At 35.1% G+C, this 72089-nt stretch overlaps 1 long non-coding RNA gene across 1 annotated transcript; it reads right to left on the reverse strand.

Annotated features, from left to right (window-relative positions):
* Positions 1-3246: 3246 nt before the first annotated feature.
* LOC145666809 (uncharacterized) lies at positions 3247-40379 on the reverse strand. Its single transcript, XR_014127823.1, has 3 exons — positions 40279-40379; positions 37971-38080; positions 3247-4100 (listed from the first exon to the last, which is right to left on the reverse strand). It is a non-coding gene; the product is annotated as an uncharacterized LOC145666809 (long non-coding RNA).
* Between the last annotated feature and the right edge of the window lie 31710 nt (positions 40380-72089).

A 72089-nucleotide genomic window follows, 5' to 3' on the forward strand; every position in this document is an offset into this window, starting at 1 on the left:
ATCGGATTCGGAATCATGGACCCCCAGAACCCTATTATACTCTAGTGAAACTCGTTCATACTTCATAGATAAAATGCCGTCCTAATCATTATTTTCAGTTTACGAGGGAGAATATTACATTAAGTGATGATAATAATCAGAGAATATCTAAAAAACGTGTAGTTTTCGAGCTTCGTGCCCATTGAGACTTTTTATCAAGGAACCAAAATACACAACATACTGCAATACCAGCCAATTTAACGGAAACCGTATTTCCATAAGCTCTAAGTGCGGTCCTTTCCAGTACTGACATTTTCTAAAATTTTTGTGTGAGTGAATTGTATACCTTAAAATGAAAATCCTGCGTGAAATTTTATGACGAAAAATAGGATTTCAGCAGCGGTACAGATTATCCGTATTTGTTTATTGATTTAGTTTGGTCTTACATATAACATTTAGACTCAGTTGTTGGTATAATAAATTATGATTCTATGATTCGTTAAATGAGAATGTGACAATGGAACGATGGCATCCCACAAAATTTTGTTCCCATTTCATACTACACATCAGATTTGAGAATTCAGTGTGTCGTACTAAGTCTGAACGCGTGGCAACAACGCGTCGGAGACAGCTCCATACTTTAGGTGGGAAGCGTGCCAACATAAAACAAATGTACTCTAAGATATCGTCAGATGCATAATAAAATCTACGAGTTAGTAAACACGAGTTGGAAAGTGTAGTTGAATATTGAACTTTTCGTCTATTATCTTGATTTAGAATGTTTGACTCAATACTGACGTCCTAGGTCTAAAGCTACAATGCTCAATTGATTGATAATTACTTTAAATAATTCAGAAAACTAATTAACTTTAGCTTACATTTTATGTTGCGTTAAGTGATTAGTTTAACATAAATTTAACTCTATCATATTTGAGTCATCAGGTTGAAGAAGGGAATAAGCCAACAACCAAAATGTTGAGAAATCGGAGAAATAACTATACGTAAGTGGTCGAGTTTTTATTTAATAATGACCAAATTTGTTCTGAAACTTGAGACTTGTACATTATAGCACTCGTGTGTGCAGCGAAGCGTAGAAATAACAAAGGAGATGATGTAGAGTTCAAAAAGTAATATATCCTTTTTTGGAAAAAGTAATCTATCTTCATTTCCTTCTCCAATTTAGCAACTGATTGTTGATTTAATGACTTATATACACATATAAAAATGTACATGAATACTCAGTTAATTATAATTAGTAAATCATTCGTTTATACACTATGTATAATGTTAAACAGCTTTTCTGTTTCACAACGAATATAGTATCTGCAATTTAGCATGTAACTAGTAGAATGTTATAAAAACTTTTCTATATCTATCTATCTATCTATCATGGGCGCCTCAAGAGGGGGCAGGGTGAGGCCCGAGTCTCTTTGGCTCTCGAAAATGAATAGGTAGTATAGCAAACCACGTATATTAATACCAGAAATAAAAGACGTAATAAAGCAACAATGGAGATGGCCCCCAGAATATTTTTTCTTCGGACGCACCTGTTATCTATCTATATTCTTGAACGTTGTTAGAAGAAATGTTGCTACTTATTCTTATTAGCCTATCTATAACTATCTGTAATAGTATAGTGTTTACCAATAATAGGAACGTAAATTTACTTTTTATAATCAAATGTCAACACTTATTCTATTATTAACTCTTGGTTAATTCTACATACTTATTTGTGTACATTTATATTTTTATAATCTTTGTGCTATAAATTCATCTATTCTTCTATATCAAATCTAATCTTGTTTATTTATATAGGGTGGATTATTTGTCTTGAAACGTCCTTGTAACGTTTTAAACTAACAGACAAAAAAGGTGAAATTTTAAGCCATAGAAATAGGGGTCACTGTCTGACATGCTCTGCAGTGCAACCAGGGTATTACCAACTTACCGAAGTTGTGTTTTACAAACAGTACTACATGACATTATTACAAATTTCAAATCTACGTATCAAACGAAAACATACAATACCACACTTATTGTTCAGTACTTGAAACTAATGTCGCTACAGTCTTACAAACACCGAAAATCAACAATTCTTTGCGGGCTCCTACAAGAGTAATTACACAAGGGAGACGTACAGTGCAATGTACATCAGACGTACCTTAGTGATGAATACTATGACTATGATTTGACATATTTGTAATACAGGAACACAGAAAAAAATCCGTTATTCGGACAGCGGTATATTGTGCAAATATACGAATTCTTATGTTTACTATGAAAATCTGTAAAGACCATACATTATCTATATGCTACATACTTTTTACCGCTTAGTTGTTATATCGTGCTGCTGCAGGATGTCTGACATCTAACAGTTTTCCGTATATTAAATAAGCTATACGCTATATATATGTCCATCTGTATGTGAGATTCTGATCTTCTGTATACAGTTTTTTCGTATAGAAAGTACGCTTATTTGGAACACTTACAGGGAAACTACACATTAAACATGCGTTTTGCTACAGAATGTTACAAAGAGTTGTACGTTAAGTCCAAAAACTACTTGAAACGCAGATGTAACATACGTTTCTACATACGCCACATACTTTGCTTTTAGTGTGAAGTTACAAGGAATTAAATATTTTACCTTTTCCGAAAGGTTTAATTCTAAATTATGCTTACATAAATATCACATATAATCCCTTAGGTGGTTTCCAGAAACGCAAAGAAAAAACAAATCGTAGTTTACATAATTTGATATCTGAAACCATTCCATACATATGCAAAACATTGGTAGAGATTGCTATACTAATTACAATGGCGTATTTGTGGGACTTAATAACAGTGGTTGTTGCTTTCGTTTGTTTCTTCTATATTACTATAGTTTTTGGTAGTTGTAATTATAAAATCTCCCATTTACATGCCTGTAAGTAATGTTGCAAACTATAATAATTTTCATCATATCGTTGAAGCGGTTTGGGATATATAGTTACTGTAAACGACACTATATATTTCCATTTTCTGAAAATCATCCATAGATTGGATATGGAACTTATATAAGTACATTTTTTGAAATAAAACCTTATGAAAAAGTCAAATATCCTATCCCTTGTAACTTGGTTTATTTAATGAAAATACTTATAACGATCATAGTATTCGATGCTAAGGTTCTTGTCCGTCTTACTTGCGTCATTAATGTTGTAGACCAAAGTTTAGGTATTGCTCGATGTTTGTGATATTGTAACTTCCTTATAATCAACAATACATGATATATTGTATGTTTTTGTTTAATGTGAAATTTAAAATCTATAACTACCTGACGTAGTGTTTAAGAAACACAACTTGATGAAGGTTTGATAACACTGTTAATCTGGCGACATTGCAAAATATGTCAAACAATTTTCCCCTAGCAATATTAGGAAGATGCAAATTTCAGTGTTTTTGCTTCATATCATACTTTGAACATAAGCTATATGGGATATAGTCTTATGGTGAAGAGGAACTTTGAACTCAAATAAATTCAATCCAAAATAATACTGAAATTAAGTAACTGATGATAGCAGCAAGACAAATCATTGTATTCAATTCAATAGACTACAGTTAACGAAAATATACATGACTAAGCATATAAAAACAATATTTAAAGAATACATTGCTCAACTTATTTTTCAAACTCTTTAGACGTTGATTTTTTCACAAAATATTACATTGAAACTATTTTGAGGGAGGTCAGAAGAGTTGCCCTTGTGCCTTTGCCTAACCTATTCTTTATATAATGTATCTAAATGTAATTTTGATGTATCACACTCAGCTACGTTATTCTAAACTATATTTTCTTAAACATAGCAGTAACCATAAAGCTGTTACTGAAAATCAAACATAGAAAATTTTTAAAAGCACATCAACCTATATTATATCCAGGTAACATCAAAACTATATCTATATGAGGATTAAATTGAGGTCTACTACATTTCAAGATGTCGTCCAAAGTTAAAACTTGCCCTTTCTACCATTAGTATGACAGGAGATAAATATCGGTCTTAATGCGATGAAGAAAATAATTTCCACTGCACTCATCAAGCTGGCACCTACGAAGAACCCAAATACTCCTCCAATAGACACTGCGAATGAAAAGAAATTTAAGGTATTAGTAAATATAGATTCTCTCTCTCTCTCTCTCTCTCTCTCACACACACACACACACACTATCTCCAATTATATAAAGATCAGTCAATAAGTCATGCCTGTTTGATAACGTACGTTACAATTTTAAAAGTTTCAAATGAATTTTTACTTACATACAGGTATAATATAATTCTTAAGTCATAAAGGTTAACTTAGTTTGACTTTTTTGGAGTACTTAGGAAATACTGGCCTAACAGAAACTTAAATTTAAATAGTGTCCTGTGATTGAATTGTGTATGTATAACAATGAAGACAGTGTTGTGGTAATTTACAGGAAGCTAAGAAATGTGTGCAAGAATGATTGCATTGATATAAGTAATATCCGTAGATTGTTTCGATACTTACAACTTGACCAAACAGCCATCTATGATCAACCTAGAACCGGAAATCTCAGTCAATGGTAACGGACCTAAATCTGAATAGGTTAGATGAATTGATACGAAATGACAGGAATTTCTTTAGAAAAGCAATTGCGGTAGTCTTACATTTTTCAAAGGGCGAGTACCATGATAAGTCCAATTTCTTACAGAAAGATATGGCCCAAACGGGACAGGACGTTTGGGCGCCACCATTTGGACGCGGACGTTTCGGCGCCGGACGTTTGGGCGCGAAGCCGTTTAGGCGCCAGACGTTTGGGCGCGAGGTGCATAGTAAAAATCACAATTTACGAAATATAAAGTAAGCTAGACACTGAAAACTAAGCGCGAATCAAGATCTATACAATTCCTACACTTCTGTCTTTATCTCACCTCATTTATCTATCTATTTTCTATCTCTATCTTATTTATTCATCTAAATTAAATAGTTTAATGCGTTTGTGGCATTTGTTGCCTAACCTCATCATGGATTGATTTTTCGCTTGTTCATGATTCTTGTACTTCTGATCTAATGCTGATCTAATTTTTGTATTATATAAGAAAGCTAGGAAATGAAGGAATTAGACGAACTGTTAATAATTTTCTTAATGTTAATTAAAACATATTGATTTAATTTTTGTATTTTTTGAAAAAGTTAATAATTACATACTTATGAATATTAAAATTTAGTTTCTTTCGTAGTACGTTTGCCAAACTCTTCTCTTCCTTAAGTCCAATAAAGAACTACTAATAAAAGATTTCCGCGCACTCGAGTTGAGAGAAGTGGCCCCGAGTAGCGTAGGGGCGCTCGGTCGAAAAAGTGTAACACGCTCTTTCAGGCCAGCCAACCTGAATGAGGTTTTCCTAATTCACACCAGGCAAATGCCGGGGTGGTACCTAATTTATAGGTCCAGGCCGCTTCCTTCCTTCCCCAATCCTTTCTTCCTTCCGTTTCCACGGATAGTGTGCTCCCTCAAACGTGACGGGCTAAGTGGCCTTAGATGCCGAGAGCCCAGAAATCTAAAAATCCTAAATCCTAATCGAGTTGAGGGAAAGATGTTAATACAGGGTGTCTAAGAGATTGAGTTTAGGAACTATAGTATGCCGTATTTCTGGTATCACTTTTTTTATTAACATTCCAATATAAAAATCAAAACTTAACACACTTTTTTTTCGTCCCATTGTTAGCATTTAATCTGCACTAAAGAAAGTGCCGAAAGGAAAAAAAAGAACGATTTCAAAGTGAAAAATAATAGTTAATTGTACATATATTGGTCATTTAGCCACTAGAAATGTGTGACATTCACACTTATTGCATAACTACAGTAGAAGTCCTGCTTTAAGTTTTTTAATGGAATAGGCTCACTATGTATGTAATGCAGTCAATCATATCTAGTCTGGTCTACTTACCTTTGGCATGAAAAGTTATCAAATAAAAAGCACACTTAAATTTGGTTGAAACTTAAATTTACAAAATTTAATTGTTAATTCAGTTTTTACAACTTTCAAATTCCAGTATTTCTAGTATGTAAAACCAAATCCAGTATAATTCAAGGACTTCAACTATAGTAGACACCTTGTGATATTTTGATTCGAACTTAGTACTCAGCGCCTAACATAATGACATTTTAATTTAACTCGCGCCCAAACGTCTGGCGCCCAAACGTCCAGTGCCCAAACGGCGGGGCCCAAACGTCCGCGCCCAAACGGCGGCGCCCAAACGTCACGTACCCAAGGGTTCCCAAGTATCTCAAAAAGGTTATAATGGCTCCATGAAAGCAATTGTCCATGACTGTCTGTAGGCCTTTGAGAATTGCAAATATTATTTGTCTAATTTTGTTGTTATAGGAGATGAAACTTTGGTAAAATTCTATTGTCAATATTGTAAACAACTATCTATAGAATGGCATCATAAATAATCTCCGACGAAAAAGAATCATAAACGTTCCAGATCAAGTCAAAAGTAATTTTAACCATATTACTTTCTTTAGGGAATTTCAATCATCCCCAATTTTTGTGGTTAAAATCGATAAATTGGTAACTGACGTGTTCCCAAAACTTCGAACTTTCATTAATGAAAAGAAAATACGGTGGTTTGTGGTTTTCTTTGATAAACTAAATTCAATGATTCGATTTTGATGCAATATTGCGTATACTTTCTTTCAGGTTTCCTAATCACCAGACTGTATGGGGTTGAAGTCAGTAAAGAATTTAAGAGTGTATCACTAATGAAATAAGTATCTATATATTTGATTTTGTAGCAACATAGCTCATATTTTCTTTAAGGTTTTCAATGATTCTCCCTGGGTACTGTTAAAGTCGGTAAATAATAAGAAATGAATTTAGCTTACCGATCAAAAATATTCCTTGATATCATTCGTAAACATTCGGTTTTTCTAAAATACACGATACATGCATCTGAGGCTTTCTAGTCATTCCTCAACTCCTGGGTATAGAATCAATTAAGGATAAAGTGACAAATGCATCTGTCTTCTGCACCTTAGGATATATCTTTTACGTTAGCTTTCATAAAAGTAATTAAATTTCCGTAATATATCTAAACCGGACGTAAGTCTGGCTGGATGTGGACGTCTCACGGCTTGTCTTTGAAGACAAATCAATGACCCAAAAATTGGTTCCGTAGTTCTTAACCAGAAATTTATCTTGGGCCGCTTATTCTGCCTGGCGTCTTCTACTTCTATTCCATTATATGTTTCTCTTCTCCGTGTGACATCCAGCCGCTTCTTTACACTTTTAGAATCATAACCAAACTCTCTAAGAATGTGAGGCAACTTCTCCACATTAGCAGCCCAATCAGTAATGTCATATTTTGTATTGGCAGTCAAGTCTTAAGAGCAGAAGCTGAACAGACGTCTCGTTTTAGCTGTTGTCCTGTTTTTTTTTATCAAACTGGACGCCTAAATGTCCTGTTTAAGGCAAAAGTGAACACAGTGTTCCGTAAGTATTATTAAGAATGTAAAGGATGAGAACACTTCTTCATTCTTTCGCTAAAACGACTGTGCATACGAGTTCATTTCACAATCATTTACTTTCGTTAATCCCCGACTCATCTAATATAAAGGGATAACTATGGGACATTAAACTACAACGTTTCATTTAATTTCACTTTAGGCCTTGCCTGGATTTTTTAAATGCTCTTGAGTACTTGAAGCTTTTTAATGAGTTATTTATTTTCTTACTTAAAAACATTGCTGGCGCCCAGTGCAATTTGTGAATTAGAAGTTGAAAGAGACCCTCCATTCATATGCATTCCGTTCTTGCAAGTTAAAATTCTGAGCACTTTAAGGGAGTTTTAGGCACCTTTTCTGACACCAGTTAAATACCCCACTAAATGAATGAATGTAAGAACATGTATTAACGCTCAGAGCTAAGATTTCTATTGATTTCTTTATTGTATCATGCTTCATTATTGTTGATGCCGTAATTTTATTTTCGGAAAGAAATAAGATACTATTCACATATATAAATAAAATTAAGTTTTCCTGTGAAGTGAAGAAACTTTTTGGAATAAAATATTAGTTAATCAAATATTGGTCTATTTGTGAAAACATAAAAATGAAAGAAAAATGTTAGAATTCTATTCTTTTTATGAGATATTTCAGTATGTTGAAAAAAGAAATAATGTAAACAACAACCAGAATATGACTAATAAACTAGTGTTCTTAAGAAGTGGAAATACAGTAAGTTTCCTGAAACTTGATATTCTATTTGGGTATACCTATGTGAGATTGAAAATATATGTAACATTTTTTGGAAATAATTTTACCAGAAAATTGATTCCTGGTGGGAATTAATTTCGTTCAGGATCCCAAGTTAAGTTGTAGATCCATGTCTCACACGACCTTGGTGCTTTAAGGAAAGCCAAACCCCAAATAAACCAACCCATCAGAAGATTTGATCCGTGAGGTGTGGCAATTAATCGAAAAGTCATGTATGGAACAATTTCCACGTGAACCCCAAAATAGTCAATCTTGGTATAAAATTTGATCTCTCGCCATACCATTGTCATTCGTAAATGAATTTCGGATTTTTAGCTTCCAAAAATTGTGCTTCTAGGTTCCTAATATAGACTCAGAAGACCCTTAAATATATTCCAAAAACATAAAATAGAATATACAATTCCTTTAAAAATATTAACTTGGGAAATCTTTAAAGAACAGAAACAGCTAGTTGAAATTCCAGATCTTTAAACGAAAAGAATGGATTTATGGATATATTATTTGCGAAATATTTAAACATCTTCTTCCAATAGGATAATATTTCATTCAAACTTATATTGTAGTAGCTTAAGTCAATCCAAATGCTATGATCAAGATTCATTTTAAACAGTTAAAATGTTTCCACTTGGGCCATTTTATGACTACAAAATGGGAAATTAAGATTACGTACAAATTGCTTCCTGTAACCTCAGAAGCGGAAATTTCAAGAGCGGTGCAGTAAGTGTTGCACAGTTTTAATAATGAGCTTATATGTTGAGTTTTATCTTCGAAATTTGGTCACAATCGCGTTCTTCATTCGTGATTCAGTGAAATTTCTGGTTTTCACTAAACCAAAACTCCTAGTTTGATGGACAATAATTTGGTAACCAAATCACACTGTAATATTACATATCAGTAGTAAACTAAAAAATATACTGTATACCGGGGATCCAGTTCGTTGAAAATGAGAGAATTTCATCGGAACTCAACTTTAATAATCAATAAATTAAGGTTATGCACACCATAATTTTTCACACTAAGCTCATATACATAAAGAGCTAGACACTCTCTGCCAATCATGCCAAGTTTGTTCAAGATCGTATGTATTTCGTCGATTGCGTATTAGTGAAATATCTTGATTTCATTAAATGAAAGCCCAAATTAGATGACCGATATTCCCGGAGCCTAATATTTACATAGGCACTAAGCAAGTCAAGGTATAACGTCAAACAATTTTTGTCAAGATCGGATTAGAATCATTGACAGTAATTGATATACAACACTCTTTCACTGAGTCTAAATGTGATGGTTGTAACGATTGAAAAATCGTTACATTTTTGATAATATCTTTATTCTGAAAATTACTCTTGTTCTTTTCTTTTTTCAAAAAGTAAGAAAGGTTAAAATTAGTTTTTAAGAAATATTTTGTTCTCCATTGTTATATTGAATTGAGAATACTTTCATTGTAAATATCGTTAAAAAGCTTTAAAATGATCTATATATGTCTACATGTTAACTTAGTAATACTTGTAATACGGCAGAGAATCAACATTCGCAACCACTTCAGTTTAGCGCAGTATTGCAGAATGATGTATCTAATGAGTTAGGCCCTGCGCAGTAGCGAGTCTTCCTCTTATATATTCCATTCTAATCCGCTGCGCCTCATAACAGTTTCGAAGTTTATGGAGCCAACACTGGTTGGACTCAAGTAGTTGACTTACATTACTTCGAGCAGAATTTTTTTCTTTTTAGAAAAAGTGGTGTTGTGATGCTGGATGTAGTTGAGCTTCGAATTGTGGTCGAAATGTTGGATGTAGTGGAGCTTCGAAATTGTACTGTGAAAGAGTGCCTTAATTATAATTGTGCTTCTAAACTTAGTGCTAAATTACGCAGTTTTAAAAGGCTTAATTTAAATTATGGGTCTAACTAAATTCACTAATGTTGAATCAGTTTAAAGGTGACAAGGTAACTTGCATTTTCCTTGTGTCAAGTACTGTGAAGTTGGAGTTAAAGAAGACGCATGTTGCAAGTGAATGATATGAAATTAGAAAAGTCTACTTCTTGTATTCCGTATTAAAACCTTTTAAAGGCTGAGAAATACGTTAACTTTACTAATGTGGTTATGTGAGATACGGAACACTTGTAATGCGTCAGCGTGTCTAGTGCTTCTCTTGCTTTCTTTTTAAGCGATCTCTCAAAGGATGTTGGATGTTGTGAGTGGGAAGGTATGCTGCCTCAAAGATTTTAAATGTAAATTGTACCTTCGAGAACAAAAATATTTCCGAGAAAAACCTTTTCTCATACCCAGGGAAAAGAGACAGATTTTTGAGAATGTTATAAAAGAATTAGTAGAACAATACGTGTTAGTTGTAACTGATCATTCAAACTTTGGCAGCACATGCTTCATTGTGAAAAACAGAGATGGTTCATACTGCTTAGTTGTTAACTTTGTAATATTAACAGTATGTTATCAGATTATGTTTTTCCGACACCTCACATGGAGAAATGTTTAAGTAACACTGTGCAACATCGAAAATATAAATTGAACAAAATCAGTTAATTCTTATTGATTTTGTGGTGCTGATCACGAATTTGAAAGTTATTTTCTAATATTAGCTCTACTTTTCGTTTTACAGGCATGTCTAATAATAACGCTTTAAAAATATATATATTCGCTTCGTTTGGGGTAAAATGTAACACACGGATCCGGCAACACTGGAGAAACTATATGAGCGCTTGGTTCCATTGTGTTCCTTATCTCAGTAGTGTTCTGCTATTGTTAGAAACGAGAGGTTTAGTGCAGTTATCAGCGTTTTGGGTGTGACGTTTGCGTAGTCCAGGACATAAAAATACAACTACAAGTACGCAAAAATACTAGTATTTCGAATGTAATTTTTAAATAGTTGTCGGAACTATTTCAAGTGACATTTTGAGGATTTCAATAAACAAAAATGCCGCGAAATTGTGTAAACAGTGCGGATAGCTTCTGCTACGTGTGTGGGGAAGTGACATTTTCCTCACAAAAGCAGACTATAACACCACTAATAAGAAAAGCCTATCAATATTACTTAGATTGTAAAATAAATCTTGGGTACCCCACATTGTAACACTTGTGCCAGCAATCTAAGAAATTGGATTAATGGGCAGATGCACTCAATGCCTTTTGCAGTGCCCATGATTAGGAGGGAGCCAAGCGACCACATCAGAGACTGTTATTTTTGTATGGTTCCTTCCGTCAAGAAGGGAATTTCCACGAAGAAGAAGCGGGCCTTGATCTATCCTAATCAATAACTCTAAAAGACTGTTAAAGTATGGTTCACTTATAGAACAACTTTTCCAGTTCTCATTTAAAATCCACCATCTGAAAACTATTGAGAATAAGGTACAAGATTTCCTACCTAGGCAGTACGATGTGTTTAATTTTGGCCATAGTGTTAAAGTCAAAGAAAATAACGTTAAAACACATTTAGTTCTGACGAATCTTTAGAAATTACTTTTCTAAGTGAACCATTGATTGAATTACAACATAAAGACCCTGAAATAAATGAGTTAATCGTTAAGATAGAAGGTGGTGAGAACAGTAATGAGTATCAGATCAAACATGGGTTTTTGTTAAAAATGACTAGGGCAAAGAACAATGAGTGGAAAATTGTTATTCCAAAACTTCTTAGAAGACGTCCTGTCGAATATTATCATTTAGAATATCTTACTGGTGGCCATTGAGGTATATAAAAATCTTACGTAAAATTATGAAGCGATTTACATTTGATGGTTTAATAGAGTACGTAAAGCATTTTGTTAGGTCCTGTCCAGAATGTCAAAAAGTTAAACCCTTAAATACTAAGAAATATGACAGACTAGGGTCTAATGTGAATCAAAGGATAAATTCAAATTGGTTGGTTGATATCGTAAGGCCTTTACCTTTCTCTGAAGAATATAGTTATCTTCTTATAGCAGTTGATAACTGTTCAAGATATTGTATGCTTGAAAAACGAAGGACTCTATCTTCGAAGATAATTTGTGAAAAAAATTATGATTTGCTCTCCTGTTATGGTTTTGTAGGATCAATATCTAGCGATAACACCTCGGTGTTTACATTTGAATATTTTCAGGGATTTATGGATAGTTTGGGTATTAATCATATAAAAATGAGCCCGTACCATCTTGATGCAAACATTGCAGAAAGGTTCATAAAGTATCTAAAATATCATGAGATCTTGTTTTGCTGAAAGACAAAACAAATGGAGTAAGGCTACTCCTGAACTCGTTTAATCTTAATTTTTATGAGCACGAAGGAATAAGAGCTGTACCATCAGAGGTATTTTTGGTAGAAATTGAAATAGTCCCTTAGAGATCAAATGAAAAATTATGGATGCTGATCCAGAAAGTCTGAATAATCAAGATTTTGGAAAAATGCAATAGATAATATGGTAAAATCTTGGGAGAAACATCGTAAACTCCTTGAATGCAAATGAAAGGATGAAAATTTGGTGCTAGATGATCTTTTCTTGGGTAAAAATCACGAAAAATTATCTCTTAAAGATAAAGGAAGCAAAAGATTAACGTATCATTGGATTGGTGCATTTAAGATTGTGAAATTCTTAACTTATAATTCCGTATTATTAGAAGATGTAAAAATGCTAACAATACCAAGAGAGCTCATGTAAGTGATCTTAAGAAATACTTTGTAAGAAAGAAAGGAGTAAACATCAACTGAACAAATGAAAATAAGAATCCTATACATATAGAGTAAAACTTAGAACTTAAATTTAATTAGTTATGAAGATAAACATTAACATGTCACGTAAAATTAGGATATGATCATAGTCGTTGATGTTCATTTTATTTCATGTTCATTACAATTTCATTTGTAAAAAATGTATTAGTTTAGGTTTAAAGCATTTAAAGTGTAATTGATAGTTGAAATGTGTCACATCTGAATAAATTAATCTACATGTGAAGGGAAAATTTCGAAGATCTTTTTCTCATTGTGAAATTAAACTTGTGTTGCTTTACAGGGGTAACATCTTGTAATTTCTTGAATTAACGTTTCTGTTTATATTTTTAGATTGCCTTTTGTATTTTCTTGAATTGGTGTTGTACCTTCTATGGAGATATCAGAAGATGATTAACGCCTCCTGTAAAACGGTTTATGGCTTGGAATGAAACCAAGCTGTCAAACATTTGGAAATTTTTAAATGTTATATTTGGGTTGCTGTTCTGAAACACAGACGTGGAGAATTGGTCTGCATCTGAGTTGAAAGTTGCATCAAACTCTGGAATGAAAATTCTGCAGAAGAGTTACAAAAATTCCGAAAAAATAGAAAATATATGAAGCAATAAAATGTAAAAGAAAGCACTTTTGCGGAATTTCGTTACAAGAATGATATAAAATATAAAAATAATGGACGTTTGAAATGAAAATTGTATGTTATATATAAAATTTTGTTCTGGCTTAAAATTTTATATTCAAGAAGGAAGTGGTGTTTGTAACAATTGAAAAATGGTTACATTTTTGTTAATATCTTTATTCTGAAAATTACTTTTTTTCATTTTTTAAAAATTAAGAAAGGTTAAAAGTTTATTTTTGAAGAAATATTTTGTTGTACTTTGTTATATTGAATTCTGAATACTTTCATGGTAAAGATCGTTAAAAAGCTTTAAAATGATGTATATATGTCTACATGTTAACTTAGTAATACTTGTAATACGGCAGAGAATCAAGTATTCCATATTGACGTATCTAATGAGTTAGGTCCTGAACAGTAGCGAGTCTTTCTCTTGTAAATTCCACTCTAATCCCCTGGTTGGACTCAAGTAGTTGACTTACATTACTTCGCGCTGAAATTTTTTCTTTTTAGAAAAAAGTAAAAAACGTGGTCGAAGTGTTCGATGTAGTGGAGCTTTGAATTGTACTGTGAAAGAGTGCCTTAATTATAATTTTGCTTCTAAAGTTAGTGCTAAATTACGCAGTTTTAAAAGGCTTAATTTAAATTATGCGTCTAATTAAATTCACTAAAGTTGAATCAGTTTAAAGGTGACAAGGTTACTTGCATTTTCCTTGTGTCAAGTGCTGTGAAGTTGGTGTTAAAGAAGACGTATGTTGCAAGTGAGTGATATGAAATTAGAAAGGTCTACTTCCTGTAAAAAGACTTCAGTATTAAAATCTTTTAAAGGCTGAGAAATACGTTAACTTTACTAATGTGGTTATGTGAGAGACGGAACACTTGTAATGCGTCAGCGTGTCTGGTGCTTCTCTTGCTATCTTTGTGCCATTGGAGGTCAAGTGATAAATTTATCTGGGCAACTATAAAAGAAAAAAAAATCAAGAGTTAAAATTCCACCCTTAAATTGCATACTCTCGTGGTAACTAATAAGAGAAGGATTTCTTTAACTTCTTTTTGTTCATTATTAAATTAAGTTGCTAATTAACGGTAATTTAAATTTCTAATTTGTTCCGTTTTTGTTCACTTTTGAAATTAGTAAATTAAATTTAAAAAACTAAACCATGTCTAATGACGTGCTGATAGTTATTGAAGGACTAAAGTAATTTAGTAGAAAGTATTTCTTAATTACCTTTAACCGTAATTAAGATAGGGTTTAATTAATCTGGGTTTCCTTTCTTAAAGGTTTAACAGTTTCTAAAGAACTAAAGTATATTATAAATGATTATTCTCTGCTGTGGAAATAGTTTAGTCATCTTACAGTGCTGTTAATTAAAGAAAACGTCATTAGTTGGCTAATTAACTAATTAATTGCTGTTAAATGCATTCACTGTTATTTTAGTTTACTTGGATTTCTCGGCTAGGTTTTCAATGAAAATTAGAAATAAAATGAATAAAAATTTTGATTAAAAATAGAAACTATATTCCGTCCGATTTAAACGTTTTTAAAATGTTGAGTTGATTGAAAATTTCTCGTGCACTGCAGTGTATTGTATTATATTGTAATGGAACAGTCACTAAGACCCAAGAGGATCTGGAGATGAGAATGGTAACTATCTCTTCCTTTCTGTAACTACTGTTTCCTGCTGAGTTACGGTAAGTGTGAAATATAAATACTAGTGAAATGTGTAGTAGTTAGTTGAATAGTATCTTAGAAGCACAATCAGAGCGCATATACTTTAATTAAGAAATAGAGAGATAAATAGTTCAGAAAGTAAATTGTTAATAAATATACGAGGTTACTTTGAAAAGTTGCGACATCTGTTTGTTATAGTGAGAAAAATTAATTGAAGTGGTTGTTGCTTATGCTATTTATGAATTATAGAATTAAAATTGATATTTAAAGTTTGATAATTTAAGAGTTTTTGATAGTGTTGTCCTTCGTGAGGTTTCTCTATTAAATTTATGAACATCACCTTCGAAATTAATGATCTATTGAGGATTTGATGAAAGATTTTTGGAACTTAAGAATTGCTGTTATAATTGTTTTGAAGGATATCTGAATTGCATTGAATATTTTAATTGAACATTTGTTTGGAATTTCTTTAAATAAAATCTATAACCCTCATCACCCACCTTCACTCACTTTAGGTGTTAAGATTGTGTATTGGTGTGAATGATACCTACTTGTAATTTGCTTGTTTTAATATCTTTATTACAGGATTTGTCCAATCAGGTGTGGTTAAGTCACACGAGGTCACATTTAGTTTCCTTTTTAACTATTGTAGCTCATAGATACAGGAGACATTCTGACCGCGATACCGAGATTTTTGACATGGTCAATAACTTTGGAACCAAAGATTTACTCATTATAATATACGCATGGATACAAAGCTTGTAAATGTCTACTATCGTACCAAGTTTGGTCATAATCACATAAGAAATCTTTCGCGTTTAAGTAGAGTTTCTGTATTTCACTGGACCCTAACCGAAATTTCAAGTAGAATAACTAACTAACTAACTCTATGGTCTATGGAACCTGGAGATTGAATGCCGCGTTCACAAAAGCTCTCCACTGACTTCTATCCTCAGCTAACTGCATCCAGTTTCTACTTTGTATTCCAATCTCTGCGAGATCCATCTTAATATTGTCCTCTCATCTAAGCCTAGGTCTTCCTAATGGTCGTTTTCCGATTGGTCTTCCTGTCAAGACTTTGAAAGCATTTCTACTTTCTTCCATTCTAGCTACATGACCCGCCCACCTAAGCCTCCTAGACTTGACGACCCTAACAATGTTGGGTAAACCATATAAATTATGTAGTTCCTCGTTATGAAGTTTCCGTCATTCCCCTTTCCCGTTCCTCTTGGGTCCGAATATTCGTCTCAGGATCTTGTTCTCAAATACTTTCAGTCTATGTTCTTCCCTCAGAGTAAGTGACCATGTTTCGCAGCCGTACAAAACAACAGGTATGATTACCGTTTTGTATATTTTAAGTTTCAAATTTCTCGACAGAATTCGCGACGATAAGAGATTTTGAACCGAATAGTAACACGAATTCCCTGCTTTTAGTCGACATTTAATTTCTCCGTGAATATGATTTTCCTCTGTTAATATTGATCCTAGGTATTTGAATGTATCCACTTTATCAAAAGTATTATTTAATATTTTAACGCGTCCATAATTTGCTGTATTCCGGTCCCGAAGCACTTCCATGTATTTAGTTTTCTCTGCATTTACTTTTAAACGCATGTCACTGTAAGTGATTAATAAGATCTCTGCATTTCTTTTTATTGTTCTCCTGTCATCCCCTATTAAATTTACATCATCAGCATAAGCCATAAACTGGTGGATGCCGTTCAACTCTAGGCCCCGGTTGCTATCTTTGATTTTGCTTATAGCGTATTCCAGGACAAAGTTGAACAATAATGGCGACAACGCATCTCCTTGTTTCAGGCCATTTTCGACGTGAAAGCTCGTGGACAAAACTTTTCCTACCCGGACTTTAGTTTGGGATTTATTTAAACATATCTTAATTAATCTAATTAGCTTTCTCGGTATTCCAAGTTCTGTAAGAACGTTGTATAAAGTTTCTCTCCTAACCGAGTCGTACGCCTTTCTAAAATCAATAAATAGTTAATGTACCGGGGTATTGTATTCCCACTTTTTTTCGAGTATTTTTCGAATGGTAAATATTTGGTCGATATTGATCGATTTCGTCTAAATCCGCACTGATAATCTCCAATAATTTCATTTGCGTATGGGGTCAGTCTTGCTAATAGAATATTTGAAAGAATTTTATAGGATGTTAACAGAAGAGAGATGCCTCGATAATTATTACAGTCGGCTTTGTCGCCTTTCTTGTGAATTGGAACAATGATTGATTCTTTCCACTCTTGTGGCAATTCTTCCTTGTTCCAGATAAGGAGAATGAGTTTGTGTATCTTGTTCCACAATTTTTCGCCTCCAGCTAAAATGAACTCAGCCGGCATTTTATCTGCACCCGGAGATTTGTGTTTCTTTAATTTCTTTATAGCGGTTTCTACTTCTATTCGGTTGGGCTCTGGGATATACGGTTCTGCGGTGTGTATCTCCTTTTCTCCACGCACACTAGTTTTCGGTTGCGTGTTAAGCAAATCGTCAAAGAAATCTTTCCATCTATTTAAGATGCTATCCGTGTCAGTGAGAACTGTACCGTCAGATTTCTTTAATATATAAGCACGAGGTTGATAGCCTTTCTTAAATTCGTTGATTCCTTTATACATGTCCCGAATGTTTTTATTTTTACTATTATCTTCAAGTTCCTTAATTTTAGCTTTCAGAAAATCGCGTTTCTTTGTTCTAAAAGTTTTGGAAGTTTCCCGCCTCATATATGCGAAATTTTGTGCAGTTATTTCATTCGGATTTTGTAGCCAGCGTAATTTTGCCTGTTTTCTTTTCTCTGCTAGTTTTATGCATTCCTGGTCGATCCATGGTTTGTTCCTACGTATTTCCGCGTGTCCCAATTTTTCTTTTGCTGAAATTTTAATGCTATCTCTAATTTCAATCCAGGTATCCTCAACACTAGTGCACTCCGAATCTTCTAAAACCGAGAATTTATTCGAAACTTTAATCTGGTATTCCTCTCTTACCTGCCTCTCTTCTACTTTCATTAAATTAAATCTCTCCATTTTCAGATATTGAGTATTTCCTTTACTCAACGTAGATCTCTCTCTTATTATCGCTGCTACCAGGTAGTGATCAGTGTCACAATCAGCCCCTCTAAAGGACCGAACACCAGGCATGCTAGATTGTCTTCTTCTGTCTACTAAAATGTGATCAATTTGATTATGTGTTTTTCCGTCTGTTGAAGTCCAAATATATTCATGAATGTTGCGATATGGGAATTTTGTACTCTTCACGATAAGGTTTTTGGATGTTGCAAAGTTCACGAGTCTAATAACGCTGCGTTTATTTTCCTTATGCAGAATTTCGCTCCCTTTGAAAATATCCTCTCGTCTTACCTTCGCATTGAAATCCCCTAATTGAATTTGCATTTGTTTCAAATACATAGTACGAATATTAAAATCAGTTTGACGTCTTTAGAAAAGTCCACTTCGAATAGCAAGATTGAACATAACTATTATACTTGAACAGTTGAAAGAAAATTCACAAAATTTGGGGAACAGCCATATTTCATTCAATTCCATAACGGTATGATTATATACTGTGGTTGAAGCAAAGGGTAGGCAGCTTGTGAGTTGGAAATGGAGTCACTGACTTGAACTGAATCTTCAATTTAATAATTTAGTAAATATGAAATAAAAATAAATGTATTTTGGAATTTTTGCTTCATATGTATGTTTTAGGATTAACTAATTCATGTCGGACTTTCGAAGAGAAACATCAAAGCACTTTAATGACCGTGTCTATAGCGACAACTCCCAGTCACGACCCTTCTTCAATTTTATTAGAAAGAGGAAAAGAAAGAGTGAGAAAGAAAAGAAGAAGGTAGGAGAAAGGAGGAAAAGAGGAAGAGGAAAAAGAGAAAGGAAGGAGAAACTAAAGATAAAGGATCCCTAGATAATGATGGAAATATGGTAAAGGATCTTGAATAGTTATTAAAAAGGTGATTCATATTCGAATGTTATTACTTGAGGCTCAATTCTGAAGTGATCCCGCAGAGACACATGTTCCTCCATACTACCCCGACCTGGATCCAGGCAACTACAGAAGTGGGAGTTGCCCTAACCCAGTCCAGGTGATGAGAAGTTATAATTTAATTGTTTTCCTGTTATTTCCAAACGTTAAATAACCTTTATCCAGTATCTGAATATCCATGGTATAGATCAAACACACATTTGAATTAGCCAAGGGAAAGAAAAAAATCAAAGCGATGTACATATTTTCCACAAATAGGAATATTGAGATTCCTGAAAAGACTGTCATTATTCAGGCTCACGCTGTTAATTTGACTTTCCTCCCAAATCCGGTTTAGGCTAATTTAAGGTTAGTTATCTTTCATGACCTCCGTCATACAACAATACATATAATATGCTATTACACACGTATTAGAAACACTATCGTCATAAATCAATATTAGATGGTACCACTTAAAACTAAATTTTTCATTCATTCACGCACACACACATACATGCAGGACAATGTATTGTTATATTATAATTAGTTTTAAAGAAACTATAATCTAACTACAATTTGTAGACATTTATTACATCTATTGAAAAATTAAACACGAAATGTTATGAACATGCAACTAAGTATACATATAAATGCATCATTCCACATATAATATGGAAATACAGCAATGTAGATACATATATTCGTTAATAGCAGATAGACTAAAGAAAAAATAATTATTTAAACGTTGATAAAATGAGAGGTAATTGTTTCTACAATATTATATAAAACACTCAAAATAGTGGTTAGAATGAGCCTATATCTCATATAAAAAAAACTAAATGAAAGAAAGTGAAGTCACACGTATTATCAAAGCACCTTTTTGCTGTCCATGCTTTACCTTCATTATATTTAAATGCACACACACACATGAGATCATGTTTATGAATTTTAAACGACACATGTTCGGTCTGTAGAAGTATTTATATATGCATTTTTCCCATTTTCAGGATTAAGAGAACAAAGTTTCGTCACTAATATCACGGTGACTCGTCATTTATCTGGACATTCTATTTATTATGCCATTCACTGACTATCTTTAAATCATTATCACCTTGTATCACATGGTGCACACATTTTTCGTTATATTTGCCCAATGTATAGAGGAATGAGAATTTTCCAGGTCAAAAGAGATTTTTCTTACGTATCGAGAGCACGATTATTGAGGTGGAAACACTGATCAGGTTTGAGGATTCATATATGAGGGATGGAATTGAAATGTATTTTCACAGAAGGATTTCAGCTTTACGAACTTGAGGGTAGATTTAATAATACATTAGGGATACGATGACCTGCCTTAATTCCATGCTACATGCAGTTAGGATAATAACAGAAGATGATAACAATTACATATGTTACTCAATAATATCACAATACTTGAAGGAAATTATCTAACATGCGGCGGTATTTTAAATCTTACATTTTACATTCGTCGGATATTTTGGCAAGCAACAACAGGTCAGGGTAAGGTACCAAGACCCTTTACATATGTTTATCTACTCAATTAAACATTATACATTTCACTTTAATATTATATTTATATTCAATTCGCATTTATGTCTCAACATACTAAGTCAGCATTTAATCTCCAAATCAATAACCTCGACAAATAAATTTTTCAGGTTGCAACACTTCAAATAAGAAAATACGAGTATATCACAAATTTAACTAATCGACCGCACATAATGATAAAATTCATATTCTCAAGCATTCTGTTTAAAATTGTGGACATTTAATATACGAAGCAGGCACGTAAATACAGAATATATATTTACATTCATACAGAATACAAATATACAAATACAGAATATATGTATATGACTCTAACAATTCTTTTGGGCCCAAACAACTACGACACATTCACATTTATGTTCTGCAATGAAAACGAAAGTAGAAATAACTGATAGTCCAACAGAGAATTCCAAACGAATAATGATAAAAGGAAAGAAAGCAAAATTTAATCGTATACTGAACTATCGCTCGCTATCGCAGTGAGTCGAAATGTGATAGAAAACGATCCCTTAATATTCAACATCAACGACTACCTCCACAAATCGTGTCTCGCGACACCTAAGTTGGTGATCCAGGTTCAAAAGATATACGTCAAACAGTTGCTATTTGTCAAGTTCAAAACTGTGGTGGGGACAAGGTTGAAAAATAAAAACAAATCTCAGAGAAGAGAAAATAGAAGTTTAACTAGACAATGGAAGAGAGCGGCGCGCCAAAAGAATAAGCTAGGACACTAAAACTACAAAGATAAGTGGTCGAATTTAGACATATGACAATCCACAGCCAAATATACTTTCATATGTACCGAAACAGGTGGCCTACTAAATACGTGGCCTAAGATAAATATGTCCAAGCCCACGAGCTAGTCTGTGTCCTGAGCGAGATTTCCACAAAGACAGTGGCTTTATGGAAATCTGACTTGGCGCTGTGTCCGGCCGAGACATTGGAAACTCCGGCACTACCGAAATGATGATGTGGTCTCTTAATTTAGACTTTCTAAATAAAAAAGTATCCGGCCCCTGTGAAACTGAGAAGAGTTATGAGTAAAGTATGGAACACTAGAATAAAATCAATAAAATAGAAAAAATACTAATCTATTCGATCTTATTCACTTCCTCATGTCTGCGGACAGTAGTGAATTTGGCTTAATCAGGTGACGTGGGAAAAGATTTCAATGATGCAGAGTAGTATCGCAAATGAAAGCCGAATATATATATTTAAAACGGTACCAATTCTGCAAATAGATATTATTTTCTGTGATCAATTGGAGAATATCCGGAATCATTCGCTACAAGACTACTATTCGCATCATCAGACCGGATGAGCAGTCAGAATGTATATTTACTATTAAATGTCAAGCCACACATACAAAATACAATTCATCAGTTTTACACGACACACTATCCTCACACAAAGTTTTGAAGTAATGGTTAGCGTACTAAATATTTATTATTATATAAATACAATCAATACCTTGTAGCAAAATTTACAACTGGGTAAATATATGCACCGGTGTCCTCTTATTTATTCACACTCACTACAATATATATACCAATACCATTCTTATTACTCATTTATATGTTTATTCATTTTTCTATAACGTCGATTGACTTTCAGACACCCTGTACTCTACAATTATGCCCAAGACTGTTCGAAGCAGTCTTACTATATATATTAAAATCAAAAAGCTACTATAGTACACTAATCAATAGTGCGAATAGGTATGAACTGATAGTAGATTTTTCAGCACACACTACAATATATTTCACTTTACGGCTTCATATTAACTTTATATACAATGAGAATGCAATATCATTAGTTATCTTCTTTACTGAATGCAATTATATTTTAAAGTGTCAACAATGCGATCGTTCACAGAAAGCAACGAAGAGAGAGAATTTGAAACCGCAGCCTGAGAACAAAATAAAGCCATATAGACAAACTTCAGTTTAAGTGAAAACCCAAAGTTTACTATTATTATTAATTTGATCACTGGACTTTATAAATGATTGTGCTTTTCAGGAAAGTTAATGTATAATGTAATTCGTCTCAATACCTGTTCACATGGACCAAAACTAATATTTATGCATCAATAATTACAAAAGAAGAATAATTTTCGTGTTAACCAGATCCTTAAGTCTCGGAGTAACAAGAACCTAGCGGCGAATAGTTCTCAACCTGACACGAGAAGGCATTAGCAGTACGGAAACCAACTTTGCACTATTAAATACTCTTTGTACTATGTTATCATTAACTATAAGCAATATACTGTGTACTTACGGTAAGGAATTTGCGTGGCGAATTAACTTTGCCATTTAAAATAAGCAAAAGAAATGAATAATTACCCGACAATACACTGTCCGTAAATAAATAAATCATACTTTTACTCACACATTACTTCTACTATCTACGTACTCAATCACCCACATACATGCGACATCCCACATAAACTAAGAAAACAAATACCAATACATATCACTACAGATGTTAAATCATATTATCACACCACTCGACTGTATATAAATCAAACAAATCACTAAATTTCACCCTCTTAAACCGGTTTTATGAACTGGGAAAAGGAAGCGGAATAACCAGAACCCAATGGCCCTTCTATAAACTAAATCATGGTTTTTCAATTTTAAAATTATTGTCAATGCCCCAGGAGGGACATATTGAAACTATTAACTAAAAAGACCCCTTTTCTGAAGGGAAAAGAACCGTCACGAAAATTTCATTCAACAAATTTCCGTAGGAAGCTTTGGTCAATTTGGGATTAAATGAGAGTCCCTGTTAAAATTTACACTGACATAGTGAAAACTAACCAGCTATACTAGAACCTATGAATACCCCCATGTAGAAAAAATCACATATGCTACATACAAACACAAAGCTATATAAGGACAGGCCTATCGTAACATAACAGGAATTTGTTAGGAGTGAAAGGATATCCTAAACGTTTCAAAATTACTAAACATTTGTTTGGAAAATCACGCAATTCAGAAATTCAATCACTAGTGCTTCAGGCCTGTCTTAGAACAATATCAGCATCAAACATGGCGATCCTGACTTGCACATCCATATCGCACTGTTTTTTCTGCTTTTGGATATACTTTCAAAATTCTAAGACTTCCATCAGTTTTCGGATTACTTATTTCTTATCTGGAACTAATTTTACCTGGTTATCTCATGGTAAATCCAGTTCTTTATAAAATTTATTGCACCACTTCGATATGTATGTTGTTTCGGGAACGGCTACCAGCCAAAGACGAAGTCATTCGCGTTAGAATACTAAGGTGGAATATAGTTATGAAATCAGAGCAAAAAATTTTGAAGGCGGAGAATATAAAACGAATAGAAAATAGTAAAAAACTGGATGAAACCGGATTTTGGGAGGATATGGGCATCTCAGAGGGAAGAAGGGGGTCTAAATTATTCTGACAAACACCAGATTGGTGGATAATTTCAGAAATTTTTGTCCAATTGCTGGCCTATATGTTTGTATCGCATTAAGATGTATAATTTCAATAATCATCCATTTGAAATGCCCTTTGAAATGAAACTTAAGAGGAGATAGTTTAAGTAATATAAAATATTGCAATGTCAATGGAGGTGAACGAAAACCCAGCAGCATGTTGCCAGTTCTTTCACATATGGTCAAAAGGGACAAGACGTTGCATAATGTAACGTCAGCGTGACCATAGTGCCGAAAGTGTCTGGTTTCTCAATACGAAAGTAGTAGGGACCCGCGTTGGCCCGAATGACTCATCCTCACTCTCTTTTACGACCGGGATTTTTGAACTTCGTTCCCTTTTACGGCTAAGATGAATGCTTTGGTACCTCGATTCTGATTGGCTGAGAGAGGTCACGTGACGTTAGGCCCCGCCCACGCGTGAAATTCAAATTTTCAGGTCACGTGGTATGACGTCATGAGTCACCCCGCGGGGAAATCCCTCCCTTTTATGGGTAAAATGTGTGATTCTGATTGGTTGATAGCTGTCACGTGATTTTAGACCCTGCGATATTTGAAATTCGTTCCCTTTTACGGGTAAGATGAGTGTTTATGATTGGCTGATAGAGGTCACGTGATCTCAGGCTCAGGGATTTTTTAAAATTCGTTCCCTTTTATGGGTAAGATGAGTGGTTTGGTACCTTGAATTTGATTGGTTGATAGCGATCACATGATCTTAGACCCTGGGTTTTGAAATTTGGGTATCCTCTTTGATGAGTACTTTGGTACTACGATACTGATTGGTTGATAGAGGTTACATGATCTTAGACCCGCTACACGGTGAACAGGTCACATGGTATGACGTCATGTTTTACCCTTGCGGGGAAATCCATCACTAATTCGTTTCCTTTTACGTGTAAGATAAGTGCTTTGGTACCTTGATTCTGATTGGATGATAGAGATCACGTGATTTTAGGTCCTAGGATTTTTGAAATTAGGGTGTCCTTTCTGATGTATACTTTGGTATCTCGATTCTGATTGGTTGATAGAGGTCACATGATTTTAGACCCGCCACACGATGAACAGATTACATGGGAAAACCCCTTACTTATTTGTTTTATTTTATGTGTAAGATGCGTGTTTTGGTACCTCAATTTTGATTGGTGGATAGAAGTCACATGATCTTACCCCCCCAGTCCATGAGGGAAATACAGAGCGATATGACGGCGATCCATCCTAGACCGGGATTTTTTTTTTAATGGTTATGCGTAAAGTTCCCATGAAGGGTTCAACCTCCTCCTTAAATAACCCTTTTTTTGGTATCATGATTTTGTACTGAAGTTTACATTAAATATTATCGTTCTCTTTGACAGATAAGATGATTACCAGCTTTTTTACCTTGATGGAGATCCTGTCCTTGAATTAGTAGTCTATGTCTCTGGAAGTAACAATGGTGAAAGAGAGGTGTCGCATGTAGATTTCTTATAACACATTGTTGTGAGTTTAAGCGATTTTTTAAACGCTCAGTAAGCGCTTCATTAATGGAAACAGTGTTGCCAGATTTTTTTTACCTAAACTGCTCCGATTCTTTTCGAAACGGTTCCGCAGAGTACAAGAAATTTTAAACTAAAATTTTTCGAACTAAAAAAATTTCAAAACTAAAAAATTTTAAAACAAAAAATTTTCGAACTAAAAAATTTGAAACAAAAATTTCAAAAAAATTTCGAACTAAAAAATTTAAACTAAAAACTTTCGAACTAAATTTTCAAATCAAAAAATTTTCGAACAAAAAATTTTCGAACTCCAAAAAATTTCGAACTAAAAAAATTAAAAATTTTTCGAAAAATATTTTAAACTAAAAACTTTCGAACTAAATTTTCAAATCAAAATTTTTCGAACTAAAAATTTTAAAAAAATTTCGAACCAATTTTAAAAACAAGTTTCGAACTAAAGATGTAAACCACATTTGAAAATTTTCAAATTAAAAATTTTTCGAACTAAATTAAAAATCAAATTTTGGACACTAAAAATTCTTTAATTATTTTTCGAACAAAATCGTGTAAACCAAATCTTGAATATATTTTTCACCTTAAATTTTCAAGATTACCATGATTTGAAAACAAGTGTTCAGGGTTTCAAGAAATAATAAAACATATTTTTTTCAACTTGTTGTATTTAACGAAAGGTATGTGGTCTTCCTATACATGTTTATTAACATAATAAATACAGGATCTAATTAATGAATATGTTGGACGCGTCATCATCTTCGAATGTTGTAGACGTATCCTGTAAAGAAAAAGAAGAAACGACGGATTACTTTAAGAATTTCTTTTTTTTCTGAAACAATAAAAATGAGTCAATATTGATAAGAGAGAAATAAAACTTACTCGTAAATGATGGATCTGTTTAGGTTCATCTTCCTCCTCGGGTACAGGATCACTGCATTTTTTTTCACCGATGGATGTTTATGAACTCTTCTGGGTACTGCATTTTTCTTGGTGTTGCTCCTTTATGGTCAAGGTTCCTCCTTCGGTACGAGATGACTGCATTTCTTCCACTGATGGTTGTGTTGATGGTTTATAAACTCTTGTGGGTACTTCATTTTCTTCTTAGTGTTGCTGCTTTGTGGTTAAGGAAGGGAAAGAAGAAAAAGGAAAAGGAAAAAAGAAATGGCGGCCTTATTGGGTATTTACAGTTTTTTCTTCTTCATCTTCTTTTTCCAGTTCCATCTTCTGTTTTTTAACGTACCCGTACGGAACCGTATCATAGGAATTGAATTCTTTAAATCGACGTTTTGTGTACTGGATACTGTACATTTTTTCTTCTTTGCGTGTGACGATGGTATGGTCTTTGGTCCTGCATATTTTATGGGGGATAGTGATGGTGACTTGTCCACGACATTGATTTGTAATCATTTCTTTTAGCGTGTTGAAATTTAATTGTTGTCCTGCATTGTAATTTAATGTAAATCCTCTAATTTTACATATGTAACTGGTGACGTTGGTATCCGGATTGTATATTTCTAGGCTGTAATTTTTTGGTCCTCCACTGACAAATGTCTTGATGTATGTTCGTGGTCCGTAAGATTCCATCTCATTCGATAAGCATCCCAAGTACGTTGAAGGTTTAATGGTTGGCTCCCCGGGCTTCTCCGTAAATATTACAGAATCCGTGTCGAAATATAAAACACGTTCCTGCAACATTTCCAGGTACTTGTACAGTTCCAGACGTGCCTGACATGTTGTAAATGCACCTAACACGACATTGGTGTTTCGGTTTTGAACAGGCACATGTTCATTGTACTCCCAGAACGCATACAACATCGTATCATTGATGGGTACAATTTGATGGAGTTTAATGTCGGGGGAAGTGAGTTTTTCATAAAATTCTTCCGGCCGATCAATAATTGTGGTCTGGCTAAAGTTTGTACGCTGGCAAAGCTTTCCCCATAGAGAGTTACCACAAAGCTTAGATAAACTTCTTCGTGCAGGATTATTTTCAATTTTGGACGGATCCAATGCAATACCTTCACGCTCCAGGACGGTTTGTATAAATTTTGATTTGTCTTCTTCGCTGACACAGGAACTAGGCCAGCCAGACGCTTCCATTTTTGATTTCAAAAATGTATTGATATATTCCGTGAACAAGCCACCTGTTTTCGTGATGGGATCATATTGTTCAATGTCATAATCCCAAATTTCAAAAATTTCCACTGGTTGATATCCTAATTCTACTGCTTTCTGGATTTCATATGATACCCATGTTCCAGTGAGGCATCGCTCCTGATCGTTGTGTGTACACGTTGCTGTAGGGTCTGGGTTCATTTCTTCGGCACACGCAGCACACAGTGGAAAGAGTAGTTTCTTGTTGCATCGGTAAGGCAGGAGACCATGATAAAGATGGCGACTTGGTAATATCGTCATTTTGATTAGACCATTGACTTTATTTATTGGTGGTATATTTTCATCACCCTGTAGATAAATTCGTGGATGGCCTACAGGGTATTTAGCACACTTATTGATGTAAGGATAAAGCGAGACAATATCGAAATATTTTATTACTTCCCCCGCTTTTTCGTCGACTTGGTGGTACAATTTCACGCAATTGGTCCTTCCTCCAAAAAAACTATCTCTTGGATTTAATGGTCTGCGGTTCATGTACGGGTGATTCTTCAGATACGTCGCCATTGCAGGATTTTGTTTTAAGAACTGATTAAATTCGCACTCCCACATTTCATGTACAATGTACCCCAATTCACGCAGTCTTGCATTTTTTCTTTGCGTTCGTTCATAACGGAATTCCATGGTGTCTTCTGGATTGCTGTAGATGGGCTGATTACGGCCTGTAGTAAAACATACTTTACACCCGTGATAAAAGCAGCCGGCATGCTCGTAGACGTGCTCCTCTAACGTCTCAGGATCTTGGTAGTAGCCATCAACATGGAATCCCGCAATAAACACTTCTTTTTGTCGGGCCGCATGTAAGATTTGTTTTTCTTCGGTTTTTTCAATGTAGGCCAGCCATTGCATTGCAGCGATCGATTGGGTACTTCTCCATCGATAGCCATGTGCCGGTAGAATTCCAATGGTGTTGGGTTTAAGGAAATTCCGGCGGAATACTAAATTGGAAGCACTTGCAATCGTGATTGTCTCCAAGAAGGGATTCACTTTGGTTTCTGTTTCAAATGACGTCATAAACGAAACGCATGCTTGTCGCAGTACATTGACATCTTGAATACAATACTTGATAATTTCTTTCTGAAAATCAAACGTGTCATTACGATGATCGTTGTACCACTGCATGAACTTGTTTCTGTCTTCGACGGCCATTTCATCTGCACCATAATACTTCGTTTCTGGAAGTGGTCCAATATACGATTGATTCTCCTTGGTGTTGAAGAAATGCGGGAAGTAGCCTTTAGTTGCGGGTAAATTGAACGCTTTTGACAATTTACTTAATGCCATAGGTAGGAAGTTCAACGAGTCAATGAACGTCAGATTATTCAAGGTTAAACTCAGTATCTTGGTCCCATTTAATATGACGTCGGGTCTCCATTGGCATTGTTCGACCATGGTCTTTAGGATGAAATGTCCATCGTATCCCTTAGCGTTGTGCGCGACACAGAAAATCCTATTTATATTGGGACGACGTTCCCGCAAGTACTGGAGAAAATCATAAACTTTATCGTCTCCTTGGAAAATATGCTGGCGCTGACCACACGTACTGCAAGACTGCTGGATATTATTGTTTTCAACACATGCATAACATACTTGTTGTGCAACCAATAAATTTGGAATGTGTACATACGTATTATCGCCAATATTCGTGTCCTGCATAGATTCTATATCATAGAATATCAATAAGGCTTTCTTTGCGTGCATGAGTGAAGGAACACCAGGTTTCAAGCATTGTCGATCGGGAAGCATAAAACATTGATGGGATCCTGGAACAATCTTCTTACAAACATTGCAAAAGATCTCATTGCAATCATGAATTCGTTGTCCACTTCGTACAAAAGAATATACTCTGTAGCATTTAGTACATTGCTCCACCATTTTGCATACAGGTTCCCCTTGATGATATACAATATTACGATGATTATTAAAACATTGTTCGCCGTAAAATTGACGATCGCAGTCTTTGCACAGCACTAACGTTTGGTTCTTGTCGCATAGAGGTCTCTGTAGACATTTGGAGCATGTTACAGGACAATTTTTCACATGTCTGTTACGCTGATCATACTTTTTATGGCACGCTTCACAGTAGAACTTGGTTGCAAAACAAGCAGTTAAGGATTGAATGATGTCAAAATGGCCAGCCAAACAAATCAAATTTATGGGAGTGCGATTTTCATCATTGGGCCCCTCGTACATGATATCATGGCCTGTGAAACTGGTATACACTGTAATTTTATATTCTTTGAGGTATGACTGGAATTGTCGAATTTCATTTACACTGGCACCATGATCCAAATTCACTCCTGCATTTGCACATAGCGCATCGACTTCTTGGTCCACAACATATTTCGATTGGCGTTGATACTGCTTATAACGTTGCACATCTACATTCTTGTATGCCTTCAGACCAATAGCAATAACAAGGGCGTACGCCAAGCACCTTGAATCTTGATTTTGTACACGTACAATCCCTCGCTTGGTACGTAATAACTCTTCGTTCTCCAGTACTCCTTGCCGCAAACCGCCGCCGTAGCCACGTGGAATATCCACACGATGAAAATGAACGGTGAATGGTTCGTGCAGGAGAAATGCATTGTTACTTTGTAACACTCTTTCGAACGAGGCCCACATCGTTTCCAGTGTCAAGTTTCGTGCTTGGCGAAAACTCACCCAAAATGGTTTATTCGTGTTACGTGGCGATATTACTGATAAACCAACCATCGCCTCATCGTCGACATTGGCTAACAAATGGTCTAGCATTGCTTGGAAACTATTATGTACATACTGTATGATATCGGTTCCTACGGGCGGTGCGTTGAATTGAACTTCGAGCATTCTGCCTTCAATGTTAAATCGTCTATAATGACGAGTGATTTGATTGCGAACAGTAAAACCCGATTCGGCCATGGTTAATAAAAGGAGAAAACAAACAAACAGGTACAATTACGGTAAAACAAATATGTAATGGGAAAAAAGGAATTGAGCAGCGTGAATTTACTACAAAAGAAAAGAAGAAAGAAAAATCTTAATCACCTGATAAACAGGAAATCATAACATTCATGATAAATTCTTAACTAAGCAATTCATGTAAAGGTCCTGAGTTTGATTCCTGGCGGTGACGTTCAGAATCTCATTATGAAAGCACGTGTACTAGAAATCAAAGTTTTTTTTTAAATAATTATGTCACTGAAATGAGTGTTTTATTGCTGTCAAACTCGAGACCATTACATCAGCATGTAACTGACCTATCATTCTATAATGATAAAAAGAATGCATGAAATGAATGAATGTTTCATCAGTACTGAGATGTGACAAAGTACGCGTAAGCATTTTTTCCACTCACAACGACCTTTAAATGATGCGTTTGCAAGTTGAAGAGATTCACCAAGCATTAACGATACACATACGTAATTGTCAAAACAAAATCTGTATAGCGTATTTTTTTATTATTATTGTGACTAAGCGGTTAGCGTACATGGTTCGGACGTGGAAGACCCTGGTTCAATCCTCGGCGGGTTTGCTTTCCACGTCGGGGGCATGTCAAGCCTTTTCTGAAATTTAATATTCTCACGCGTTATCATACATTCTTTTCAAAACTAAGCTAAATGATTGACGTACACACCTCATAATACATAAACGTACATAAATCGTCTATAATGACGAGTGATTTCATTACGAACAGTAAAACCCGATTCGGCCATGGTTAAAATGAAAACAAACAAACAGGTACGGTAAAACAAATATGTAATGGGAAAAAAGGAATTGTGCAGCGTGAATTTACTACAAAAGAAAAGAAGAAAGAAAAATCTTAATCACTTGATAAACAGGAAATCATAACATTCATGATAAATTCTTAACTAAGTAATTCATGTAAAGGTCCTGAGTTTGATTCCCTGGCGGTGACGTTCAGAATTTCATTATGAAAGCACGCGTACTAGAAATCAAAGTTTTTTAAAAATAATTATGTTACTGAAATGTGTGTTTTATTGCTGTCAAACTCGAGACCATTGCATCAGCATGTAACTGACCTACCATTCTATAGTGATAAAAAGAATGCATGAATGAATGTTTCAACAGTACTGAGATGTGATAAAGCACGCGTAAGCATTTTTTTCCACTCACAACGACCTTTAAATGATGCGTTTGCAAGTTGAAGAGATTCACCAACCATTAACGTTACACATACGTAATTGTCAAAACAAAATCTGTATAGCGTAAATCTTTTTAACCACATATTCATGCACTCATGGCTAAGTGGTTAGCGTACATGCTTCTAACGTGGAAGGTCCTGGTTCAATCCTCGGTGGGTTTGCTTTCCACATCGGATCGCTGTCAAGCCTTTTTTGAAATTTAATATTCTCATGCGTTATCATACATTCTTTTCAAAACTAAGCTAAATGGTTGACGTACACACCTCTGGCCTTGGTTCAATCCCGGGCGGTTGCTCGAATATCACGTTAAGCTGAAGGGGACACTAAAATAAAATAATGGTTTCAAAGGGTATCGAACCATATTATTCTCAGACATAGTTTTTAATATTCTGTAATGCATTCTTTTCAAAACTAAGCGCACACATTTTCTGGCCATGGCTCAATTCCCGACGGGAGTTCACATTCAACATTAAGCTGAAGGGACGCTAAACCATATCATTTATCGTGCTTACTTCTAATGTGTGGGGGTTCCTGATTCGTACTCCCACTTTCCCATTCCACTAATTCCTTCATAGTCTAAATATTTCGTACTAAAAGTAAAACAGTGTATGAGTGATCCACCCCCACAAATATAAAATAAAAATGATTTTCGAATCTTGGGTGACAAATAAAATCTCACTGAACTTACCTCAAATTCAATGAACAAAAAGTCGGTGCAGTAAAGCTTAAATGAAGACACTTCTAAAAAAGCAGATCTTCTTCACTTCACAGTTGAGAGCGATGTAGGATTTGAAAAATGAAATTTAGATTTTTATTTAGGTCGTTGTGAAAACGATGTCATCATCAACCAATCAGAAACGAGGAAATTTATAAAATGACATCACAACGAACCAATCAAAACGCTCGCTGCTTTTGTCATGAATCACGAACGAAAACGATGTGTAACAATCGATCGTGACGTCATTCAAGTTTCTCAATAGTTACAACATCTAGTATCACAGTTCTGATCCCAAATGCTTTCTGTCAGGATCATGTCACTACTTGTCGTAACTGTGACGACATTTCATTTTCCTCATATTCCATACGAGAATGTCAATGTTTGCTTTTTTCATGAATCATGCTGACACGTTCGTAGTAAAACAAAAGTAATGCGATCCGCTGACGTTTGCATTTTCAATCATATGTGCTTCTATGTCTACACACAAAGAAGTCTATCAGCATTTTATTTTAATCCACGTTACACTGTCAGATTTATTTTCTTAAAGTATATGTGTATCCTTTTCAAGAACCATGGTTCGAAAACCACCAAGCACGATTAAAAAACCGAATTCATTCATAGCTAAGCGGTTAGCATACACATCTTTGGTTTGAAAGACCTGAGTTCGATTCCTGGAGAAACATTTCTTAGGATTTTTCTAGAACTTGTTTCAATTTCTAGTTCGAAAATTTTAAAAGTTTAGTTCGATAAAAAGTTTGATTTGAGAAGCGTTACACTGTCAGATTTATTTTCTTAAAGTATATGTGTATCCTTTTCAAGGACCATGGTTCGAAACCCACCAAGATCGATTAAAACCGAATTCATTTAAGCGGTTAGCATACACATCTTTGGTTTGAAAGACCTGAGTTCGATTCCTGAAAAAAACATTTCTTAGGATTTTTTCTTAAACTTGGTTTAAATTTCTAGTTCGAAAATTTTAAAAGTTTAGTTCGATAAAAAGTTTGATTTGAAAATTTTTAGATGTGATTTACATCTTTAGTTCGAAACTTTTGTTTTTAAAAATGTTTTAGTTCGACAAAATTTTGTTTCAATTTTTTTTTAGTTCGAAATTTTTTTTGGGTTCGAAAATTTTTTATTTGAAACTTTTTTGTTTCAAAATTTTTTTTGGGTTCGAAAATTTTTTGTTTGAAACTTTTTTGTTTCAAAATTTTTTGTTTGAAAATTTTTGTTTAAAATTTTTTTTAGTTTTGAAATTTTTTTAGTTCGAAAAATTTTTTAGTTTAAAATTTCTTGTACTCTGCGGAACCGTTTCGAAAAGAATCGGAGCAGTTTAGGTAAGAAAAATCTGGCAACACTGTTTCCATTAATGAAGCGCTTACTGAGCAATAAATCGCTTAAACTCACAACAATGTGTTATAAGAAATCTACAAGCGACACCCCTCTTTCACCATTGTTACTTCCAGAGACATAGGCAACTAATTCAAGGACATGATCTCCATCAAGGTAAGAATCATCTTATCTGTCAAAAAGAACGATAATATTTAATGTAAACTTCAGTACAATATCATGATACCAAAAAGGGTTATTTAAGGAGGAGGTTGAACCCTCCATGGGAACTTTAAGGATAACCATAAAAAAGGGACAAAATTCTAAAATCCAGGTCTAGGATGGATCGCCGTCATATCGCTCTGTATTTCCCTCATGGACTGGTGGGGGGTCTAAGATCATGTGACCTCTGTCGGCCAATCACAATCGAGGTACCAAAACACTCATCTTACTCGTAAAAAGGGAACGAATTTCAAAAGTCACAGGGCTTAAGATCACGTGACCTCTATCAACCAATCAGCATTGGGGTACCAAAAGGATTCATCTTACCCGTAAAAGGGAACGAATTTCAAATATCGCAGGGTCTAAAATCACGTGACATTTGTCAACCAATCATAAACACTCATCTTACCCGTAAAAGGGAACAAATTTCAAAAATCCCGGGTGAGGGATTTCCCCGCAGGGTGACTCATGACGTCATACCACGTGACCTGAAAATTTGAATTTCCCGCGTGGGCGGGGCCTAACGTCACGTGACCTCTCTCAGCCAATCAGAATCGAGGTACCAAAGCATTCATCTTAGCCGTAAAAGGGAACGAAGTTCAAAAATCCCGGTCGTAAAAGAGAGTGAGGATGAGTCATTCGGGCCAACGCGGGTCCCTACTACTACGAAGCAGTTGAATGAAAGGGACAAGGCAGTGTGTGTCAATCAGAGAGCTGTTAAGGTTCATTGTGATTGTCTCACTCGCTACAACATGGCCCAGATACATTTCGTGACTTGACACGGGGAAGAACCATCCGAAAACTGGAAGAAGGACGAAGTGTGATGAGTTTGATATTGTCCACACTAATGTTTCAAGTGCATGATGTGAATCAGAACAACAGATAATACTGTGCTTAGAAGTTGTAGTGGTCGACCACGAGTAACTACAGCAAAAGAAGACCACTTCATTGTGAAACAAGCAGAAATTGATCGACGTCGAACAGCGAGTGTAATTGTAAATATACCTAAGCGGACTGCAAGTCGTCCCATCTTGCAGCACAGTGACACATCGACTGGATGGAGATAGTCATTTACCCCAACGGCCAGTAGGTTGTATTCCGTTGACTCCTGTTCATAGGCTGCACCAGTAGCAGTGGTGCAAGAACATCAGACATGTACGAGGTGAAGTGGTGTCATGATATCTTCTCAGACGAGGGAAAATTTGGGTAAATCTAATTTCAGTGGCACACATCTCTTATCGTGATTTCGATCAGAAAATTTGCTTCTTTCCTGGAGATTGTTCCACCTGACCAATTAGTCCTACTTGATATTTCCACGTAAAAGGCTACGCCACTTTCCCCTTTCGCTGTCATAGTTATTATCTGCGTTAACCTCTAGGTGGTAAGACTTACACGATCTCATTTCAAGGGTACAAATTTTAATCAGTTGACAGTTTTACAAGCCAGTCAACATGAACACCTTTCCCCATCAGGATTCTGCCGCCTATAGTCGGACAATTTGTCCATGCCGACCAGATGCCACGGTCGGATTGCCGGCGCCGGACGCCGGCATCTTTCAGCGCGATTTTCGACCGCGACGAATAGTTGCCTTGGCGAGCGGTCGGCAAACAGCCGGAAATGAGCATTAAATGCGCCGGCACCGCCGTCGGAAAGTTTTCTTGCCGAGCAGTCGGCAAACAACCGTAAAGGCGCAGTAAATGCGCCGGCGCCGCCGTCGAAAAGAGGCCGGCATAAGGAGTCGGCAGAGGGTCGGAAAGAGGCCTTTCCGATTGTTTTGCCGGCTCTGACGGTCGGCAACAGTCGGCAAAGAGTCGGCAAAGGGAATTTTACTTGACGATTTTCGACCGCTTGCCGCCTCGGCAAAAGGTCGGCAACTTTGAACAAGTAGATCGTCGTGCCGCCGCGGACGGGTGCCGGCTGCCTCCGGCGGCCCGCCATCGTCGACGGCGGAAATCCCTCTTTCCGACCGCGACTTCCTGATGGGGTTAAAAGGTATTTTTATTTTCCTTCGTCGGAGAAGATATCATGACCCCACTTCACCTCGTACATGTCTGATGTTCTTGCACCACTGCAACCGGTGCAGCCGATGATCAGGAGTCAACAGAATACAATCTACTGGCCGTTGGGGTAAATGACTATCTCCATCCAGTCGATGTGTCACTGTGCTGCAAGATGGGACGACTTGCAGTCCGCTTTGATATAGAGGGCTACGTGCAACTATAGTTATTTAGAAAATCTCTATAGAAAAACAAATTTTTACGATAACAAAAAATACCATTCGTGACCAACAATAACAAGGCGCCTATATTAGAGTGAAGCTGATTCTAAAACATGTCGCTCAACTTTTTCATTACCTCTAAAACTTTAAGGAGATTAAATAGAATTTTGCCAAAATTGAGAATTGTATTTCTTATAATATATCCCTTGAATTATAATCGTATAAGTCTTACCTCCCCGGGCAAGATGCTGATAATAACTAGGACAAGCATGTGAAAGGGGTTACTTCAAGTATGATTAATTGATCAGAAGGTGATGTGGGAATTCATACGGAACGATCTCCAGTGAAGAAGCAAATTTTCTGATGGAAGCCACGATAAGAGATGTGTACACCTGAAATGAGGTTTACCCGAAAATTTAATCTGAGTTATGATTCTGCATATACACTTAATTGGCAATAGGTAGGGACATGCAATGTACCCAGATACATTATCGTACATAATCATTTTTTTGGCCCAGGTGTTCTTGTGTGAGGATGCATAATATTGCATGGACATGAACTCGATACAGTCAGCCATCAACGTTATTGTGACATGTACTTTTCCTTCACGTCCATGTTTTAAGAGATGCAGTCGAAAACAACTTTCTTTTTATGGTTGATAATGCGCGACCCCATTAAACACCGCAGGTGGTGGAGTTTTTGGAATAAGAGAGTATTTGGTGAAAAGGATCGCCTACCAGCTCTCTTGTCTTGTATTCTATCGAACATCTTTAATATTCTGTGGGGATGCATCTTCCAGCACATCTAGGTTTACCATCTAGGGGACCATCTAACAATTGTCGACAACGCTAGTGGAAGGATGGAACTTCATACCACAACAACTCATTACCAATTTTGAGACAAGCCTGGGAGCACGTGGCAGAGCATGTATCGCTGCGCGTGGTTATCATGCGCCCTTTCAAGGATCATTTGACAATGCTGTAATGTCAAAGAGACCTACGATTTGCAGTACTTCCATTGTACGTTATTGTCTGAATAAAAGTGTCATTTTGGTTCTTCTAATGACGTGTTTCTTTCTGCAAATTTCTGTACCCTACTGTAGTCTACTTTCTATGTAATTTTGTTTCATTAATCTATGTCACTTGGCAGTGTCACAGCAAACTTACTTTCGTCCTTAAGATTTGGACATCAATGTATTTCCAGTTTTCAACTGAGATATGGAAGCTGTATACGTTAGGACTATACAATTTACGTAAGATAGTCTTTCTGTAGGTTGAGCCTTGCATGCAGTGACAATAACCCTTTCTACTTATTATCTTTAATGTTATCTGCTAGTATAACGCAAAAATAATAATTTTTAGAAAGCAGATACATATCATCCATATATAGATTTAGATTACAAACCTGCCACATCCAGAACTCCTCTCACTATCCTCAGTCGTCTTCGTGTTCTCCCCAGTCGAAATACACGTGTCTCTTTACCATATTCGCCAGATGCCACATCTTTCCGACTGCTAAAATTTAACATACAAAATACTATGACTGAGACAAGTATGTAATGTGTAATACTACGAGTTGAGATTCTAGTAGAAAACAACCTTCAATAATTAAAAAATGAAAGGTAGATCACAGTCATACTCAAAATATTTAAACATGAAGCGAAAGGAAAGTGAAATAAGTTTTGGCTACTACTACATTACACTACATTTTTGAAGTAAAATTATCCAAACTTGTAAAAGTAACGTAAAACGATGAACACTGGATTATCATACACGGTGAAAGTGAACTCGAGGGCTTCACTACAATTCCTACAATCAGAGAAAATATTTTTAGTCACTTAGGCATGTAGAACCTTGTAATTAATTTTCAATTTACTACAGAAAGAACATGGAGTCTAACGATAGAAATAATCCTTTTTTCCTTTGCATCCGAATCCGAATCGTTTGGAGGCATGAATTACTTGGACAATTAATGTGTGCTTGATATACGGAGTTTTACATAAACAGAATAAACTAGTCGTGAAGAGAGACGGAGTGGTTGCATCCCCATTCTCTCCGTTGATCCACCAGTGAATCAAACACATTACTACACATTGCTTCAAATGTGTATGTTCCAGTGGTTGTCTTCAATAAAATACGTGGAATACGCCCTCATCTAAATCCGAGCACGCCTGTTACTCACATAGAATCCAAATCAACACTTCATACTAATTCTTTCTTGTCAGTACATTTAGATGGTGGTAAAGTAAATAACTCTTACGATATACACATCACGTTATGGATACCTTTCGAAGAAGATTCGTTAATAGAATCGTCGCTATTCACATTACGCTTTCTTTAGTGTGAGTAAAATTTGAAAATATCTTGAATCCAATCATAATTGACACGTATAATGGATCCGCATCATTCATGGAATTTTATTCGTATTATTCATATGTATTAGAAACCTTTTATAAAGATTATAAAAGTAAGATTTGTATAAAGATTAAAATTCTTCATAATCTTTAGAAATTAAAGCTACACATGATAACAAAAACATTACAATAACTTCATTTAACGTCGTAGTTTATACTGTATGCAGCTAGCAGACACAAATAAAATCAAAATTAAATATAACATAAAATCTTATTGGTAGAAATTTGTTCTTTTGAGGGGAAGAATTGATGTACTGCAATTTCTACCTCGTTTTGGTTGTTGAAACATCTTCAGCACAGAAATTAATCCATTAATCAGAACAAGTAATAATCCGAATGTGAGGGGTTTGGAATAATGCTGGGTATGACAATAGTTCAATTTCTCTAAGTTTCTTGAGTTTATTCAGTTCTTGAAGATGTGACATTTTTCATTGTCTTGAAGCACATGAGTTTTTTTTCATTAATGTGTAATTCTTTTTGGCATACAATGACATACACTCGTTTTCATTCTTCACACTACAAGTTGTCATTGATTATTCGAGCGTTCAGAATAAACTCCTTGTAAATTATGCCATTATAATTCCACTAGAGAAGGGGAACACTATGTGTTTAAAACGCCAATGTTTTGCGAATGATTTTGACACCTAATAGTTGTATAACTACTGCTCATTTCCCTTCAGAAATAATATCTGCTTTTACTCACACGTTACTATTCTGTTTCTAAAATACATACCACGCTGATCTTTACAAAGAACAAAATGTCTGTCTTGCACACTCACTCGCATTTGTGTTCGAGATGGGGTGAAATCGTGAGAAAGAATCAGAAACACCTGATATACTCTACGAGTATGTGAATACGCACGTAAAGCATCTAGAATATCTGATAACAATGTGGGCGAATCCTTTTATTCGCTTATATGACCTGGAACACAACTTTGGGATCCATAAAGAGTGCATTTCCTTGTGGCCAGACTTTTGAATATAAGGAATTATCTAGAGTCACAATTTTAAAATAACTGTTGAATGATGTGGTGTTTAGTGGGAAAGTATATACACAAAGTATGTGCTACAATGCGTACACCGCATACGAAATATTTTCAAAGACCAAGTTGATTGATAGGCCAAAATGTTGACATCTCGTCTAGCAATGTATTTAGAAAAGAGTTTCACATCTTTAACCAGCAGCTGCAAGTACTAAAGTACTGCCAGTTGAAACCTACATGATGAGGTTGTTACATCTACAGTAAAAATTCTTTGAGACCCCTGTAATAATTATAAAGTTGCAAAGCCTGTACTTACCTTCTGCCAAAGACTACCGAATATTCTTTCTGAAGACATGACATTTCACACTTGCAATTCAATCCATGTTTCAGGGCTTCGAATGTGTTTACTGGTTCCAGTCCATCTAAAAATTAGATACTACTGTGTATTAATAATTCATCTTCTTAAAAATACTACACTTTCTAAGGGTAAAATGGATTCCGTTAAATTTCTTAAATACATGTTATTTTGATTCTTTATGACTTTCTGAACGTAAGTCATAGTGAGTACTACAACCAGAATTACGGTCTTAAATATGACCTTCTACCAACCAATCCTTCTAACTTCAATATGATTGTTTCTAGTTACATGTCACTTACATTTAAAAAAGTGTTTAAGATATTTAATTATAAAGTAGTTGGGTAACTAAATTATTAGACGGTTGAATGCCTCAAATATGGGTTTTCAATGTACTCGTGTCCAGAAGCTAGGGAACACAATGAAAGAATGGCGCACAAATGAAGACAGGTATCGATGTTGATATGCGGAATCAAACATGTAGGAGAGATATCAAGAGACTATGCTGAAGATCTTATGATACAGAAGAATAACAAACGGCGGTTGTAAGGGGCCTATTTTGTGTTTGTTCATACTATTAATTTCACATCGGTTCCGTTTTCATTAACAGAAACAATCAATATTAGTCATCATCCGAGCGGCTATATAGACCTTACAACGTATTTTCATATTGCGGGCAAGGTAAGTCAATAGTCTCTATGCTAATATGTCTAACTCCTGGGCAAATACACGTCAAAGATATTCCAGAGTCATGGTGCTGTATTTCAGATACCAATCTGATGTTCAAAGGCGTTCCAGATATGTTGAATCGTAATATTAACCATGAAGTGTGGTAGCCATTCAGCAGGTATGATGTGTATATGTTCGAGACATTCATAACTTATTTCCTGGCTCGCGCCACGACCTGGAAATTTCGTTGAATAAGATCGTTATGCTAGTGCCTTATTTATGATCCGGGATGGCGTAATATTAGGCGTTCGATGATCTCTGCATATATTTCCGTACAATACTATGGCACACAAATCTATGAGGACGTAATCCTGCAACGATATATGCGGTGAGTCTGAACCTAGGTGTTGTTTAATGGATGATAATGAACGCCAAGATAGGGTTCAAGTGGTGAAAAAGGACCTAAAACACAAAGACATCACGCATGTGGAGTGGCCACTGCACTCCTTGTTCTTGATTTGATTGAACATGTCTAGGACACCCTTGGACCTTCCATTGCAACTCAAAATCAACCACCACGGACTGTAGGTGACCTCGGACGGGTATTACCATAGCAGCTGCTAGCTGGGCTCATTATGTATGAACACGGTGTGCAACTTCTATAGGAGTTTGGGTAATCAAACTAAATACTGTACACTTCTGCCAATTTCGAAAGGAACAGATGTAAAATTGACATTGTGATATCACACAAGAGAGGTAATTTACAGCCGCCATTTGTTGTGTTAGTGTGTGATATGACCAACGCGGTCCCTGAGAATCTCTTTCATACGTATGATTCCGAAGATTGTCATCGCTCCCTTATTTTCATTCATACATCACTTTTGTATGGTGTCCCTTAATGATGGTTCCCACGCAACTGGCAAAAAATTCCAGGATTTTCCAGGAGTTTTCCAGGATACTCAGGCAAATTTTCCAGGGATATCACATACAAATTCCAAGGTATTTCTGACAAAATATACCTATTCTGAAGTTGTAATATGCAGTTCAGCAGAATATCATTACTTTACTATTAATTTTTAGACCAACACATACCTGGCAGATTAACTCAGTTTCAACATCATCTCTTTTTCACTTAGCTCCTTCATCACACTTTTCACTTCCTCTTCTTTTTGTTTTGCAGATCTTCTCATGGTGTTTGATTTTGCAATGAAAGTCAAACTGCCGCACTGTTCCGCTTTTACGGCGTATTTGTCAGCAGATTTCTGTAGTTCATCTATGTCATCTTGTAACCGTTTCCTTTTGTTCTTCAGCTCTTGATCAGCATCAGCAACTTCTTTTCTTGAACAGCATCAGCGTGTCACCTGAATGGTTGGTGATGCACTGGTGGATGGCAAATCGGCTTTACTAACTTCTTTCCGTTCATTACCTACAGTAGTTTTCGGCTTAAAAAATATCTGCACTGTGCCGTTTCGGTTGTTTGTCAAAGCCAAATATTTCCCGCTGCATGACTTCGAATGGCAGCCTCACCCATGTTGCAAACAACGAACACTTTTGAGCAAAGCGCACATTTTGCACTGACCCACAGTCAACCACTTTTTATATTCTTTTTTCTTCACCCAAGTTTCACTGAACGTGGATTTACTTTTAGGCATTTTTTGTCTAATCGAAAAGTATCGCAATTATTCAACCACATGAACAAAGCACAATCTATCAAACGAAGATCGCCAGTGAACTAACTGGACATTTCCCTTTCCTTCCTTCCTTCGTAATGGATATTGCTCTGAAGGCGATAGCAGGCCTTTGAGCAGTTTACAAGAGCGGTAGAGGAACCGTAAACGCATAGTATACACAATGTTCAGTCTAATGCACTCTCGCTTTTATACAATGTCATTGCAGATTAAGATGTGACGTTGCTTAGTTGTTATTTCGACTACACAAAAAGGTCAAAAACATGATACGAGAAGCAAAACAGTAATGTTTTTAAACCAATACACTAAGCACACGAATCTCTAATGAACACATCTCTCCACAGAGTGGAAATGTATTACACCGAACATGGTGTATACTGTGCGTTTCCGTTTACTCAGCCGCCTTAGAATGCGGCACTGAGAGGGAAATGTCCTAGGTCTCGCAATTTTTATTTCTCAGGACTGCTTTCGTTCGCATTCTATTGCATGTAATTGCAACTAGTTAGGAAATTAAAAAAAACTTTCACTTTTCCAGAATTTTTCCAGGACTGCAAAGAAATTCAAGGTTATTCCAGGACATTCCAGGGTAATTTCAATTTCCAGGGTTTTCCAGGATTTTTCCAGGGACGTGGGAACTCTACTTAATGTATGGGCACAAGTGTATTGAATAGACACACACACACAGTAATAATAACAATTTTAAAACAATTTTATTAACTAAGATTTTTAGTTCAATTTTTGATAGTTTTTTTTAAATGAAAGTGACATTTAAAGAAATGGTTATGTTGAAGCTATGCATATTCTCTATTTGAGCCCCTAATAAGAGATTTCCGATTGTTGTGCTCATTATGACTTACGTGAAGAATCGAAATATCACATATTTAAGGAATTTTGTGATGGGTCCTTTCATTATCTTCAGATAAGAAAGTATCAGAATAACTCTCCTCAAACAGAAAAGAAATCAAACATATTTCCTTTTCATAGTTATATAGTTTGAACATTAATATATAGGAGAAGTATTCAGTTTCCAATAAGATACTAGTTTTTCTCTCTCCTGAAATAAAATTAAACGTTACGAGCAAGAAAAGATTCAGTTATATCTGGTACAAAACAGTAGAATAGTAATATTAAACATCCTAATAGTATCTACGTATATTCGATTTATACAGCTGTTGCTACATATGATATCTAAATGTTCCAGGTCACAATAAACCATAGTGTTCACACCTCATGCATGCCGATGCATATTGTACAGAGTTATTACAAATTGCCAATTATTCTGTTTGTCTACAGACACAACATCAAACATCATTATTCTTCTATTGAAGGTGGTGATATTCAATGATCGAAACTTAGATAAATTTTAATACTACATCTTACTAACCCGCTGCATGTATATAAGCTGTGTGGCAAAACATTTCGCGGACATAATTTTTGAAACTAGTGCTAAACAGAGATCGTGCTTTCTCATTTTACATGATCGGATCTACGTCAGTTGCTAGGTGCATGACGTGTGCGACATGTCTACGACGAACATAACACACCATAGAATTAGTGAAATAGCGAATCAGACTTTTCACAATAAGTTAATTGGAAAATATTTAACAAAAATTACCACCAACTTTTAGTTTACAATCCTTAAGTTCGTAGCTGGCAATTCGAAAATTATAGTAGATGTACATCGAGGAAAAAAGTAGTTCGTAGTTTGTATACTAGAAATTTATGACCTTAAAATAGCTGGTGTGTTTGCTTCGAACAATAAAAAATATTACGAATAATTGTATACCACTTTCGGAGGAGGTGCATAAGACTGTTATGAAAGTGAGTATTACATAGAGACATCCAGGACTAAGTTTTGTCGTATTGCACTACATTTACCCTAATGCTACATTCATATTTTGATAAAATTACATTGCCTAGATTAGTACAACAGCCGCGTTGACTCACTTTTGTATACTACAAACCACACATTGTCCAACGGACCAAATACGACCCGTTTATTGAAAGGCAAAGTATATTGTCAGTCCTTAGGACCCTATTTGTTTGTGCTCATTCACTTTATAAGGTGCCTTGCTATTCAGAGTATGTTAGATTCTTGGAACTTAAGGTGTTAGATTCAAATTACATACTCACCTTTGATCGAATCTATGCACTTCAGTCCATTGGCGTCACATAAAACCTGCGGTCCTTAGGAATAAATTATAAGATAAGATTGTATTGATTGACAGAAAATAACATTTGTAGTGAATAAATAATTACATAAGAATTCAAAATCACTATGTTTGTTCTAGCACATACACAAATGGAATCTACTAATTACGTTTTGATAAAAAATCAACCGTGTTTCCGTTTAGTTACATCAGGAAAAGAAAGGAATTCCTTGAGTGCCGATACATTTATTATTGCAAATCATTTTACATAACCTAGAAATGACACCGCACCAATTTCTGTCCAAGCACTTCTAATTCTTTTAATAATATTTTAGCAAATTGTTGACAATGTTTGATAATCTTTGTTATAGCTCCACAAAGGTATGCTGATTTAAGATCTAGTGATGTGGCAGGAAATCCTTCAGACTAATTCTACCGATGCAGTGACAATTATAATTGTGATATAATATAATCTGAGTTACTACTGAGAAATGTGATTAGCAATAGTCATTATAAAAGCACATGTTTAGTTCCTTTTCTAGACTTAGATTTGCCAGGAATATCATATTTTCTCCGGTTGATAGTTTAGATATTTTGTTTGTTCACAGTACCTTCAATGTAATAAAGGCTGATTAGTTTGTCATCTATAATGGTTCATGAAGATAGCCTCAGAACAAAACCCAGCGAAAAATAATCCGTCTTTATGTCTCTCTTGATAGAAATATTATGAGAGATAAAATCTTTGACACTTTAGTATACTACAAACACTGCTATGAGAACTTAAGGAATCATGAGTTATGTATCAGGTGCTTAAATGGGTGATTTAAGTTGATCATGACTAAAACTGTAACTTCATTATCTTGTCCAGTGCTCTTGGTCTAACAATCTTGTGTTTCAGCTGCACACTTTCTTCAGTGCTAAGTTTTCTAGAACATGTGGAAGCCAGCTCATGACCGTATTAGTAATAGTGATGTCATCAGTGTTGTTTCCTTTGGTTCACAATACAAAACAGAGTAATTTCGATTTTTAAAATTCTACTGATATTTTATTCGATATTTCTGGAATATCTAAAACTAAGTTTTAGGGCACAGATGCTAAACAGTAGGCTATATACGATTGGCAAACTTTGCTAAAATACAGCAAAATGAAATTGAGTAATAGCACATACGAGGTATCTAGTAGAATAGACAACAAAATATGCGTTCATGCCCAGTCTTGGCTCAGTTAGGCAGTATAGGAGTCGTGCCTAGCTTTCAGTTAATGAAATCATAAATGGGATTGAAAAATAAATACGTGAAATCAGTGTCGGTCAGATAGAGAGTACGAGAAATTAATTTGTTTTGTATCTAAGTAGTCTGAACTTCATGTCTGACGGTAGGTCATGTACGGATTAAATGAATTATAATGGGAGCATAATAGCATATTAACAAGTATATTAACATACGAGCTGTTCATTCATAGTGATTCATGTTTTCTCTGTAAAAACAAGGCTAACATTGTACTAAGAAGAAGCAACCTCAGCGAGGTTGCGTCATTGCAAAACAAACGAAGTAAACTCATTTAGCACTTCAACTCATGTTGCTTATGCCAACCTACACTATGTGATCAATAGTATCCGGACACCCCCGAAACATACATTTTTCATTTTAGGTGCATTGTGCGGCTACGTACTGCCAGGTACTCATTATCAGCGACCTCAGTAGTCATGAGACGTCGTGAGAAAGCAGAATGGGGCGCTCCGCGGAACTCACAGACTTCGAACGTGATCAGGTGATTGGGTGTTCTTGTGTCAGAAGTCTGTACGCGAGATTCCCACACTCCTAAACATCCCTAGGTTTACTGTGTCTGATGAGATAGTGAAGTGGAAACGTGAAGAGACATGTACAGCACAATAGCGTATAGGCTGACCTCGTCTGTTGACTGACAGAGAACGCCGATAGTTGAAGAGGGTCGTAAAGTGTAATAGGCAGACATCTATCCAGATCGTCAACATGAATTCCAAACTGCATCAGGATCCACTCCAAGTCACTATGACACTTAGGCGAGAGGTGAGAAAACTTTGATTTCATGGCCGAGCGGCTGCTCATAAGCTACACATCACGCAGGTAAATGCCAAACGACGACATCCTTGGTGTAAGGAGCGTAAACATTGGACGATTGAACAGTGGAAAAACGTTGTGTGGAGTGACGAATCACACTACATAATGTGGCAATCCGATGGCAGGGTGTGGGTATGTCGAATGCTCGCTGAACGTCATCTGTCAGCATGTGTAGTGCCAACAGTAAAATTCGGAGGTGGTGGTGTTATGGTGTGGTCGTGTTTTTCTTCCTTGTTGTTTTGTGTCTCACAGTGCAGGTCTACATTGATGTTTTAAGCACCTTCTTGCTTCCCACTGATGAAGAGCAATTTCGGGATCGCGATTGCATCTTTCAACACGGTCTAGCACCTGTTCATACGGCACGGCCTGTGGCGGAGTTGTGACACGACCATAACATCCCTCTAATGGACTGGCCTGTACAGAGTCCTGACTTGAATCCTTTAGAACACCTTTCGGATGTTTTGGAACGCCGACTTGTGCCAGGCCTCACCGAGCTACATAGATACCTCTCCTCAGTTCAGCACTCCGTGAAGAATGGGCTACCATTACCCAAGAAACCTTCCAGCACTTGATTGAAAGTATGCCTGTGAGAGTGGAATCTGTCATCAAGGCTAAGGGTGGGGCAACACCATATTGAATTCCAGCAGTACCGATGGAGGGCGCCACGAACTTGTAAGTTATTTTCAGGCAGGTGTCCGAATACTTTTGATCACATAGTGTATCTTGTGTGGAAGTTAAAATAAAAAGTAGACATTTAATTTGATTTAAAAACAGCTACCAGCACATGATGTACCGAGCATTTGTAATAACCTTTTGTAACTGCTTGTTGAAATTTAATGTCGATTTCTTAGCACCTAGGTTACATCAGATATGGACTTACAGATTTAAAGTCCAAGAACATCGATAAGCATTATACCATGATATTTCATCATATTATTGTAATTGTTGCTTCAATTTGTGCACACATTCACTCCTTTGCATTATAGAACTGAGTGGAAACTTTGTAAATTAGAGATTTATACCACCTTACATTCCACCTATTTCAGTCCCAACAAAGAGGAGTAATTTGTAAGCAGCCTAGAAAATAAATATAATCTAGAAAATTGGCCCTAAAATATATTCTTTCATGAATTCATGTTTGCTTACGACTGATGTGAACCACGAATGATAGGCTCCATTTTGAAGCCCTCTCAAAAGAACAAATGATTAATTCCGTAACTGATTTTAACCTAAAGCAATAGGCCAATTTGGAAAGCCTGAAATAAAACGCACGCAATGTTTCTAAAAATCAATTATTTCTTAGAAGAAATACCTTTAAACGTGAGGTTTAAAGATGAGACGAATTGAGCTCCTTGTCACTGATTAGTTTGGACTGTAAACAACTAGAATTAGCCTTTCACATCTCAAGCAAACCATACGGTATATTCTGACATGATAGTTTTCTGGACTGCAAATCGAAAAATAAGGTTTCGAGTTATAACTGAATATTTCCTAAATAATTTATTTGTGTCATCGATACTATCGCACTGCTTATTTTTCACGAAAAAATCCTGAATGAGAATTTGCTAGTGAGTAATTTTACCCAAATAATTTTCTCGAAACCACCTTAGCTGATTTTATTCATGAACGGTAATGAACTATTTCATTAACAAATCTCTTCGTAAAAACATAAACATACTCGTGGGGATAAAATTTCGCAGCTGGTACTTCTGAAAAACTAATCAAGCAATTAATTATTCTATTACGAACCTTATAGTAATAACTTGCAAGTTGTACTGTTATTATATAAATGTGCTTCATAATATTTCACGACTTGTAAGATATTCTTGTAGAACGTTTAAATTTTGACAAACATGATCCTAATCCAAGGAGTCCAAGAAGGTTTGAGGTAGAATGACCATTCAATCCATGTATACATTATTTTAAAAGAAATAATTAGATTAGCCTACCCGCTGATCTAGTGGCTACCCTAGGTAATTTTCTACAGAAGACAACTAATAAGCTAACACAAAAACATATCAAAAGTTAGTACGCATCAGACTAGTACAATCACATGTTACTTCAACAATTTAAATATAATACACGACAATCAATAAATATAATCTATCTACAATTTATCTGCGGGGAATACATAAAGTCCTCCAGGGAACTAAACCCAATAAAGTTGCAACTGTTATGTTAAGAACAAATATAAAGAATACGTTTGAGGAAAAAAGTTAGAAATACCTTTCTTATTTCCAATCAACATGTCCGTGCACTGACACAATTTCATCTTGTGTTCCAGTTTGCATTGTGTTATACACGCTGAGTAACTGTAGAAGGGAAAGGCCCACATGCCTTCATTCTCATCTGGAAATCTGCATTTTCTGGACTCTATGGGAAGTGTTCTTACGTCGTCATCTGCAACTTCTTCTGATATCAGAGCTTCACTATAATAATCTTCATTCACTATTGGAATTACACTAGTATAAGCAGTTCCAAATCCGCGTTCTAATGGTACCTCATAGTTTGAAAACATTTTTAACTGAAAAATGGGAAAGAGACCTTTTTTTAATTAAAGATGGCTTCACTGGGAAAGGAAAGCATGAAAACTATCATCAACAGGTTGTATTTGTATTCAGAAAACCGATTTACCTAAATATGCAGACTCTGTAAAGATGTATAGACCTTCATGATTTAACGAAAGCAGCCTTTACATTGTGTATTAGTGCTAAATTTACTTATAAATCACAAGTTAATGCATACTACAGTAAACCTCAATACAATCCTCCTGCACCTACACAGTTACTGAAGATCTCAAAAACTCCAAAATTATAGCAAAAACACGAATTGAGGATTTGTAGCTTTATTAGATCTTCATTGTCACTCCTTGTTCAAATCATGAATAGTGTCCTGCATTTTAAACTCGTAACAAAAGTGTGTAATTGCGAAACATGTAGGACATTGAACTTCAGCATAATTTTCAAACTTTAAATGACATCTTAAATTGTCAATTGTCAAATATGTACCGGTCATTTTGTTTCACCATCATAATCATAAATTGTAAGTCCTGTTTAGTGCAAATGTTAATGAAGTATTGCGTGATGACAATGTAGTTAAAGGCGTTCCATAAAAAAGGAACGTATCAAATCGTTGTTGAGGAGGAATGTTATGTTGTTTTACATGTTCTACGTAAAACAAGTCGTAAAAGTTTTGTAGCTTGAGTCCACTGTAAGTTAAGATGAATCTAATATATATTTGAATATTACTTATTACTTTCGATGTTTTTCAGCATTTTAATGAATTTTCTATATTACTTGATATGAGTTTACAAGTGGTTTCTTAGTTTTGAAAATTATTTTAGTATAATGTCTGTGAAGAAAAGTTTTAGCTTCTTCTCTAGGTTTAATATATGTAATGTCATCAATGAGCGTGGAACAAATGCTCAACGATTGTACACTGGTTTTCTTGTTTCAAGAATCAACAGAAGGAAAACTGATGACCCTGTTAAGAATGTAATTTTTACTATGCCTCAAAGTTATCTTACTTCCAAGTTTTATCATAAGGTAGGTGAAGGAAAGTTTTAATTAGAAAAATGCTAATGTTCAAATATAAATGAATCTAATTAATTTAAAATTCATAACGAGTCACAGTGGGGCCAAAGCAGGTAATTCAAGGTAAAATCCCGAAAAATGAAGTAAAATATTGACTCGAAATAATTTGTTACAATGAAACCTTAGTAGTGTACACATAAGATAGTGTGCAGAAAAGGAAGTGACAACACCTTATAATGACCTCATGGCATGGTTATCAGTCGAAGACGGAGAGGCGCTGCTTAGTGACAGAAGATAGAAGACAGAAGATAGTGACTTTGAATGCGACTATAACTACAGGTCGTATAGATATTCAGCAGCTGGTAAACATAGTGACACGACCCACAGACATGTATCGTTCGTATATTTAAAACTATGATGTGATTCTAGTAGTACTTCATAATGTCATATTTGGAAACTGCTGTGGTACTGAAAACGTATAAACTATGGTCAAATGATAGAACGGCATTTTAGTAGAAAACATGCCATATCATGTCCATGATTTTTTTAAATATGACATAGCGGAAATTGTTCTTACTGGATGCAAAGAAAAAACCTGCACATATTTGAACTTTTGGGAAATATAGTGCATGAAAATGTTTTAGGGAAAACTTCTGTATGTAGTACTGCTTTTGGATTGAGTTGGGGCGAATGTGAGAGCAACCGTTAGGTTATTACAGTTGTGAACCCTATGCACGCACTGACGAAGTTGAATATAAGTTGATTCAATAATTTTGACCCCAGACCTCATTAGGGTCTTCGCCCTTAGGAGATGTCCAAACATCTACTCATACTTCTCGGACATCCACTCACAGAAATTAACTCTAGCCAACCATATTTGGTTAATTGTGGTGACATTTTGAAACGCCAATGTTTGCTAAACAATCTAAGATCCATTATTAAAAGTGGTGTTGATCGATTCAGTGTTTTGTTTTTTGTGATGCGTGCACAGAAGTGAGAATGGAATCAATTGTAATGAGACTCCATTCGCTTTAGTTTAAAGAGTTTCAATCAAAGCCCTGAAGTGAGCCACGGATTGTACAATGCAAGATATGAAACAACCTGAAGAGGCCACCGATTCGTTTTAATCAAAATATGTTTAATAATTTTTGATAATATATTCATAGAGAGAACTTATGATGAGATTTTTTATGTATTGAGGCGTCCTTGCATTATATTTGTTATAACGAATTCTCCACTACTTTACAATAATTTTGAGATGCAAAGAAATTTTCTTTAATTTTATTATTGTTCAGTTGTGAATTGTACAATAAAACTTTTTCCTTTCACGCGCAAGAATATAAGCCAACAGGAAATTGCCAAATCAAAGCATATTACTCACATAATTATGTGTTTATGATTATATGTGTTTATGCAAATCATATAATATGTTACATAATTTAGGCTCGAATAAAAGGAATATTCCCTTTTGTGATGTAGAACTTTATATTTTTGATGAAATAATGTAGAAATAACATAAACATTTCAGTCCATTCAGAACATTCAGCTACAAAATTGAATTTCTGTAGAGGAAAGTTAGTCAGCAACAAATTATAATTTTCCAATTGGCTTTCGGGAACCGAAAAATTTTCTAATATTTCAAGTTGGGAAGTAAACTTTTACACAGTGTTTCTCTCTCTCTCTCTCTTCATCTGCGAGCTCCTTCGTTGCTAAGCGGTTAGCATACGCGCCTTTGGCATGGAAGACCTGGCTTCGATTCCCAGCAGGAGCTCATGTAGTTCGGATTTCACGTTAATTAGTTGGTCCCGTCTTATATAGTCTCGCTGCTGAAAGGGACGTTAAACCCAAAATCAACTTAATTCAACTCCTTGCTCTCTCTCTCTCTCTGTTTGCGTTTATGCAAAGTGAACATACATTCAGTTCGTAGAGTACAAATATCCCATTCTATTATTTAAAATTTCAATTTATTAAAAGTCATGAATGTTTTCCGATTCATAAAAACATACTCCATTTATTCCTACATCGTTATTTAGCCGTAAAATTTATTGGTAATAAATATTGTCTTAAAAAGTTTCATGAAGTGAAAATATAACGATTCTTCATTTCAAGAATGTTCCAAAAACTTCAAAGCGTTCTTCCCTCAGAATCCACCTTTGACCTTACAATATTAAATTTCGTCAATTTAATACGCATAAGACGGTTTTCTCATAGCTTTACTACTTTTATAGATTTACATTCTGCAACACTTATAAATAAGTAGATATAATAGAGAGAGAGAGAGAGAGAGAGAGAGAGAGAGAGAGAGAGAGAGAGGGAGAGCGAGAGAGAGAAACACTATGTACATTTTTACTTCCCAACTTGAAATATTACAAAATCTCCTGGTTCCCGAAATCTAATTGGAAAATTATAATTTGTTGCTGTCTAATTTTCCTCTACAGGAATTTTATATCCCAATGTGCAGTTAAATATATTGGAAAATTTTCCACCTAACATCACTATACATAATATCCAAAACTGTCCGGATAATGAAAAGTGTTTGCACTTGTTTCCACATCGTGATGAAAATTTTCCGATTCATGAAAATTCCTTACATTTGTTTCTACAGAGCAATAAAACTTTCCGATTCACAAAAAGTTGTTTTACTTTTTGTTTCAAAATGATGAAAATTTTCCGACTCATAAAAAGTTCTTCAATTTTTCCATACAAGACACAAAACATTTCGATTTATGAAACATTGTTTCACTTGTTCCTACATAGTACTGAAAATTGTCTGAGCCATGAGAATTTTCAGATTCTTTAAACAATCTTTCACTTTTTAACATTTCTATACATGAATTTAATCAGTTTATGAATACTGAGGAATTATTATTTGATCACTGATATTTGTTAACAACGGAAAATTTTCCGGAAAAATATAGAAGAAAATTTTCCACCTGACATCACGGCTATACAACGATGTAGGAATAAGTGGAGTATGATTTTATGAATCGGAAAATTATCCGTTTCAAAATTTTCCGGAAAATTTTCATCACTGTACAGGACAGACAATAATTCGATTCATGAAAAATTGTTTCACTTGTTCCTACATAGTACTGAAAATTGTCTGAGCCATGAGAATTTTCAGATTCTTTAAACAATCTTTCACTTTTTAACATTTCTATACATGAATTTAATCAGTTTATGAATACTGAGGAATTATTATTTGATCACTGATATTTGTTAACAACGGAAAATTTTCCGGAAAAATATAGAAGAAAATTTTCCACCTGACATCACGGCTATACAACGATGTAGGAATAAGTGGAGTATGATTTTATGAATCGGAAAATTATCCGTTTCAAAATTTTCCGGAAAATTTTCATCACTGTACAGGACAGACAATAATTCGATTCATGAAAAATTGTTTCACTTGTTCCTACATAGTACTGAAAATTGTCTGAGCCATGAGAATTTTCAGATTCTTTAAACAATCTTTCACTTTTTAACATTTCTATACATGAATTTAATCAGTTTATGAATACTGAGGAATTATTATTTGATCACTGATATTTGTTAACAACGGAAAATTTTCCGGAAAAATATAGAAGAAAATTTTCCACCTGACATCACGGCTATACAACGATGTAGGAATAAGTGGAGTATGATTTTATGAATCGGAAAATTATCCGTTTCAAAATTTTCCGGAAAATTTTCATCACTGTACAGGACAGACAATAATTCGATTCATGAAAAATTGTTTCACTTGTTCCTACATAGTACTGAAAATTGTCTGAGCCATGAGAATTTTCAGATTCTTAAAAAAATCTTTCAATTTTTAACATTTCTATACATGAATTTAATCAGTTTATGAATACTGAGGAATTATTATTTGATCACTGATATTTGTTAACAACGGAAAATTTTCCGGAAAAATATAGAAGAAAATTTTCCACCTGACATCACGGCTATACAACGATGTAGGAATAAGTGGGGTATGCCTTTATGGATCGGAAAATTTTCCGTAAAATTTTCATCACTGCTCATAGAGCGCTCCCGGCAGTTTTATAAAGAATACATACAATCAGGAAACCGTGAAGCTCTTGAACATCATCGAGCCCTTCACCGTACAGTCTCCAATTACGTTAAAGCTTACAAATTAAGACAATGGATCAAGGCTTGTAATTTACTTTGTGTTAAATCCCATCGTACAAAATATTGGAAGCGTTTCAACGCACTCACCAGAAAATACACTACAACGTCATATCCACTTATTCATCATGATCAAGCACTACACTCAGACCAAGATAAAGCTAATGCCTTCGCTACATATTTACAGGTTATCTTTACGCCTTTATCAGCTACGCTCCATTTTCGTCATAATCCCACAGAGTACTTTAACTTCTGGTCTCCACATCTTCAACGTAATGTCAATCACACAGTCTCTTCTCACAAAGCACTCATTGCCCCTATCACTCCTACCGAGACCACGAATGTAGTTATCCGCAAACGCAACGACGCTCCAGGCATCGATAACATCTCGTATCGCCATGTGAAAGAAAGCCCACCAGTTCTGATAAATATTCTTGCGCTGCTTACTATATACTTTTATTCTTCGTACCGGATATTACCGATTACATGGAAAACTTCTAAAGTTCTTATGTTTCTTAAACCAGAGACACCTCCCGCCCAAGTATCCTCTTACCGCCCAATTCAGGTCACTCCGGTTTTCACTAAAATTCTGGAAAAAATCATAGTCCAACGTCTTCATCTCCATCTTTCACGGTACGATCTTCTGCCGCTACACCAAACAGGATTCCGCCCAGAATTCAGTATTAATGATCAGCTCATGCATCTTCTAAACTATATCACTAATCATTACAATACGGCAAAACCATCCTGCCTGGTCCTTTTTGATCTGGAAAAGGCATTGGATAAAGTTTGGCATCAGTGACTTTTCTTTAAGTTACTCAATGTTTGCCTTCCCCTTGCAAATATACGATTCATTTATAATTTCCTATATGTACGCCTCGCTTACGTTTTCATCGATCAGCAATCATCACATCCCATTTTCCTACATTCCGGTGTGCCTCAGGGCTCTTCTTTCTATCCTCTACTTTACCTGCTGCATGTCGCAGACATGCCTCCACTTCCTGCCAATGTCCATCTATTTCAATATGCTGACGACACGGCCTTTCTTGCTGTGGGTCGCACTGTTCACCAATTGAACACAGCACTACAAGAGGCGATAAATACATTTGTCATCTGGTGTGATAAATGGAGACTTAAGATCAATGCCAGTAAAACTCAAACCACAGTATTGCTACCATCAAATAAACGCTCCAAAGTTCACCGCAATCCATCTCTATTGAATCTCACCGTTAACGACACTCGTCTTCAGCTTTCTAAAACAGTCAAATACCTGGACTTACATTGGACGGGCACCTTACTCGGAAAGCACACCTACAGGATGTCACAGCGAAAGCTTACCGTTGACTTAACTTGCTTAAACGCCTAACTGGTACAACTTGGGGTCTTCATTCTGAACTTCTTTTAAACACCTATAAAATATTTCTTCGCCCGGTGCTGACCTACGGCCACCCTGCCTGGATTGCAACTCCCCCTTCCTATTATAACAAACTTAAAGCCCTAGAACGACACGTCCTTCGGATAGCCTACCGCATCCAACTTCAGAGTCCAAGTCAGATTTTATACGATCGAATGCCTTTTCCTCACATCTTATTCGATCTCGAAACGCTTCGCCTTAAATACTTTCATAGACGTCTCACTACCCGCACCTCCGTGATACTATTAACGCTCATACCAACTTTGATCTTTTATATCCAATCACACATTCTCCTCTTTCCCTTCTTTTCACATTGTATCATCATTCTCTACCACCCGACCACCCTGATCTTCCACTCACTCGTACTTTTCTCGTCGTACATTCTCTACCTCATATCATACCGTCATATACCGCACAGTAGTCCTCTGTTACTAACAGGGGTTCCCCTTGTCTCTCATCAATGCTTGGAGCAGCCCCCAAGTGAGAATATTAACTCGCATCTGTCCTCTAACAATCACCCCTGTGTTGTGTTGTCAAGTACACCTCATCTCATAGTCATCTCATTCCTCTTTTCTCCTCCATAAAGAAATATTGTCCAATCCTACAGTGTACTGCAATCAATCTATCAAACAATGCCGACACTCCCGTATCTTATGATTGCTATCACAAAGATAGCCATATCCACCTTCTATGTAGTAGATATTATGAAATAAAGAGATAATTAAATAATGAAAAATCCTCTAGACCATCTCCCAGTCCTTTCCTCTCAACTGCCAAACTTCTTTCCCCATGGAGGGCGTAACCCTCGGGCGGGTAGCTAGCCTCTGCTAGCAAAAAAGAAAAAAATACATCGCGTCCATGGGATCCTCTGGGTACTCTCGTTGCCTCCTACTTTTCATTCCGCTGATTCTTCCATCATCATCATTCATTTTCTTCAATGATTGTCGAATAAGCATAAACGTGGGACGTAAAACTGCAATATTTCATTTATTTCAACGGCTGAGTCAACGTCATAGGTTCGAGTCACCTCCGAGCCAGAAGGATCTTCTTGTCTACAATCAATATAGGGTGAGTTTATGTGAATGGAGACTAGCGCTAGTAAGGAATACCAGTGATGTGCTGACCTGCCATTAACAAGAAATCCTCGAAACAAGACGAAAGAGTTCGAGAAACAATCAGAAAAAAAGAAATTAACTAAAAAATGGAAGGGAATTATAAAAGAGGATTCCATGGGGAAAAGCTACAGGAGAATAATAAGATATCATACAGGAGGCCCGAGTCTGGTGCTATTCCAGCACTGCTTTTGCTGTTTTAAACTCCGCTTTTAAAAATATTTATTTACTGTGCTTTGTGTGGTTGCGTATATAGAGGCAAGTGGACTGAATTTCTTTATTTATAGATCAATTTTTAAGATTCAAATGACACTCGAAAGAATATGCTTCAGGCTTTTATATAAATATTTTATACAATATCGAGCGAAGTAACTCAAGTGGTAGAGAGTTGGCTTCGCATTCGGGAGGTCGTTAGTTTGATTCCAGCTGCAGACCATCCTGTGGGTGTTCTAGAGTTTTTCTAGTGGGTTTTCTAATCCTATCAGTCAAATGCCGGGATGGTACCTACTAAACAGGTCCTGGCCGATACCTTCCCGAATCCTTTTCACAGTGATTGTTGTTTCTAGATATCCAGTATAAAATGACCTCTGAGCGGTATTTGGTGATTATTAAATAAACAAAATAAATAAATATAATAAATAAATAAATAAAATAAATAAAAATAATCAGAAAATCTTATAATCATTCATTATGTAATCCAATCTAATAATAGACAATTTGCTGTAATATTTTTCGTTAGAATGTATCTGTGTAATTTCTATATATAAATTCACTCAAAAAATGGGGTCACGTACCCTTTATTGTATGTAAAAATATGCCTATTTCATTAGCAATGAAGTGATTAATAAAAATTACTTAAAATAATATTTGAAAGCATTGTCTAGGATTATTGTTTTACTAGTCAGATATCTTTTGTAAATGTAATTGATACTACGTAGTCTTCTCAGTTAGTAAGGAAGAATAAAATAGAGTAAAAATTTCGTAATTTACCGCTATGCTCTGGTGATCCCATCTGAAATGGAAGGAGAATGAGACAGTGTCATTGAAGAGAATTATTCCTTCGTTTGATTTCTCCATTTCCCTGAAAGAAATATTCAAGTTAGAAATAAAAAAGAAACAGAAATGAATACTATTATTTGTCAAAGATTGAATTGCATCATCTCTAATGATAGCATTATTTTCGAGAACTTATCAAATAAACATGATATATATTTCTACATCGGTTCGGTTGCTTTCTATGAAGAGTTACTAGAAATATAGGTAAAAGAAAATGATAAGTACGCCTAATTAATGAAGTATTTTAAAAATATCGGCATTGTGGAAATTAAAAAACAATCCTATTGGCTTTAAGAGTATGCCACATTTTCGTACATATTAACATTTGCTTGTAAAAATGTTATATTGATACAATAGCCTGACACAAGAATAGATACTCGTTTTATAAAGCGTAATATCTACTAATTTAAAGTGTTGTTGCACACAGATCAGCTGCAATGCTTTGCGATTTAGGTTAATAAGGGTTTTACGAATTCCCTTCGGAGTGTGCTTAAAGTAGTATTTGTTCACCAACTACCTTAGGCGTTATCCCTGCTCAAATCCTTCTGCATATATCCTTAAACTTACTATGAGCAATTCCATCAACTACTCTATAAAATATTTGTCAGTTTAGATATTGATACTTGACTTTAAAAAATAGGAAGAAGAGAAAGATATTTTATATGTTTTATATGGTTTATATATAAAACAGACCAAAGGCAGATCAAAGAACAGGGAAATATTAAGTTTGGCTTGTAATATGGTGCAATTTGGGACAAGATACTTGGTAATTTAGGAACACAGTGATAGTTTTAACATCAAAATAACATAATAACGTTATCCAACAAAGGAAATTGGCAAATTGTTTAAATGTTCTCGTCAAAGAAACCGCCCTTCGCCGCTATCACTCGTTTCACCAATTGGGGCATCTGGCGTTCAAGTGTTTGAAGATTTTCATCTGAATTATTATCTCAGGCGTTCTGTAGAATATCAAACACATCATCAGCAGATGTTCGATAGTCTTTCGTCTTCGGATCAGTATCTTGCAGAAAAGTGATTCTCCGACCAATCAAATCAAGTTATGAGGGAATAGTATGGCTGCTTAAAATGGAATTATAACCATTTCTGTCCAGTTTTCCTTGTATTCTGTGAATTCAATCCACCCCAGAATTTGCGAAACACCTCGAAAGTATTACAGAACCTCCTCCATGTTTAATAAGCGGGTTGCACAGTTAAACGTATCTTTTCTGTAACAGATCTTTGAACATAAACTCGATGTCGTTGCCCAAATCTTGAAATTTTGACTACCAGTTCATAATACGTGTTTCTATAACGTTGTTGTCCAACTTTTGTTCTTCAGGGTCCATTGGAGCCTCTGTTACTTGTTTGCACTGAACTTGTGATGGTTTCTGCACAGCAACTCTTACCCAGAGTGCAGCTACTCTCAAATGTCAATTCACAGTAATAATTGAAATGTTTGTAGGCGGCTACGATTAAATTCTGATTGGAGTTCCGCTGCAGTAAGTTTCAAATTTCTTTTGCTAAACAATAAAATAGTACGATTTTTCGTACGTGACCTTCCAGTTTGATTTTTGTCCACGTTCTTTCGTCTTCCCTGAAAACGCTTGATGGAATCACCAAAAGTAGATGGAGTCTATTTCAGTTTGAAAGGTATTTGATGAAAAGAAAAGCCTACATTATGACACGCAATGATTCCAATGTGTGCCTCTTCACTTAATATCTAACCTCTGTGAGTGCTTTCTAACAATAACAGCAACAAACCTTCAGAAGTGGCAAAAACATCCATACAAACACGGTTCAAAACGTCGCTGTTTGGGAATTAACTGCTAATGTTTAACCGTACTTCGATGAGGCAAAGTTATATCATGATTGTGATCACATTATTTTTAATTAAAATAATCGCCGACTTTACAATAATTCAATAATCTTTCTTTTTTACTACATGTAAACATGTTACAAAACAAAAAACGTCTATTATCCTCCTGAGACATTATTGAGACCTACACAAACAAAAAATTGCAAATTGGTGGCTTTCACTATCGAGTATATATTGATTAGCTCATAAAAATGTAAGTTGAAGCGAGTGTCCGGAAACTTTTGACTGGCAATATATATATATATATATATATATATATATATATATATATATATATATATATATATATATATATATATATATATAAAGCCTACATAAAGACAACAATGTAGTGTATCCACTTTGAGCACGTTTGTATATCTACATTTCATGAGAAAGAAGACCGTAGTAATGAAGATAACATTATGGATAAAGAGGTGGACGAAAAAGTGCATGATATTGTGAAATATAAAAAAAGATAAAAAGTACAAAACATGTCAGTGTGGACACACGAAAAGCACTGTTAAAAGAGAAATGTTAAATCCCTAGGTATAATTATTTATCAGGAAAAATGGAACAGAATTTTAGCATTAGCTATTGTACTAACATTCAAAATATATATGAATAGAAGATAAAGTTATTGTACTTTTAAGTTCAATAGGAAACAATATGTTAAAGAGAAATTTACATTTAATATAGATAAGCAAGTAAATAAATAAACAGGAAAACACAAATGTTTTATAAAGAATTAGCTTGAGTAGCATTTTGCTTTCTTTACGTCTACTTTGTTCTAAGGCTGGAAAGACTGTAGCTCCATGCTTACCCTATGGACTACAGATGACGATCGATAAACCGGTTCAATCAGATAGACTCTCAGATAGAACTTAAAAAATGCTCACAATCACCAATAATATGAGCCTGGCAACATAGATTCTAGTTACACTTGTTACAGAAATTTTCAATTTTCAATCTTGCGGCAACACTAATCCATTTTATAGGATATCTTTACTGCCGAAAGAGATCTCGTTGCTATCCTTGACATCATTAAGCGAAGATAAGAAAAAGAAGAAAGAAGACAAGAAGAACTGAGTTCGAATGACCTCGGAAGACTATATAAAGAAGAATAAGGACAAGAAAGAAGACTTTCTTAAATTCTTTTACTGTAGATCACTTCATATTTTGTTATTAAAATACTTACACTAACATATCCTCTTTTTATTGTCCTAACAAATTAATATGGGTATGTTGCCAGTAAAATAGTTTAGGTCGATCGAATCCTTGGTGGTAACCGTAGTATTTTACGTCATTCCCCTCCCCCGTTACGAAATACTAGCTAAACGAACCAATATATGTTGCCAGTAAAATAGCTTAGAATGGTCGAGCCCCTGGTGTAATAACTACCGCATTTCCTCTCGGACTCCCCCTATTATGAAATAATAGCTATGTGCCTGTTCGTTAGATAAAATAAGACAAACGGTTAATACAAGTGAATAAAAATAATGAGTAGAAAGTAGGAGGAAACTGGAGAACGCATAGAAACTCTACAGACATGATGTTATACAGTACAAAATCAAATGTCCTTTAATTGAATCAGCCACCGCAGATGAGGCTTTATCACTGATATCTTTGCTTCGGCTTGAAATATAAGACATTTTAAAGTACGCCTTATACATTAAAGGGGACCTAGCAAGTATCCAAGAATATATATATTAGTAGCCAGTTGGGACGCTTCTACAGTTTATCTAGCACAGGAAGCGAACGCATAACAGCTAAAGTGGAGGGAGGAGGGGACAAGAGTTGGAAACAGAAATGAAAAACTAGTAAAAGATAAATTCTTCATACTTGGAAGTTTCGACGTAGAGATTTCATATATATGTGAACAGCCATATATCAAACTATGTAAGATAAAGAATGTCGCTAACGACTAGTTCATTAATATAATTAGATATGAAACATAGGTTGCTTTAATAAGGATTACTGTATTTAATTCCCATACTTCTGACAATATTGTCACTTTATCCATTTCCATACAGTAACTTAATAGTAGGAAATTTTCTTCCATAATATCAAGGGAGAAAATTTTTCGTAACCCTTCAACATTGTCTAACATTCTTGTGCCAGAATTTATTCCTGTAGCGAGTAAAACTTACTGCTTATTCGCACGTAGTACACGAACACTGGGTCCGAGTTATTCTTCAGACAAATATTAAAGAAAAGAATATAGTATGGCACATGGATCCATCAATTATTTACATATTTTAAGAAATTGTATGACTCGAATCAGACAGATAAACTATCTGAACACCATCCTGAATTAAAAGAAATATTGCGAAATTAGTGAAGGTACGTCTTAATGAAATAAATAGTCAAGGAACATACAAAAACGTCGTATTCTTTGGAAATTAGTATCAATCTGAAGGAAGGCAGACACCCCCTTCGTCTATAAATTTTCAATTTCGCTTTTGTGTGTGTGTCTCTGAAAATTGACAATACCAACAAATAGTCGTTGTTTTGAATATTCTGAATCAGATACTTCGTTCGTAGAAGGTTGGTTACTTTAACAAACGACATATTTCTCCTGAAAAGCTCACGAATACTTCGTAATTGTATGTAAGAAATACAATTTTGAATAAATTTAAATTCTACAATGTTATTAGTGTTTAACAAAATAATAATAATAACAATTATTATTATTACAAAATAAATAAATAAATAACATAATAAAATGTAAGAATATGAGACACATTAATCGATACATTTTGTTAAACTGAACCAAATGATTTCAATGGTTGTAAATCCTGATTCATTATTTGTTCTTTTGTAAATGTAATAATTGATTATGTGTGATAATCAGGTGAAATAGATAATAAAATATACCTCATATCAAGCTTTTCATTATTACAGTAGTAAGACAACAGTGCATGGTATGGTTATTCGGATATAGCTTAAAACTATGATTAAATAACCATTAATTGTTATTTAACTATAGTATTGTACAACTGTAATAAGTTATACTAGCAAACCTCGCACATCCTGTGGAAGCGCAGGACACTATTGTTGCCTGAATGATTGAATATGATACAAAATTAAAAATATTTATGAGTAGCAAAGTATTAATAGTTTTAATAACACCTTAATAATATCTTTAATTAAGAATTTCTCGCTAATTACTCGAATTTAAGACGTCCTCAAATCTCAAACGCACTCCGATTTCGCTGGGTTAAATTAAGAAAAATAGTAATATGTTCCGTTATTACTATTACTAAGGCGCTCTTTGATATTGGTCATTTTCGGTGATTTTTATATATCCCTCTTCCCTCCCTATGTTGCAGGTCACGGCATCGGAAGTATCATTGTTCATTTCAGTGACCCCAAAAACTATAGATTCGACATTAATATCGGTCATTTTCAACCATTTTCAAATGTCTTTCCCCCTCCTTTCAAATGTCTCTTCACCACGTCCAAATGTCAAGACAAAAACCATTTCAGATTCTAACTTTATCTAGGTTGATGAAAATTTGATCGAGATCAGTCAGGTGGTTGAAAATTTGATAATCTCCTCCTCCGTCTCCCTTACGTTGCATCGTCAAACTTAAATAAAAAAAAAATATCCCAGGTCAGAATGTCATGTATGTTGAAAATTTGATCGAGATCAGTTAAATGATAAAAATTATTCCAGGCCCGAATGTCATGTATGTTGAAAGTTTGATCGAGATCGGTTGGATGGTTAAAGAGTTAAATTCCATTTGTTTTTATATATTAATCTCCCCTTCCTTTCCCCCTTCCCTAGGTTCTACCGTCAATGTGAAAATATTTAAAAAAAAAACTTTTCAGGCTCGCACGTTCTCTATGTTGAAAATTTGATCGAGGAAGTCACAAAGACAGTCACTTTCATTTTTATTTTTTAATATATATGCCCCTCTGCCCTCCCCTGCATTGTACCATCAAAGTAAAATGATGAAAACATCCCAGATCCGAACCTTATCTATGTTGAAAGTTTGAGATCGATCGGGTGGTTCAAGAGTTATTAAGCTTTATTCATTTTCATATATTTCCCCTCCTTCCGTAAGTTCTACCATCAAAATAAAATAATAAAAAAAACTTCCCAGGTTCAAATTTCATCTATGTTGAAAATTCGATTGAGAGCGATCGGATGGTTCAAGAGTTATTACTCACGAACATGGTCACTTTTATTTTTATATTTATTGATTTTTGTGTCTCCCCCTCCTTCCCATCCTCAACGTTGTTCCGTCAAAGTGAAATGGTAACATCCATCCTAGGCACGAACGCCATCTATGTTAAAATTTTGATCGAGTTTGGTCGTTTGGTTCAAGAGCTATTAAGTTTTATTTAATTTTTATAATTCCCCGTCCTCCCCCTAAGTTCTACCGTCAAGGTGAATAGCTGAAATCACTCCCATACCAGAACTGCATCAAAGTCAAAAAATTGATGGAGATCGGTCGGGTGGTTCAAGAGATCAAGAGTCCCAAACATAGTAATTTGCAATTTGGATCTGAAGTTTTTTGTTCATAGACACCGATTGATCTGAACAAAATTACTTGCTTCCGGATAGGTTCTCATGTATACTTTTGAATAAATGGTCAAAGATATATATAATGGCTGGAAATAATGTCGTTGCCAAATATAATTCATAGGTTATATTCTACTGAAAGAAAAGGTGTATTTATTAACTTATACTATATGTAACAAAAATACACAGTTGGCTAGCTGCAGATTACATGTTTTTGTTTGAAAAGAACCCCTATTCTTTTCTTTACGGTAAGGCAATCCTTGTAATAGAGAAACATGCCAATGCAATATCGTAATTACTAATAGTTAACACTAACGCTAATACAATGGTTGTCGCCTTCTGCTCTGCCTGATTTCAATAGATGTCGTTAGCGTGTAGACAATGTTGGAAATTTAAAACTATTGTGAGAATTTAATTACAACTTAAAACTGCATTGTTTCAATTTAATTGCTTCAAAATAGCACAAGGGTTATAACCATATTTTGGTTCTGAAAAATCTCCCATCCGAGAGGTGACCAGATGGAACGTTGTTTGACCTTTTGGTTTACATAAAGTCAGCTAGACTTTCTATTAAAATGAAACATGTAGCAAAAGTATCTTGTGCGTGACGGAGTTGCGGCATCTTCTTAAATGCACCAGGTAGTACAAAAAATATAAGGTCCTTGGAAATCTGAATGATCTCCGTGATAGTAAAACTTCTATTAACTGTCGGTTCTAGAGATAGCTTATTTTGATGTGTGGCGGAGTATCTCAGTGTGTTGATTTTGCTAACATAAGTAGGTTCCGTAGTTGGTCGATTCTTGCATTTAGGTTCCTTATCTTCTATAAGTTGTGGAAAATTTTATTTCTTGATTAGAGCTTCTTTCGGAACATTTCATATTATGATGCGTTGGATCATTGGGCATCCCGTGAAGTTTTTCGAGTGATCCCGTCCATAATTTGGACACTTAATGGCATTCTTCTTTGGTTGTAGCATATTAGTAGGTGAGATGGTTGTCAGAGCATTTCATACATCGAGCGATGATGTCTCGAAAAGATTATGTCTGAATATTTGGAATCTGTAAAATTGGACATATTGCTTGGGGTGGTATACTTCCACTGAAATTATACATTTCTCTTCCATTTGTTGTACACTTATTACGTCGTATTCTCTATTTTTTAAGTCAATCTTTATGTTGCCCAGTTCAGTATCGATGGGTAATTTCGTAATAAGAATGCTAATGTTAGTATAAATTTTTAACAGTTTGAATGAACATGATAGATTAAATGTAACGGTGCTCCATAGTTTTCTTATTTTCGCATTTAAATTTAATATTGCTTTTCGTTACTGCACAATATGGCAATTTCTGACACACTGAAATCGCCCCATGCTTAAGTTCATATGGGCGCTGATCTTTGTCTGCTGAGTAATGGAAATGGGAAAAGATGTAATGTTTATACAGGTAGATGATGGCTGAGCATGGAGTCAAGGTATAAGATACTTTGGCTGTAGACTGTACACACAAATTTTTATATCTTTGATACAAGATGACACTGTAAAGCTTTTATAGCGTCAAAAATAGAAATTCTACACAGAGTATTAAAAAAATAACATATCTTCTAAGTCTAACTCACTTTACTTGCATAGAGTTGAGAACGTAACAGTTAGGAAAGTCACTTGCTATTGGCCTGAAATATGTGCAACAATCAACGGGAAATCCATCTAATGCACAGTCTTTGAATATGTGATTGCAAGCACTGAAACAAAGAAAAGTTTTGTTGTTGTAATAAGATTTCTAATTTTTATTCAAGTTTAAAGCTTACTTGAATTTCATTTTATATAAACACACACAAATATTACTATTTCTTTCTATTCTAATATTTTAGTGAAAGATGTTGCAGGATTACTAACAGTAATAATAGCATTAACATTATCTTTTACTTATGAAATACTGCGAGTCTTATTTCTCCATCACTTTATGATCAACAGTCAATATTAATTTGTATACAGACTGATATGTAGAAGATAATTATATACAGGCACTATTTCTTTGTATTACAAAATATATGTTTCAGTGTATAGACCAGAATATCTAAAATTGAAATTTTCACAGAGAAATATTCGGAGTCAACTTCTGATGAACAATTCAATTTTCTGTCATATTTTGGATATAGTTTATAGTCCTAAAATTTTCTGTTTACAAAAAAATCTTTTTAAAAAGATAACTATGTAGGAAAGCTGAATGAATGCATTAGTAATTTATTATAATATGACCACATGACATCCAACCGTTTCATATGTAATGCTAATTAAATCACACGCTTATACTGTATTTCACGACGTTTTGTAGTTATTATAATTTTCGTCCGCCTTCGACTAAGTTGAGTGGATAGTAATTGCAGATGATAGAAAATATTGATACGATATCCTCAAAATTATTAGATAATAATAAAATTATAAACAAAAAATAAAAATGTGCTCGTTTGAGTAAATCCTGAGAATCATGCTTTCGAGGAATTTTTGTAGTAGCGAACTTAAATTCAGACTTTTAATTAAAGGAGCTAAGTAAGGAACAGAAGTGAAGGAAGGAAGGACATAAAATAATGAATCTATTGGTTTAAACGTAGTGTCTACATCGCCTGCCAGACATACGTTAGCTTCTGTAATGAAGATTTCATATGAAAATACAGAGACAACAGAGAAACCATTGAGGCTCAAAGCAACGTGCTACGACTAGAAAAGCTCAATGTATGGCATCAAGTAGGAAGCTTTTTCAACAGTCTCTTTGTATGAGTAGAGTAAAAAATTACAAACTTGTATTTAGTTATGGTAGTTATGTATTTTCATTTCTCATAGAATAGTGGGATACCTGCAAGATGTTCTTTTCCATGAAAACTGAAAAAACACAATAAGAAAGTAACTTTTGTTGAGTTTTTTTTTATTTACGTATCTACTCAAAGCAGAGTACTATTGGTAATAGGTCTTAAATACTTGCTTTTCCTACTCCTTCCCCTTCGTTGTACAGCAGATAGTTCTATTTCAAACTCAAGTAAGCAGAGAGAGAGGGAGATAAAGAGAGACTAAGGCACAGACTCTTCGAGTAGCTGCAGAGAATGAAATAGAAAATGTTATTATTATCAAAGCTGCCAGGCTCAAATTATTATAACTGTTGTTCTGAACACTTAACACGTTTGAGATTTCTTCTTCTCACACTAAGGCTGTACTAAGTATACCCACAAGTTTGGCAACGAGGTTAAGAATGATTTCCTTAAATAAATAAATAAATAAGTTTAAGTGTGTGAAATATGAGTACTTTGAAAGGTCAGCAGACGTATGAACCAAAAATATACTAATCTAAAACAGACCAGAAAATGTAACCCTGATATTAAAAGATAGAACAAAAATGCATAAGCAACTTTGTTGTCTACGGTAGGAACACATTAACAATATTTCATTAAATTTCTTAGGTTACAGTTATCAATTTATGTACCGGCGCGTATTCTGTCTTTAAACATATTTTTAACGTTTACTCCTATTCAATATATTCTTAACCAAATCAAAACGAAAACTCTCAGTTCTCTCTTTTTGGCCAAGTGAGAAAAGCGCATGGTACCTGCTTCTAGTTGCGGTGGGAGCTAATGTATTTTAATTCAGTGTTAAGGTATAGATATTATCTCGGCTCAAAAAAGAGTGTTAAAGAAAGATAACCAAACGATTCAAACAAACTAAAACTATGTTACGAAGAGACATTATCAAATACAATTGGTGCTGGTGAAATGTCCAATTTATGTGTCAATTTCAAGGTGAAAAAACTGAAAGTACAGAGTGGCAGAAGGTCTCTTTACACCCGAACTAAATGTCTGTAACAATGTAAAATGTTAAGATATTTAGGATTTGAACGTCTCATCCTCATCATTGATATGCCATCACGTGAATTGCCACCTCATTTCCGCGTACTAACACTTGACTGTACACGGAGGGACGAGAATAAATTTTGTGTGTTGACCAATTCATTGTCTGGCGTCTTTCCGTGCTTGGTGATCAACATTGGCAAATAGCAGTGACTTCACTTTGGAACAATGCTTAGTGGCAAGTGTAGGGTTCCATCAACGGAAGCACTACAACGAGAATATGCCATAGGTGGTGGAAAGTTTTGGTAAATGATTTGGTAAGGACCCACCAAATCGTCACACTTTGATCACCTGAGAGAAGAAAGCTTTTCGCCTGGGAAGCGTTTTACATGCCCCTTGCTCTGATCGTCCATCAACCTGAAAGGAAACGCATGCACAAGTTAGTGCATCAGTGATATGTTCACCTACAAGTCGATCAGAGAGCATTTTGCAGAGTACAATACAGTTACACATGAAAATGAACCTAGACCTGCACGCAATCGGACCAATGGTTATCGATAAACTAACAAACGATGACACAAACCTCCGGCAGGAAGCATGCAGGATCTTGTTGGAGGCCTTCCTCACCAATCCTGGTCGGAAGTACGTTATTTGCTCTGACGAATGTGAGATTTACCAGGATAAGAGTGTTTTCATATAGGCAAAGGAAAACCCTTGTTTTTATCAAGAAACTAAGAACAATCGTCCGCAAGATATGCTTTGGCGGGAGTAATTGAACAACATCTTTGCTCCGTGCTTATTTTGGAGTTCCGTGAGAGAATTTACTTATCTGGAGATGTGGAATGACTGAGATTTTTACACAGATGCAGAATCTGGGCATCAACAATAAGGTTGTTTAACAACACGATATCCTTATCCTTGATCTTAGGGCACCAGACATTGGCCTGTGCGGTACTAGGAAGAAGCAGTACGCGGATAATGATGCTGTGCGGGAAAGCGCGCTTATAGTCTTTCAGCTTGTGTTGGTGCATCTGCTAAAGCGCACTAGTAGGAGGACATGGAGGTGTATCAAAGCTGTGCAGGAATAATTGGAGTGCACATAAGGACGTTTCGGACACATAACTGTAAGTATTATTAACGTAGGGATAAGTGCTGGTATAAATGGGATTTCTGGCCACCTTGCACAATACTACGTTAGTAAGTACAAGCTAAAGCTAAGAAATTTTGTGATGCCTCAACCAATGATTGGATTCCGTGATTAAAGAACTCAGCAATAATGATAACAGCAGAACCATGTTCGTTCTCAAGATGGTACGAACCGATTACATACGCATGAGTCACGGTACGTGATGGGTCACTCTGACACTGTAGATTGCAAGGGTTATGTCAACACAGATTCCGAGGGTTTTATTTTTCCAAATGCCTACATGTTGGCTTGACAACAAACCCAATCAAGTGCAAATAAGCCTCTTGTTAGGTGAAAAAATTTTGAAGAAATATTTCGTTCTCGTTGGATTTCTCTAGGAACGTCTTTCGATCTATGAATTACGAACATGTTGAATTATTTATTTTTGCAACGAATTTATCTAGGTTGTACAGGGGGTGCTTTTTTGTTGATATTTCCTATTGAACGAAAATTCCGAAGTGTACGAAGAACCATATTTCGGAATGGTGCAACGCTTTTCGTGAAATTGACTCAGAATCACCTTTCTATGTAATTTCAGGTGCGGTTGAAGTTGACATCGTGAAGTTGTAAGAGACCAGAGTTTGATTTCTCCAGGAGATCACTTAATTTGAATCCTACGTCAAGCTGTAAGTCCACGTCTTATATAACCTTACTATATAAGTGGACATATATATTTGCATGGTTATAAGTTGAGTGCACATATATAAGTTGAGTGCACATACAACCGATTTCACATCCTCGATAATCCTATTTAGAGGCTGGAAAATTCATTTCGTTCGTTGAAGAAACGCCGAACTTCTCTACATGGTTAATGAAGTATTTTATTAGCAGTTTGTGATACATGTGAATTTACTAGATTGTGACGTCGTGAATTTATTGTATGAACATTACAATTTTCACCTTTTCACAAACTTTTGCAATGGAAATGGAATGCCTCGTCAAAAATTGGTACAGGTTAACATTTCTGACTGGGAATTGGGAAGGTAGTAGTTTACAGATGGAATGATGTACGTATTCAAATTTACAACATAACTAACGTTCTTTTACAGTATAACATTAGTTGTACTTAATCCTATTCTATTTAATTATGTTTACTTTTCGTTCTTTGCTTCGTATATTAGAGGTATCACTGAATGTGATAAAATATCTAAAAATTGCTGCTAAATACAATATATGGCGATCTATTTGTTAGAAACAGTTTCGGCGAAGAAGTCAACAAGAACATTTGGTTTGCTAGATCAACAGAATATTGTCAAATTCACTTACTGCTGCTATTATACCGGGATGCAAAAGTACTAAAGAACATTCAACATCAAACCTAAGGAAAATGACTATTAATGTTCAATGGAAATGTGCAGAAGAATCTTGGGAGCAAGATCACGATATAACTTCATTAACATTATCGACATTGCAACAATACAATATGTGTTCTTCCGAATGATGTACTCTCTAGTAAGTGTGACTTCAAGGCATGTGTTGGGGGTTTGCTTCTCGATGTGAGAGCACAAAATGTAATTTAACAATTATTCACTTTCTTTCATCACCCAGCACATTTGTTCATGGAACTGTCAGCCACATTGCTTTAATTGAGAAATTTCCAAGATTATCGTCAAGTCTAAAATGCTTTCAAATCATCAAATCTAATATTAGGAGAGAAACGTAATAATCATTGAATGTCATATGAATGGTGACCAAATGCTTATTATTAATTCATCAGCTGTAGCAATGTTTATGGAATTGTTACGACGAGAGAAATCTTTGTTTGTTTTTTTGTTTTTTGTAAAAAGCAATTCCTAAATAACACCATCGGTTCGTTTTACATAGTTACTTTTGTATAATCTTACTAATGTCTCATATCAGATGAACTTACCTTGAATTCCATTCAACACCCAAAGAGCAGATTCCTATTGCTGTGGTCATAATTTTGGAACTATAATCTTGCGACTCAATTTCGTATATTACGGAACTATAGAAGTACTTTTTCCATAACGTGTTAGCTATCGTAGCAGCAAAAACCGTCATAGAGACCCAAACAGCAAGCCATATCATTCTAGAAACAGTAATAAGAAAAAATGGTTTCAGATTAATTAATAGACACAAAAAAATTGTATATTTGTATAGATATAATATTTCTCTAATAATCTCTTTCATTGAGTTATTTATGTTGTCAACATAACAAAAACATTTATCATAATAAAAAAGCTATATTACCAAGGGCGTCGATTTCTTTGTAACTCTGGAGAGACCCATTCAGATCTGTGTTTGGTTGCAGACAAGGGACTAAGAAGGCATATATGAGGATTTTAAGACAAATTGAATTCAAATTATGTCAAATATTGTATATTCATAAAACATACGTATAACAATAAATATACACTTATAAAATACATATTCATAAAAATTCATGGGGGCCCACATGAGCATTAGAGGGTCCCGGCCTCCCGCCTCCCCAGGATCAGCGCTCTTGTATATTACGTAGTTACACATTGCACGTTGTAAGTAATCTAGTTAAATGTATCA

Source organism: Thermobia domestica, chromosome 1 (genome assembly GCF_964235325.1).
Source record: "Thermobia domestica chromosome 1, izTheDome1.hap1.1, whole genome shotgun sequence".
In the NCBI taxonomy this organism is placed as follows: Eukaryota; Metazoa; Arthropoda; class Insecta; order Zygentoma; family Lepismatidae; genus Thermobia; species Thermobia domestica.